Below are 72089 nucleotides of genomic sequence, written 5' to 3'. Positions count from 1 at the left end.
AACTGGCACTAAGCAAGGTTTATAGTTAGTCCAAATTCCTGCAGACAGGCGCACAGTCACCTTAGATGGTCTCTGTTTAGCTTCATTGCCACCACTTTGACATCTTGTGGTAACTGCCACCCTCTGCTGTTGGAGAATATCCTCCTTGGTCTCAACCCTCAATGTGACTAAGAACCCCTGAAAGGCCCCTAATATTTTTGCCTTCATCACCACTCCTGGCAAGGCATTCCTGGCACCCACAACTCTGGGTAGATACCCCTGATATCTCCCCTAAACCTTCCTCCCTTTGCTTTGGGCAGATGTCATCATATTTGCTACCCCCATTTGGATTTCAGGCAGACCAAAGGGCATCTTTCACCGAGTTTCTGGTCTTCCAGCAGCTCTGGATGCTCTGCTCAGGGAACCACCCCTATGTATCCCATCGAGTCCTAGAGTCTCTATGTCAGCAATTCTCTGCTGACCACTGCCTGATGGCCTTGTGGTCAAAATTGTTTGTCGATCGAATTGTTCCGAGGAAGGAGATGTGGCAAAGTCCTGCTGACTGGGACATTGTGTGGCACCAGGGCCAGACAAATCTTTCGCAACACCTGAGCCAGGTAGAACCTCAGCACATAGCAGCTTTTGGTGTCCTTGCTCTTTGGTTCCACACACAGCCACACACAATGATGGCCATGCTGGTTACACCCTTGCCCCCGTTGATTGATGCCGAACATCGTCCTTCTCCAGACTCTACCCATTTTGGACCCCCACATGAATAGGAAGACTGTTTTGGGAATTGCCAGGGTGAAGGTGTGGGGATGGGCCACACCTGCCCCACGTGCAGCAGTACCGAGAGTTCCCTGCACCTTGCAACTTGCACCTTGCACCTGGTTATCAGGTTTTCGCCGATTGATAGAGTTGGGCATCTCTGTGGTTCTCGTTGTCTCCTGGATCTGAGGGGTCTCTGTACTGCTCCTGGTCTCCTGAAGCTGGGGGTCTCCAAAGTGCTCACCATCTCCTTGAGTTGGTGCATTTTTCTCCACCAGCCCCACATGACAACCAAGACCCCTGGATGGAGGGCAGAGGCACAGAGAGATCAGAGAGAACACGGGTAGTTTCAACAGGTTGGGGTCAATCCAGGTGCCTGATAACGGGAGGAAACCAAGGGGAAGGAGGAAGCAGGTCATTCGATAGCAGGACATTGCGAGAGAGTGGATTCCTCGGACTCTTGAGAAGAGAAGGCGCTGGTTGATCCATCGGTTTAGGTGGGAAGGGTATAGACATGGCAGCTGACTGGAATTGTCAGCAGGGTACTGACACCTGGTGGACGAGGGGAAGGAGGGTGCAGTGGTGTTCCGACGAGAGAGTGCTGAGGGAGAGGCAACATTGGTGGAACCTCAAGACAAGGGTCCCCTGATTATTTGCAGGAATGGGATTTGTAAAGAGACTCATAGATATCCAGCACAGAGCATCTTTGTCCCCCTGCCATCAGGAAGGAGATGTTGAGGAATAAAAGCAGAGCAGCCAGGCAGGGAATAGCTTCTTCTCACAGGCCGTGAGATTGACAAGGCAACATGAGCTGGATGGGAGCAAAGAATGAAAAAAGGGAGAGGAATATGGACTGATTACAACAGCCCGGCCAGCAGGAGAGAGGGGCTGAAGGGCCTGTTTGTGTGTTGTCTATCTGGACCAGCCTTTTGTGTTCAAGCTTTAAAAAGCCAACACATTTTTTAATTTAATTACAATGGTACAGAATGAATCAAGAGACAAGACGTCTGTCCAGCAGCGAGTGTCGAAGGCACTTCCTGAAATGGAGGCTCTAGAACCACAGGGAGGTTCTGGCTGCAATGAGGCCCAGCTTCTTCTGCAAGGTGGAGAGGAGAAGCAGGGGAAATGCAGGGGAACAGGTGGTGAGGGAGGGGGTAGGGATGCCTTCCTCCGTTCACCTCCCATTTCCTCTACCCCGTAGCCCTCCTCATTCCCCTGCCTGTTCCCCTCCCCAACCCCTCAACACCTGGACTGGTCCCAGCTGCAGAAGCGTGGCAACGACCACACACTTGTAATAGGTTGTCGGGACGCCGGTAGCAGGTTCTCCACCTCCCCTGACTGAGACGTTGGTTGGAGTCTAGAAGTTCTTCCTCTTGCTGAGAGAGATTTCCACCCCTCAGAGAGTCTCAGACCTCAGCAGTGGGACCATGGCTTATATTACCCAAAAGTTGTTTACTCATAGCTTATCTCTTAGAATAACTGATTTAATTATCTTCAAGGACTCCTGACAGTCTGCGACCAACAAAAGGCAACTGCATCTCTGGGCCTCATGGTGGAATTCAGATCATGTCTTCTGATTCACATCTATACATTCTTGCATAAGCTGGTCGAAATCCTCCATTACAGTTCCATAGAATGAACTTGTGATGTGATTTATAACCACTCTCTAACCTTGTTATGTGAGTGAGTCCCACATTCTGAACTTGTTATATCAGTGAGATCAACACTGAAAATGTTATGAGAGTGAGTTCCACGGTATAATCTTGTTTTCTTAGTGAATCCCACATTGTTAACATTATGTTAGTGAGTCCCACAGTGTAAACTTGTTATGTGAGTTATTTTCGCAGTGTGACCTGGTGATGTGAGTGTGTCCCACAGTTTGACATTGTTGTGTCAGTGAGTTCAATATTGAAAATGTAATGTTAGTGAGTTCCAGAGTGTAACCTGGTTATAACACTAACCTTGCTATGTGAGTCAGTTTAAAGTGTTATATTGTTATGGAAGTGAATTCCTCAGTGTCGTCCTTGTTTAGTTAATGAGTCTCAGAGTGTAACATTGGGATGTGAGTGAGTTCGACAGTATGACCTTGTTATGTGCGAGATTCCCACAATGTAAACTTGTTATGTGAGTGAGTTCCACAGTATAAACTTGCTATGTAGTGAGTTCCACAGAAACTGTAGAAGAAAAACTAGTTGTGAATTCCTTCCTCACTGCTGCAGTGTGGAACTCTGGTCAATAGTTCCAGACTGTTAAGTTGAAGTGAATTAATACAACTCCCCTGGATCACGTGATCTCTATTGCCAAATCAGCTTCCTGTAGAGCTTTTCAAATCCAACTGCCTGAGTCACCTGACTCCAGGTGCTGCTTTCAGATAAAATCCTTGCTGACATCTGATAAATGATTGATGTATAAAGAATTATACTGAACCAATTTATTTCTTACATTGAGATCCTTATATGGATCTGCCCATATTAGCCAATCATATACAATATTCAGATCCATTTCCCACCTTTATCTTGACTCATGAACTCCTCATTTAAAAGTTCCTACTTGTAATAAACAGGACATCAGAGAAGTAAATTTTTTAACAATTCGTCTTTATAAGGAATTTCTATTTCAGTACAACATAGTTGGTCCAAACTTATCCTTCAAATATGCTCTTTGTTGGAAATAGAAAAAAAGATTGCTATGAGTTATAGATATTTATTTCTCAATTGCTCAAAGGACATTAATTGACCCCTTTCATAACAATCTTCCATGTTTATAATCTCCTTACGAAACCAACTATCCAGAAATTGATGATCCTTTGAAAAAGAAATGAGGATTTTGAATCAAAGCTATTCTGGGTGATGTACATCCACTTACACCAATTTCATCATTTATTTTATTCAATATATTAATCAAATGTTTCAACAATGGTGTATCTTTATCACCAACCATTAATTTCAATTCCCACTTTTATATAAATTCTTCTGCTTTTCACTCTCCTATTTTATTTGATTCTATTTTAACCCTTTCAAAAAAGAACCAAGAAATCTCATTTGAGCTGCTCGATACTAATTTTTTAAATGAGGAAGCTGTAATTCTGTCAATGTAGAATTTGCATTGAGAGAAACGCAGCGGTCTTTAGCGATCTTATTGAATTGGTTAAAATGGCATAACATGAGAGCAAATATTCCGGAGGAGTGTGGGCCACGTAACATGGGATTCACTCGGAAATGGGTTCACATAACATAAAAACATGATGCAGAAGAGGTTGTCTTGGTCTTCCGCATGATATAAATCACAAGATATAGGAGCAGAAGTAGGTCCATCGAGTCTATTCCACCATTCTTCCACTCAGCCCCACTGCCCAACTTTCTCCCCTTAACCCATAATTACTTGACTAATCAAATACCTGTCAATTTCTTCCTTAAATAAACCCAATGACCTCAGTTCCACAGATTCACGACCCACTGACAAAATTTGTTTTAAATCGACACCCTTTTATCCTGAAATTATGCTCTCTTCTTCTAGAATCCCCTACCATGGGAAACATCTTTGCCATATGTCCTCTGCTCAGGCCATCCAGCATTTGAAATGCCTCTGAGGTCCCCCTTATCCTTCTGTACTCCAACTAGTACAGTCAAAGAGTCAACAAATGTTCCTCATACACTAACCCTTTCATTCCTGATATCATTCCAGTAAATCATCTCTGAACCTTCCCCAACACCAGCACATCTTTTCTCAAATACGGCACCCAAAACTCTAAATCTGATTGAATGGAAAGGTAATTCTCCAACGACAAATAAACAACAATTAAATGATATTATGTCTGTTGAAATTTACAAAAAATTATTAAAGAGTCAAATAATAACTTTCAAAAGATGCCAGAGCCCATTTATGGACAATTATCATAACCTGAAGCTTGGTGCTGTGTTACGAGAACAGAGGATCCCCAAACCCAGCAGCAATAGATATTCACCAAGACAAATGGTTACTTAAACAAGAGTTGATTTTAATTATCTTTAAACATGAAAACAGAATTACACTTTAACTGATCACTATTTTACTACTTGAATTTACTTTATCTAACTTAGCCCCCTTCTAATTCTAAGTGCACGTGTGTGTAATATGTCTGTAAGTTCAGAAAAGTTATTAGGTTCACAGTTCAATCTCACTTCTCATTCCTCCAAGTTCACTGGTTGCAGGCCATTCTTATACTGTGTATAGAATTTAACATATATAAAGTTCACCAGGCTTTGGTGCTCTAAAGGTGAATGATTACCACTCGGAAGGTTCTTGTTGGTTTTCAGAGAGAGTTGTTCAGGGAAGCATTAGTGTTTTTTTTGACAACGTACCAGCATCTGAAGTCCGTTATCTCTTCAGAAAAGCTCTGATAGCTTAAGAATGGAGCAGAGCTGAGCCGGGACTTTTCAGGTATTTAAGGGAGTGTGTAGGCAGGGTTTGTTCTGGACCAACAATCTCACCAAATGACTCTGCTTGAAATCAAGATTCAAACCATTTTGAGGAATACAACAGGAATGGTTCAACAAGAACCTGGTGTTCCCTGATGAGTTTTCTTTCAATAGTGGAAATGATTTTTTTTTAAAAGCCCGTTAATTTTCCTGATACAGATCTTTGTGTTTAACTTTCAGGTTGCTATCTGTTGTTAACTTGGCGGCCTTTAATGGGGTGACTGGGTGGAATCTTTGCTTTAACCAAGCAGTTCTATGCAATTTTCCAGCTGTAGGATGAGGTGCAGTTCCTTGCAAGTTTAGCAAGTGGGATTATGATGTAAAACTGCAAGTCACAGCGCCATTTTTGTTTTTGAAAATGCAAATATGAAAATTTTAACTTTGGTCTCCTTGGTTTGCTTAAGTTTACAGAGGGGATGTTGGGTCAAGCTGAGAAGACAGTGTTGGATGATTTGGCGAATCTGCAGGGCAAAACAGAAAGTACAAAACAAGGGACTGAAAAAATAATGAAGCAGACTGAAGAGCTGTTGCAACCAAACCCAAGTAAAGAATTTAATTTTGTGCAGCGTACTTTAGAGACCAAACAATTTCGGCTTTTAGTGGTGACCTATTTAAATGAACAAAATCTTATTAGAATTGAAGTTTATGGAATGTTCAGAAGTTGCCACAAAAAGAAATGAGCATATAAATTAGATATTGTAATTAAGATAAATGAACAATACAATGAGCATGGTGTCACAGTATCTTCCTCACTCTACCATACATTACCGTTAAAATTTCTCCCCAATATGAACCGATGTTGTCAGAAATAAAACTTCTCACACATGAGTCTCTTTAAAACTGATGACACGACAAGCTTTATTTACAAGTCTGCAGAGTTGGACTCAACTGGTTTCTCACCAGTTAAGCCCCGATACATACAGTGCATTGATTTTTATACCTTTATTATTTGCCCTTCCCCTTCTTATTAATACTGTTTTAATTGGTTAGTATTACAAAAACATTCTAAGTATAACTGCATTATTAATTATCACGTTCGTTACGTACGCTGTGAACTCTACATTCACTGAATTCTGTTTCTCACACTTCTTATCAATCCTTTGTCTCCTGCATGTCTCTTACTATGACCATGAAAAGATAGGTTTAAAAAAACATATTCAGCAGCTCCTTCTGTCCTTGACTGCTAGTAAACTCTCTGTCCGTTCTGGCTTCCCAGTTTATGATTAATCATCACATTTTAACTTAAGTCTTTTTAACCTAAATTCTCTATATCACAATCCACCCCTTTCTCTCTTTAAAATGTGTTGAATATATGTATAGATATGAATGGGGATTCTAAGCTAGGGAAGAGAAATGTTTTATGATACATTAATCTCACGCTGAAATAAAAGTCTTACAGGGTCTCCCATCCCCCCTGGTTGCATAGCTTGTTCGACCATGGAAATCACCAGGCTGCGTAGACAGGGAATAATACAGGGCAAAATAAGTAGGAGGAATAAAATACCTCCGATGACCCACAAGAAGGTACGCCACCAGGTTCCTCCAAACCATTTGTCCATCCAATTAAATTGTGGGAAAGGATGCCAGGTTTGAACCGGTACATGGGACAATGTATGAATATTTTCAGCGATTTTACGAATGGCTTTTCCATTATCATCAATCTGTAAGCAGCAGTTAGTCAAATTAAGCTTGCCACATACACCTCCTTCCGTGGCTAGGAGATAGTCTAGGGCTAGACGGTTCTGATATATAGCAGAGCGCATTTGACCTTGCTGGGATGCAAGTAATTGCAGGGCTATAGCTGTTTGATTTGTAACAATTTCAAGCACTGCTTGTAAGCGAATTATGCGATTTAACATATATATAGGAGTACGTTAACCCCAAGATCCATCTTGAGCCCATGTAGCGGGACCATAATATTGAATTATGCGCTCTGGAGGCCAATCATCTCTCCATTCTCCCAAATGTACCGTGGTAGAGCGGGGTTCACGATGTAATGTATCAAAGACCTTCACGCCTAATTTATGACCGTGATCGTGGGGTAGAAGGAAAAATTCTGGGCGGATTATTCCTAGGAAACAAGTTCCACTCCACTGTGAGGGAAGACGAGTATAAGCTTTATTACCACATACCCAGAATAATCCATTTGGGGATACTCCATACCCCCTTTCCCAAACTCTTTTAAGAACAGGATTTGATTGGTATGGTCCTGTGATGGTGGAAGTGGTACAATTCCAAAACTGAATACTGCTATTAGACAGGGGTAGGCAATTAGTTTTAAAAACAGTGGATAAGAACCAAGTCTGAGGTTTAGGAAACCAAGTGAAAACACCAGGCGAAATGCGAATCCATACAGCCTTGCAGGGACTTTCTCCTACTGGGTATTTGCCGGCTCGTGAGAGACAATAAAAACCAGAGGGGACATTAGAGAGAGACCAGGTTTCTCTTGATCTCGTTCGGTTAGTTGTCCAAATGCGGGAAATCATGGTCAATGAATTGAGAGGTTCTCCCCACCAAGGCCATTGTTCTGACATCCGTGGACCCCCGCAGACCCAACAATTAGTTACATTAAAAGTTCCTGCAATTTTAGTTGCCAGATCTACAAAAAGGTTATCTCCCTCAATTACATTACCGAAACTTACATGGTTATTTGGATGGACTCGAACTAAGTCCGGCTGTCTTAAAGGGACAGGCAATTTTGAGTGTGGAGTGTAACTTCTCATTGGAACAGTACGTTGGTGTATGCAAAACCAGAGTCCATCAGGGCATGGTGGGCTTGAGTCACCTTTCCAACCGTTAAGAGGGAAAGGAGTGGTATTAGGAATCTGTATATAATGACCCATATTATTTCCTTCTTTTTCCACACAAGGGGTATATGGATGTTGGGTGGTATTTTCTGCCCAGCATTTCTCAGGAACTGAGGTATGGGAAATAAAATTACCCTCCTTTCTTCCCCAAATGTGGTCCTGAAACAGGACCACTGTGTCTCTGCATTTCTTACATTTCACACCTGATAAAGACATAGGCAAACTAAGAAAAATCAAAGAACATAACAATAACATTGTGAATTAAGTCTTTTTGCGAAATCGTAAGGTAAGAGGTTTTTCTCCAGGAATACAAGTCCAATCTGAGTTCGTATCAGGGTCTTGTGGCGCCTCTACAGGTCCCTTAAATCTGGATGCGTGTGTCCACCCCTTCTCTCTTGTTCGTGCTGCAGCTTCTGTAGTTAAGAGAACTTGGTATGGACCTTCCCACTGGGGCTGGAGTTTTTCAGTCTTCCAGGTCTTGATAAGAATCCAGTCTCCTGGTTCCACTTTGTGTAAAGAAAAGTCTAGAGGCGGTGTTTGTGCCAATAGTCCTCTCTTTCGTAAATCTGTAAGAGAGCGTGACAGTGCCTGTAAATAGTTCCTAACAAATATATCCCCTTCCCCCAAGGTGGGACACCCCTCAACTGTACTCCAGAAGGGAAGCCCAAACATCATTTCATAAGGGGACAGCCCTACATCTTTTCGTGGGGCAGTACGAATTCTCAATAAGGCTAGGGGCAGACACTTTATCCAAGGCATTTTAGTTTCCACCATTAACTTTGTCAATTGGATTTTTAGTGTTCCATTCATACGCTCGACCTTCCCTGAGCTTTGTGGATGCCAAGGGGTATGTAATTTCCAAGAGACCTGTAATGCATCACAAATCAATTGCTGGATTTTTGAAGAAAAATGTGGACCCCTGTCTGAGTCTATAGAATCCATTATACCATATCTGGGGATTATCTGCTCTAGGAGGAGGCGAGCTACTGTAGAGGCTGTAGTATTTATTGTTGGGAAGGCTTCTATCCATCGGGTAAAGTGATCTATTATCACCAACAGATATTTCCATCTTTGAACTTGAGGTAACTCTGTGAAGTCGATCTGGATACGTTGAAAAGGGCGTATGGCTAATGGTTGACCTCCCATGGTCCCTGTCCTCATCACCTTTTTATTAATTTTTGTGCATAGGTGACAGTTCTGCACCTCCTGTTGGGTCAAGGTGTAGATTCCCTTACACACATATTCTCGAAGCACTGTGTCACATAAGGCTTGGGTGCCCCAGTGGCTCTGATGATGCAGGTGTTTTAAAATATTGCGAGTTATTTCTTTATTTAGAACAATTCTTCCATCTGGTGTTTTCCATGTTCCATCAGGTAACTGGCTTGCGCCCAGCTGATCCATGTTCTTTTCTTCTTTAGCAGTGAAAATGGGAGCTGTCTTTATGCCTTGCCTTATTGGGATTAAAGTCAGCAAACGGACTTCTTGTTGCATGGCTGCTCTTTTGGCTTCTTCATCAGCCAGTCTGTTTCCAATTGCTGTCGGGTTATCTCCCCTTTGATGGCTTGGTATGTAGACCACTGCTATTTCTTGGGGTAATGTCAAGGCTTCTAAAGTCAGAGTAATCATCTGTTCGTGTGCCAATTCCTTTCCTCTTGATGTAATTAGACCACGCTCCTTCCAGATCTTACCAAAGGTATGCACTACCCCGTATGCGTATTTGGAATCAGTGTAAATCGTTCCAATTTTCTTTGCCAGTATTCTGAGGGCTCTCTGCAAGGCATATAGTTCACAGGACTGTGCTGACCAGCTTCCGGGTAGTCTCGTGGATTCTACTACTTTCCAAGTATTTCCTTCTATTATAGCATACCCACTTCTTCTCATTCCGTCAACACATCTGGCGGAGCCGTCAATGTAGAATTCATATCCTTCTCCCAGCGGAGTATCGCAAAGGTCTTCTCGGGTCTTGGTCTGAAGATCTGTCAACTCGACACAGTCATGCTCCACCTCTTTCTCTGTTTCACTACCGTATAAAAATTGAGCTGGGTTGCAGCTATTAATTTTTGCAAACTGTAAATCTTCTCCAACAATTAAAATGGTTTCATACTTTAATATGCGAGAATCAGTCAGCCATCGATGGGCAGTTTGTGTTAATAAAACACTCACAGAATGGGAGGTGTACACAGTCATCTTTCCTCCAAAAGTAGGTTTACGTGCTTCCTCTACCAACAGAGCAGCAGCCGCTACTCCCTGGATACACGTCGGCCATCCGCGAGACACTGGGTCCATCATTTTGGAAAGGAAAGCTACTGGGTGTCGCTGACCGCCTTTTTCCTGTGTTAAAACCCCCACTGCTGTTCCTTGGTTATGAGTGACAAATAGCTGGAAGGGCTGTTTTAAAGAGGGCAGAGTGAGTACCGGGGCTCGTGTCAGGCGATGCTTCAAGTCCTCAAACCATCCCTCCTCCTCCTGGGTCCATTTCAATGGATATTCATTTTCATTTGTCAGCTTTTCATACATAAACTTCACCAACGCTGAGTAGTCCTCTATCCATAACCTACAGTAACCTAAGAGTCCCAGGAATTGTCTTATTTCCTTCTTATTACGGGGTAACGGCATTCTAGTGATTCCCGCAATCCGTTCAGGGGTAATCCGTTTCTGTCCTTTACTTATCTGGTGTCCCAGATATACCACAGTTCTCTCAACGAACTGTAACTTGTTCCTGGACACCCGTAGACCCTTTTTCCCCAGATAATTCAAGAGTCTAATTGTATCTCCCCTCATTTCTTGTTCCTTGGGTCCTGATAATAGTAAATCGTCCACATACTGCATTAGTTGGGAATCATCAGATTGTGGATAGTCCGCCAGGATTTGTTCTAGCATTTGTCCAAACAGGTTCGGAGATTCAGTGAACCCTTGGGGCAATACAGTCCACCGAAACTGTCTCCGTCTACCTGTCCATGGATTTTCCCATTCAAACGCAAACATATCTCTACTTTCCTCTTCTAACGGACAAGTCCAGAAGGCATCCTTCAAGTCGATAACACTAAACCACTCATGGTCTGGGGGAATCCGACTCATAATAGTATAGGGATTAGGCACCACTGGGTGGCGGGTCTGAACAATAGCATTCAAACTTCTTAGATCCTGAACTAGGCGATAGGATCCATCTGACTTTTTCACTGGGAGTATAGGGGTGTTATAAGGTGACATGCATTCTTCTAATAGTCCGTCTCGTATTAGAGTCTCAATTACCGGCTGTAGCCCTTTTCTCCCTTCCAAAGAAATAGGATACTGACGTTTCCTTACCGGCTGATGACCTGGTATTAATGTGACATGTAAAGGTGGGATGTCCAGACCTCCTCGATTTCCCTCCTTATACCAGACTCTCTCGTCAATCTGCCGTTCATCCTCTTCCTTTAAAGCGCAGAGGTGGACTCGCACTTCTCCGTCCACAGGGAGAGCACCCAAACCTAGGAGAGCCTGTAAGTCCCTTCCTAGGAGGTTAAATCCAGCCGAAGGTAATAACAAGAGGTCTTGTACCCCTTCTCTTTCTTCCAGTTTCACTGTTACTTGGGGAATTATTGATACCATTCTGGGAGCTCCTTCTATCCCAGAAATTGTCAAATTACTTTTTATAGGCTCAGTTCCGATTGGCACAGTTATTACACTACTTCGTTCCGCTCCTGTGTCCACCATAAACACCACCTCTTCTCCCTTGGGACCAATTTTTAGTTTTACCAGGGGTTCCCTCTTATATTTGGTCCCTAACATTTGGAACCCCTGACACCCCTAATCTTCTTCCATAAGTTCGAGGGCACGCAATTCCCTCTTGTATCGGGGGCATTCCCTCTTAAAGTGTCCTTCCTCATTGCAGTAATAGCACTTAACGAACCTCCGGGGTCTTCCCTCTCTTGGATATTTTGGATTGTTTAGAGGAAGGTTTTGTTTTCTTTCCCCTCTGGATTCAGCATTCATCTGTCGGATAGTCTGTACCATAACCTTTGTCGCCTTCTTTTGATCTTCTTCTTCTCTCTGCACATATACTTTTTGTGCCTTTTTTAACAGTTCACTTAGGGGTTTTTCACTCCAGTCCTCCTCCTTTTCTAGTTTCTTTCTAATGTCTTGCCATGATTTGGAAACAAATTCAATTCGAATAAGCTGTTCACCCATTGGTGTACTAGGGTCCACACCAGCATACTGTTGGACATTCTTTCTCACCCTCTCCAAAAAATCAGTAGGGGACTCGTCTTTCCCCTGGTGGTTCCCAAATGCCTTGGTAAAATTGTGACCCTTTGGCACAGCCTCCCGTATCCCTTTAATTGTCCACTCTCTATATTGTCTCATACTTGCCAATCCCTCGGGTGTTCGTTTGTCCCACCTGGGTTCATTTAGGGGATATTTTTGTTCATGGGGTCTAGGGTCCCCAGGTTGTTCATATTCCCACATGAGGAGGGCAGCCCGTCGAATCATCTGCCTCTCCTGGGGTGAAAATAATGTTCCCATTATTGCCTGCATCTCTTCCCACGTATATGTGTTTGGTCCCAAGAATTGGTCAAGCTGTTCAGCCAGTCCTATAGGATCTTCCAATAACTTTTTCATTTCTTTCTTAAATCCCCGCACCTCTGTACTAGTTAGGGGAACATTCACATATCCCGTTCCCCCTCCCGGTCCTCCCATAGGAACTTCCCTCAGGGGATTTAGGCTTACTGAAAACTTTGATGGTCCTGGACCAGTCTGGGATCTTGTCCAGGGTCGGTTTACCGGTGGAAGTTTAGGGTCCGACTCCCTTAATTCATCCTTTTTATCCCGGCCCCCTTCGGGGCAATCAGATTCATCACCTTTCCCCTCCGGTAATAAGCTTTCCTCGGGCGCAGTAGGCACCGGGGGAATATAAGGAGGGGGAAGGTTGTCCAGAGGTTCCCATTTCTTTTCTCCTGCCACTCTCAATTTAAAACATTCTGTTAAGGATCCTGGCCAGGGAACCCAACAAAATGCATATGCTGACTCTTCTTGATTCACCTTTGGTCTCGAATTTACATATATGTTTAATGCTTGTCTAACCCAATCCTCATCAGATCCAAATTTCGGCCACCAGACCGAGGAACCTTTAATAGGTTGTTTTGACCAAAGGAGACAATATTGGACCATCTTTTTCTTGTTTTTGTCCCGATATCTTTTACTATCCCAATTTTCAAACATTCTCCCCAAAGGGCTGTCAAGGGGTACTCCCAGGAATTGTCCTGAATTTTCAGACGAGCCCTTAGATTTTGATCCTCCCATTTTCCCACCTAGATCTGTTTATTGTTGCTGAGGACCCTCTCGTTCTGGACCCTACTCCCTTCCTCTCAGACGCCTCGTCGGAGGTGCTGTCCCTCCTTCGGTTACCGCTGAGGTTTTCCTGGGGTTGACCCCTCTCTTCTCGGCACTTCGTCGGAGGTACTGTCCCTCCTTCGGTTACCGCCGAGGTTTCCCTGGGGTCTATCCTAGAGTCCCGCGACAGGGTCCTCACACAACGACAAAAGATCTATACTTAATCTATTCCGTTAGGTTTTTATCCAAACAGGTGTATCCCGTTACACCTGTTACCCAATCCCCACACCACAATCGTAAGTCGTCACTTACCGGTGTCTTCTCGGGGATTGAACCGTCACCCTTCTCCTCTCCGTCTTGTCGTGTCACCTTGTCCGGATACCACTCGCTCAAGCCGCCCGAAGCGACGAGCAAGGGACTAGGAGCCGCTGAACTCAGCGGGGTGCACCGCCTCCGATGTCCCTCTTCTCGCCTCCCCTCACGGCCGGAGTGTAGATCCCGGACGAGCCCCCATTTGTCAGAAATAAAACTTCTCACACATGAGTCTCTTTAAAACTGATGACACGACAAGCTTTATTTACAAGTCTGCAGAGTTGGACTCAACTGGTTTCTCACCAGTTAAGCCCCGATACATACAGTGCATTGATTTTTATACCTTTATTATTTGCCCTTCCCCTTCTTATTAATACTGTTTTAATTGGTTAGTATTACAAAAACATTCTAAGTATAACTGCATTATTAATTATCACGTTCGTTACGTACGCTGTGAACTCTACATTCACTGAATTCTGTTTCTCACACTTCTTATCAATCCTTTGTCTCCTGCATGTCTCTTACTATGACCATGAAAAGATAGGTTTAAAAAAACATATTCAGCAGCTCCTTCTGTCCTTGACTGCTAGTAAACTCTCTGTCCGTTCTGGCTTCCCTGTTTATGATTAATCATCACATTTTAACTTAAGTCTTTTTAACCTAAATTCTCTATATCACAGATGTCAAAGTATATACCAGAATTTATCATACCACACTGTTAAACCTTCTCCGCATTGTGAATCCGGTGTCACAGTATCTGCCTAAGTCCTCCGTACATCACCATTAAACCTCTCCCCAATGTGAACCTGGTGTCACTTTATCTGCCACAGTTTATTTTACATCACCATTAAACCTCCTTCTTACTGTGAACCCAGTGTCACAATATCTTCCTCAGTCATCAATACATCAGCATTAAACCTCTACCCACTGTGAATCTGGTGTCACTTTATCTGCCACAGTTTATTTTTTTAATCACCATTAAACCATATTCCCACAGTAAACCTGGTTTCACAGTGTCTGCCGCAGTTTATTGTATATCATTTTTAAACCATCTCATTACTGAAAATGCGGAGTAACAGTATCTGACTCAGTCTACCGTACATCAACGTTAAACCTTATACCCACTGTGCACCTGGTGTCACAGTATCTGACACAGTTTATAGTATATCACTGTTAAACCTTCTCACTACTGTAAACTCGGTGTCACTGTATCTGCCAAAGTCTACTGTACATGAACGTTAAATTTTCTCCCCACTGTGAACCTGGTGTCACAGTATCTGACACAGTTTATCGGACATTACTGTTCAACTTTCTCACTGCTGTGAACCCAGTGTCACAATAACTGTCTCAGTCTCCCGTACATCATCGATGAACCTTCTCCAACTGTGAACATGGTGTCACTGTATCTGCCTCAGTCTTCCGTACATGACCATTAAACTTTCTCCCAACTGTGAACCTGGTGTCACTGTATCTGCTTCAGTCCTACCATACGTCACTGTTAAACCTTCTATCTTCTGTACACCTGGTGTCACATTATCTACCTCAACATACCATACATCACCGTTAAACCTTCTCCCCACTGTACTCCTGGTGTCACATTATCTACCTCAACATACCATACATCACCGTTAAACCTTATTCCCATGTGAACCTGGTGTTACAGTATCTGACACATTTCATAGTATATGACTGTTAAACCTTCCCACGAATGTAAATCCTATTATAAAATAATGCTCCCCTTCTAAATCTCGCAGTATTCTAATCCCCACCTATTTAAAATATTCCAAAAAAAAGAGAAAAATCAATCCCCAAACGAGCTACTCAAAAGTAGTAGCTCCCTAAAAATCTGGGTGTGGTAAAGTCCACAAGTGGCAGGTGACTAAAGGACTCAGTGTCACCCACTCCCCCAGTCAGACTTTCACAAAGTATTGAAACAAAAACATTCAACCCAGTGATTCCAGTCCCAATGATTGTTCCGGATCTTCAATATCGAGAAGACTTTGCGTCAATTCAACTTTTTCATATTCTCTGCATATTTTCCAATCTTCCCATTTCCATTACCATTGACCCTTCTCTTCGGTGACATTGGTGACAATCGCCCATTTCCTTGTACATCTGGCAATGAATCAGCAAATAATAATGCATCATGGTCATTTTCAAAAAACTGAGATTGAAAATTCCCATAAAAAGCTTTCAATACTGCCGAGTAATGAAAAGCAAATTTATATCCCTTTCTCCACAATACTTTTTAAGCCGAATTAAATTCTCAGCATCTTCTGATAATTTCTTGACTCAGATCTGCATTAAAAAAAAACCCTATTATTTTGAACCATCGTTGGAGCCTGATTTTGCCGTGCTTTCTGCACCGCCAATCGGAATATCATCTTCCTGTCTTGATATTTAAAACAGCAAATAAAAACTGCTGGTGGTAATTGGCCTGGAAATGGTTTCTTCCTTAACACTCTATTTGCTAGATCTAATTCCAGTCCATCCGGAAAGAATTCCCAGCCCAACACTTCCGGGATCCATTTCTTAAAAAACTTCACCGGATCCGAACCTTCCATATCTTCCAGAAGACCAACTATCTTAACATTATTTATTCGACTTTGGTTTTCCAATGAGTCAAATTTCTTCAATAATTCCTTCTTCTGAATCCCCCAATCTACAAAAGGATCTTCCACTTTTTCCATTTTTTATCTATGACGCTCCACTTGACTCTTGCATTCAAGAAACCCTCCTCAATCTTTTTAAAATGATCTTGCACAGTATCCACTGATCGTGTCCATCTCGTAACATCACTCTTAACTGCATTAATATCTTCCAGAAGAGTTACTTCTTCACAAACAGAGTTCACTTTAGTTTTCATTTCCGAAAATCCTTGAGTCATCTGATGAGACATCTGCATTGACATATTTGACATATCGTCCATGAGCTGAGCAATCCCTTCCAGAATTGGAAACACAGAATCCAGTCCAGGATCGATCACCTCCCTTGAGGCCGACCTTCTTTTCCCTCAGTCCTGAGTTCTTCAAACTCTAATGAAGTTGCGCTTTCTTCTTCCTCCAAAGCAGTAGGTCCTCTTCCAGTGCGGCTGCAGGTCTGGACACCCAACGACAGTGTGCCAACCTCATCAGCTCACCGTCGCTTGGGCTCCCCCACAGCCCACACCTTCTCCAAAGGTCCGTGGACCCTTGACGCATTGCGCTTGCCCGGTAGGTCTACCCATACGCAGGTGCGTCATCCCCGGACCACCAGGCAATGCTGTGGGCTCGCGGGCCTGTCATGCGCCCGGGTTCACGAATACACGATTCGAAATTGGGCAAACTCAATGCTAAACTGGCGTAATACTTAGCTGGGCAGGAGTTCTCTGAGGCTTGGAGACTCCAGTCGACAATTCTGTTGCTTCAACTTGATAGGTAGGCCTCAATTCTTTAACACTTTTGTAAGGTAATTTCTTCTGTAACTGAGTTTTCGATTTTTTTCACATTTGCAGCCGTTTTGATAGTTCACTATTCCAACGTCTATGAACAGTATTTTAATCACTTTTACAACTTTAAAAATTGACCATTTTATAGTCTAACTGGGGAAGGTGGCTTTTTGTCACAGTAGCTGACACAGTTTGGAGTAAATCACTGTTAAAGCTTCACATTACTCTGAATGCTGTCTCACAGTTTCTGCCTCAGTCTACCGTTCATCAACGTTAAACCTTCTCCCCCTGTTAACTTGGTGTGAAAGTTACTTTTTTAAGTTTACCACACATCACCATTAAACCTTCTACCCACTGTAAACCTGGTGTCACAGTATCTGACATCACTGTTAAACCTTCTCACCACTGTGAAAACTTTCTCACAGTTTCTACCTCAGTTTAATGTACATCTACTTTAAACCTTCTCCACCTGTGAAGCTGGTGTTACAGTATCTGCCTCAGTTTCCCGTAGATTACCAGTAAATCTTCTCCCCATTGTGAGACCAGTTTTACTGTATCTGCCACAGTTTATCGTACATCACTATTATACCTTCTCATTACTGTGAAATCGGTGTTACAGTGTCTGCCAAAGTCTACCGTACATCACCAGTAAACCTTCTCCCCAATGTGAGCTTGGTGTTACTGTATCTACCACAATTTCTTGTAAATCACCGTTAAACATTCTCCCTTTTGTGAACCTGGTGTCACTATATTCGCCAAAGGTTATCGTACAGCTCTGTTAAACATATTCCCCACTATTAACCCGGTGTCACAGTAACTGCCTCAGTTACCCATACATCACCAATAAACCTTCTTCCCAGTCTGAGCCCAGTATCAACGTATCTACGTAGTCTCCCTTACATCACCATTAACCTCTTCCCCATTGTCAACCAGGTTTCACAGTATCTGCCACAGTTTATTGTAGATCATTTTTAAACCTTCTCACTACTGTAAACCCGGAGTCACCTTATTCTACTGTACATCTCTGTTAAACCTTCTCAGTACTGTAAACACGGTGTCACACTATCTACCAAAGTCTACGGTATATCACCGTTAAATATTCTCCCCATTGTGAACCTGGTGTCACAGAATCTGATACAGTTTATTGAACATTACTGTTAAACCCGCTGGATAAGTTCCAGATAGCAAAAGAGTAGTTCTCGCATCTGCAGGAACTGGGGATCATTCGACGCTCCGACAGTCCTTGGGCTTCACTGCTCCACCTGGTCACGAAAGCCTCCTGTAGCTGGCATCTCTGCAGAGATTATCGATGGCTTAATGACATGACAATACCTGACCGTTACCCCATCCCTCACATTCAGGACTTTACAGCCAATCTGCATGGCACGAGGGTATTCACCAAGGTCGACCTGGTGTGCGTGCATCATCAAATCCCATTGCACCCGAGGACATCCCCAAAATGACCATCATCACCCCCTTCGGCTTGTTCAAATTTCTACGTATGCCTTTTGGGCTCAAGAAAACCGCCCAGAGCTTCCAGCACCTCATGGATAAGGTGCACAGGGATTTTAATTTTGTGTTCATTTATCTGGATGACATTCTTGTCGCCAGCAGAGACTGGGCACAACACAAGTCTCACCTGCACACCCTCTTCTCCCGACTGCCCAAATTCGGCCTAATGATCAACCCAGCCAAATGCCAGTTTGGAAAAGAGTCCATGCAGTTCCCGGGCCATCACGACCGAAGGAGCTACACCAGCTGCTATGAAGGTCACTGTAATCAGAGAGTTTCCACGCCCAGACAACCTCAAGGAGCTACAAGAGTTTGCAGGTATGGTCAACTTCTATAACTGATTCATTCCAGCCGTTGCACACATCATGCAGCCACTCTTCGCCCTTATCGCGGCCAAGAACAAGATACGCCTGGACTCCAGAGGCGACGAAAGTTGCCCTCGTGAAGACTACCCTACTCGTCCCCCCACACACCGACCTTCCTATGTTGCTCTCCGTCGATGCCTCTGCCACCTCCGTTGGTGCCATCCTGCAGCAGCAGGTTAATGGACAGTGAAAACCACTGGAATTCTTTAGCCAACTTCATCGTCCGCCAGAACACGTATAGTGCTTTCAACCATGAGTTGCTGGGCATGTACCTTGCTGTGCCTCATTTGCACTATTTCTTGGAGAGGAGGCCTTTCACCATTTATACCTACCCCAAACCCCTCACTCAGGCTCTCGCTATGGCTAGAGATCCCTGGTCGGCCTGCCAACAGCGTCACCTGTCCTTTGTGTTGGAGTTCACCGTCAACATTTGGCACAAGGCGGGGAAAGACAATGTGGTCGCTGACACGCTGCCTGACTATGACCAGCTTGCCCCGGGTCAGAAGTCCGATGATGAGATGCAAGCCTTCAGGACGGCCATCACGGGCCAGCAGTTCCAGGTCCTCCCGATTCTTCTCGGTGATTATACCATCCTGTGCGATGTCTTCATGAGCACCCCATGACCAGTTGTTCCCCAGCAGTGGTGCAGGCATGTCTTCCACCATATCCACGACCTTTCCCACCGTTCCATCAGGTCCAAGGATCATATGGTGGCAGAATGCTTCATTTGGCACGGGCTTCGAAAGCAGATTGCAGACTGGGCCAGAACCTGCACCCATTGCCAGCTTTCCAAGGTACACAGGAACACCAGAGTGCCTGTGCAGGATTTTGAACACGTCCGAGAATGGTTCAGCCACATACATGTGGACATTGTCAGCCCTTTACCCGTTTCCCGAAGTAACCGTTAACTTTTCACGGTGGTAGACTGCACCACTCATTTGCCTGAGGTTATCCAGAAGCCTCCACAGACTCCTGCTCCCGAGCACTTTTGACCGGTTGTATTGCCTGGTTCGGCATGCTGACCCACCTCACCAGCAAACGTGGCACGCAGTTCACCTCTGCACTCTGGGCACAGCTCACCAACAGACTGGGACTGGTCGAACGATTGCATTGCCACCTGAATTCGGCACTTATGGCCCGCCTCACCGGCCCCAACTGGGTGGATGACCTGCCTTGGGCATCTACTTGACACCCAAAAAGGTCTGCAGGCGTTATCGGCTGAGCTGGTCTATGGTGCACCACTAGCCCTGCCTGGTGAGTTTATCAATGCACCTCACAACTTGCAACAGGCACCGCATGGTTTACTTACCATCTCCGGGCCCAGTTGGAGTCCTTCACACCCCCACCACCGCCCAGACATGGCACACGCGCCTCTTACCAGCCCAGTGAGCTGTATTCCTCAGAGTATGTTTTTATCAGATGAGACCCTTCACAGCACCCCTTCAAAGACTGTATGAAGGGCTGTACAGAGTCATCCAGCATTCAGGATCCACCTTCACACCAGACATTAATGTAAGAGGGAACTGTTTACTGTGGACAGATTAAAGCCAGCACACCTCAACCCCAATGAGCCAGTGGTCGCGGCTCAACCCAAGAAGCGAGGCTGCCCGACAAAAAAGGCCATTGGCACCAGTTCTGGGGGGGCTGTGTGGCGGCATGCCATTAGGCATGTGATCCAGCCCCTCATGTCATGCATGCGGTGGGGCAGCCGTCCAAAATGGCACCGTCGCGGGTTTCTCCCCTACCTCGGCACCAGGCTCAGAAGCCTGTGAACTGCGGCCCACGTGACCCCCCGGTACGCTTCTCAGCCAAGTCTGGGCTGGGAGCATAAGACCAGCCATGCAAACCTGAATAAAGGAATTTTTGCTCACTGAACTCAACCTGTCTGGTTGTAGCTGCCGCTACAGTAGTATCTTAGTTTCTTTTCCTTTCTTTTCTTTTTTATATATTATCAACATATATTTGTAAGCTCTGTAACATTGTGATTTGATTTTAATTGTTATAACTTTCATATATATGTTGATTTAAATAAAATATTCAATGAAAGAAAATTCTTCAAGAATTGTGCAGAAGAAAATTTGGATGGGATGAAACTATCCCAGAATCCATCGCACAAGATTGGAGAAATTGGATTGAGTGTCTTCAAATACTTGGATGTTTGAAGTCAACAGACTTTGGAGTGGCCACGTTTGCTGTTACACCATTTTGCTGATGTAGTGAAAGTGATTTTGATCCTGTCAGTTACTGAGTCCTGTGAAAACCAAGTGTGAGTACATGGTGGATTTGTAATGGGAAAAGCCAGAGTGGCTCCATTAAAGTCAGTCACCAGACCTTGAATGGAATTGACTGCTGCTACTACGGTGAGCAAAATGGACACTATGTTAAGCAGAGAATTACAGATGGAGTTAGCAGATTCTGAGTTTTGGCCTGATAGTACATCAGTGCTTAAATATATTAATAATGAAATCATGAGGTTTCATATCTTTGTGACTTACAGAGAGAATGAAAACCTGGACAACAACAAATGTCAGATTTACCACAGGCCAGAGTTTCACCTGATGAATTCCCTTTTACATACGTGGAAGTTGATTATTTTGGTCCTTTTATATCCCAAGATCTTCCCATGATCTTCCAGTTTAGAGTGTAGTGTTACCAATGAAATTGCTGGGTCTGTCAAACATATCAGGACATCATCTGCAAATAGATTAATCTCATCTTCTTCCTGGTTTATTTACCCACGATCCTTTAATGTCTGGATTTCAGTGAATATCTTCCACCAACGGTTCTCGAATCAAAATGAAGAGAGCTGGAGATAATGGGCATCCCTGCCCACTAGACCTGGTTAATGGGAATGCTGAGGACATTTGTCCATTAGGTACAACCCTAACTTTGGGCTTATAATATAATACCCTGATCTAATTTATAAAATTGGACTATTGTCTGATTATTTTAAACCCTTTTCTGTTTATTTAATGAATACATAAAAGCCCTTCAGGTCTGTAATATTTCAATATTATCTATCTATTATAAAAGCCCTCTCTGCTCAGCAAGTTTCTGCCATTAAATACTGGGCCAAAATAACAAATTAAATCTTGCTTTGGATCCTGTTTTTATTGGATCATTTGATCCAAGATAGACCTTTGCTCCAACTATGAACTTTACGGCCTGTGTGAAGAGGGGATAACAGAGCCAGTTCCTTGTTACTAGTTGTAATTCCCCAACTTCTGCTGGGAATGTAATAAATGGAAAGAGTATAGCATTTGGATCAGGCTTGCTTTAGATAATTTTGGAAAAATCAGTGAATCGCCCTTCATGGGCCATGACAGAATTACAGTTTTCCAAAAAAGTTCTACGATATTACCATTTTCCAAATTTGACACATAATCCATGATTGAAAAACTGATTGAGAATTTTGGCCAATTTAGGAACTGTTTTGGGCTAAATGGTTTTTCATTGGGCAACCCTATGATAGATAACCATCTTTTTCCACCATCCTTGTTGGATGTAGATTTCAAGGATGGTATAGAATAGGTATTCAAAGTTTCAATGACCCCTTTATTTCAGTTAATTTTGCCACGTTCTAACAATTATCAACTAAATTTTGAACTTAGTTATCACTCTTTTTTGACATTGAAAAATTAGACATTTTCTTCAATCTAAGATTTTGGATTTTCCGTGAATTTCTAAGACTAATATTCTTCATCTATTTTTTTAAATTTACGGCTTTATGTTCATGGTGGATTAATAGCATGTATTTATAATAATGTATTGGGTTTAAAATCCAAGATTAAGAGCAGTTGTGAATGAGATTTAAATATAAAATTTCCAGAAGTAGCTTGGTATTCTATTCTCAATTGTATTAATGACTCTTCACTTTATGCTAGGCATTGATTTTTACAATTTAAGGTGGTACAGGAATACATATGTCCAAACTGAAACTATCTCGCTTGTATGCAGATGTTGATTCACTATGTGAGAAATTTAAAATTTTCCAAGTCTCTTTAATTCCTCTGTTTTGGGAACGCCCAAACTTAGAGAAATTCAGGAAAGGCATTTTTCAAACTTTATCAATGGTTCTTAAGATCAATTTTGAACTTGTCCGTTAAATTGCTCTGTTTGGTTTTTCTCGTGATCCAGATAAACCATCGTCGGCAGCTCAGAAAAAATTTTGAGCTTTTGCTACGTTAATAGCCAGATGAGCAATGTTATTGAAATGGAAAGATGATTCTTCCCCGACTCATACACTGTGATTACATGATGTAATGTCCTTTTAAGTTTAGAGACAATCATATCTTATATTAAAGATAGAAAGTTCCAATCGATGAAATAATGGGGCACATTCCTAGAATTTTTCTACAATTGGAGGAACTAAATGTGTGGTTTGGCCATTCATCGCCTGTTCTCTGGGGGCTACCAGTGGTTCTACACTATTCTTCTTTTCTTCATTACATAAGATAACTTTGATTAGAGGGAGAGGTTGGATTAGACCTAATTTTTAGGTTTTTTTCGTTTTAGCAGTTAATTTTTTTTCTTTTTTCCTTCTATTTAATTTATTTCAGTTAATGGGTTTGACGGTGTTCTATAGATTATTTCTGATCAATTGTTTTTGAGGTTAATGAAACAGTTTGCCATTGTGTTCAAGATGGTTAAAGGAGAGAAAGAGTAAACACTCTTTATTCTGAATAAGATGGTATCTAAAGGATGACATGGTTGGTGTGGAAACACCAACACCTTTACAGCACCAATGGTTGGGACCGGACCTGGGTTCGGGTCCTGCACTGTCTATAAAGAGTTTGAAAGTCTTCCCTGTATCTGCGTGGGTTTTCCTCAGGGGCTCTGGTTTCCTCCATCCATTCAAAATGTGCAGGGGGTGTAGGTCAATGGGGTGTAAATTGGGCAGCATGGCTTCAGGGCATGAGATGTTCTGCTACCGTGCTGTATGTCTAAGTTAAAAATTAACCGAATATGCAATATAAACGTAACTCATTTTATGGCATCGCGCGCTCATGTGCCTTCTCATAACATTTACTGGGTGATCTCTAAAATTTCTTGATTGATCAAGAACAGTCTCTACTCCTTTCTGAAACCTCTCATGCCTGGGTTCATCCCGATATCCATGTGTGTGTCCTCTCACCAAATTGTTTAAGAATCAGTGACCATAACTAAATCTTTCAGGTTCACATCCTTCCTCCCAGTTTTGTAGTGGAGTCTAATTCTTTGAATGATATTGCCATTACATGTACAATATAGATGTTGTATTTAAAATATAAAACAATCCACATCAATCATCAAGCTGCCATTTACACCTACCTGAGGGATGTGAGAGGACATCAGTACCCAGAGGAAACCCATGGAGTCAAAATTGTAAGGTTTGGAGTAGAGTGGATGAAAAACCAGAAGGCAATTGATGTGTAATGTTGTCTTCTGTTCAATGGATGAGCCTGGCTCGACATTTATCTCGATGCAGTTTTTTTGGAAGTTTATTTAAGAATTTTACAGAACCAAGAAAAAATACAAAGTTTAATCTAAAACTACCCTCTACTACCTCCCTCCTCCCCCTTCTAATCTATCCCAGCCCCTATAACCCTCACCCCTACGAAGCTTATATTAAAAAACTCAATAGCATCGTCTCATAACAGACTGTTATGGTGTGACATCCATTTACATCTTGCAACACGTATAAGGCTTTTACTTAACATCTCAACCCATACATTCCAAATACCAACTTCACATCTTTATAAAAAAAGAATAATTATTTTGCAAATTATACGTTATTTTCTCTAAGTAAATACATGATTGAATTTCATTGTTCATCTATAAATTCTCAATTCGACATCATTTTTCCAAGTTGCAGCTATACATTTTCTAGCCACTGCTAATTCTAAACGAATATATGCAATTTGAGGTTTCTCCAAGCGTAAATTTGCCATAATTGTATTCATGTATCCCAGTAATCATACCCATGGATCCACATATAAATCTATTTGAAAAGAACTCGCAAAAATGTAATCACTTTTTACCAAAAGGGATTCAACTTTAAACATTCCCACGCTGAGTATAAAAAAAGTACCTGTCTGATCACCAAATCAAAAACACAAATCTGACCCACTAAATCCATATTTTGTCAGTTTTTCAGGAGTTCAATATAACTGATGCAGAAAGTTATAACTAACTAAACTATATCGTACATTAATTAATTTCATAACACTAACCAAACACATGTAAGACCACTCATCCACAGAAATAGGAACACATAAATCCTTCTCCCATTTATCCTTTATTTTAAATATATCTACCTTTTTCATCTTTTCTTGTAATAACACATCATTTCGGAAACAAATCCCTTTTTTCCCCTTATCAACAATTAATCTCTCAAATTTCATTTGACCAGGTTATACTAAAATTTCTACCAAAGCATTCTAATAATAAATCTTGTACTTGATAGTAAGCAAATAAAGTATTTTGTGATATTCCAAATTTCTCTCTGTCTATTAAACCAAAGAAGTGAATCTACTTCAAAACAGTCCTCCAATCATATCACTTCTTTTGATTCCCAATCTTTCAAATAAGAATTATTCATAGAAAATGAAATTGTCTGATTCTGATATAATGGTGTCTTAGCTGAAATCTTACCTTTCGATCCTATAAACTGATTCCATTTATACCATACTCCTATCAAATGTTTCAATACTGTCAGTTGATACTACTGCAAAAGCAGAGGATTCCATTTATATATAAAATAATGTATTGTTCTTTCTTGTATTTGATCCATCTCCACATTTACCCACATCGGAGGTTGGTCAATATCAAACAATCTATTCATAAACTTTAATTGTGCTACTTGATAATAATTTTGAAAATGTGGAATTGATGACCTCCCAAAACATACCTCCATGTCAACTTTTGCATAGAGACTCTAGACAACTTACCTTTCAATAGAAAGAAACAATCTGCTTTATTTAATTCCTGAAAGAACTTTCCCGGTATAACACTCAGAATAGATTGAAACAAATACTGAATGTGTGGATATATACTCATTTTAATACAATTTACCCGTGTTAACAGTGACTCCTTCCATCTATTTAAATCAAACTTAATCTTATTTAATAATGATACATAATTTAAGCTCTATAAATTTTGATACTCTTTATCCATTATTATGCCCAAATAATTTTATTTGACCATTTAAACTTCATAAGTTGTTTACAATCTGAATAATCTCCATCTGATATTAGTAATATCTCACTTTACTTTATAGCCTGACATTACCCCGTATCTTTTCAACAAATTTTCTAATGGTTCGAAAGAATTCTTAGGTTGAGACAAATATATCAACACATCATCTGCAAACAGATTAATTTTATACTCTTGCCCACCAATTGTAATTCCCTTAATATTCATTTCTTGCCTAATTGCTTGGTTCTATAACAAATACAAATAAGGCTAGTGACAGCGGACGACCCTGTCTAGTGGATCTAAACAAATTGAATGCCTGCAAAATCTGTCCATTTGTCACCACCCGAGCAGGAGTATTAGTATATAATGCCTTAACCCAACTGGTAAAGAGTGGTCCAAATTTATATTTTTCTAACACCTTAAATAAAAATTCCACTCCACACTGTGGAAAGCCGTTTCCACGTCTAGCGCTAATATCATTGTCTGGTTGAGTTGTCTTGAAGCATTAATTATTGTAATTAATTTAGTAATATTATCAGCTGAATACCTGTCCTTGATAAATCCTGCTTGATCCACATGTACTAATTGCGGTAAAAGGTTAGCCAATCTGTTTGCTAAAACCTTTGCTACAATTTTGTAATCTACATTCAATATTATTATTTATTAATATTAGTCTGTATGACACAACTTTTAATGGATCTCTGTCTTTCTTTAGGATGAGTGTTATTAATGCCCTTGAAAACGATTCTGGAAATAAACCTGTATCAGTGGCAAGCTTCAGTACATCAGAATATTCCGGAAATAACAAATCATAAAAATTTTTCTAAAATTCCAATGTAAATCCATCTTCTCCAGGGGATTTTCCACTTGTCATAGATTGTAACGCCTCCTTAAGTTCCAAATCAGTAAATGAACCATCCAAAGTCTTAATATCCTCTTCCTCTAATAAAGGTAAATTTAAATTCGACAAAAAACAATCAATCTGCTCCATATCCGAATTCCCTTCAGATAAAGTCCCGATAAAATGTACAAAATTCATCATTAATATCCTGTGGTTTATGTTATCTCTGAATTTCTCCTAACTGCATTCTAGGCACTTGTTCAGTTTCCAATTGCTAAGTTAAAACCGTATGTGCTCTCTCCCTCAACTCATAGTAGAGCTGTTTCCATCATTGAATTATTTTTTCACAATTGTATTATAACAAAGCTTCAATTTGGACAACTGTATTTTATTATCCTCAGTTGAATTTTTCTGAAATGTCTTCTCTAATGTTGCAATTTCTTTCTCTAAGTCCTGAATTTCTGCTATATATTGTTTCTTCACTTTTGCTGTGTAAGTAATAGTTTGACCTCGTAAATATCTTTTTTAAAGTATCCCATAACATAAACTTACTTTGAACTGATCCCTCATTCGTTTCTAAAAAAACCTAATCTGATCTCTTACAAGCGTAATAATTTCAGGTTTTTTTTAACAACATTTCATTAAATCACCAACAATAACAAGTTTCCACCATCTCAGCGATACTACGTGAAATTAACAATAATGAGTGATCTGATAGAATCCTACTCTTATACTCAGCCTGTCTGATTCGACCCTGCAAATGGGCTGATACCAAAAAAAAACTATTCTTGAAACCGAATCATGACGTGCAGAATAAAAAAGGAAAAATCCTTTTCGGTCGGATTCCTCTGTTCCCATATTTCCACTAAATTTAAATCCCCCATCAACTCAGTTATTCTTTTCGCCATTTTGGTTTTTTTTTTCACAATTTTTCGAGATTTAATCAACAACGGATCCAAACAACAATTAAAATCTCCTCCAACCATAATATTCTCATTGATTGATTCAAATATAAAAATGCATCAGGAACAAAGTGAACATCATCTTCATTCAGTCCGTAAGAATTCATCCATGTCCAAGCCTCTGAAAATAGTTTCCAATTAACCTTCAAAACCCTCTCTACATGAGCAGAAAAAGATTCTAAAAAGGCACCTTTTTATGTATCTCCCGATAGTTTTTACCTGGCCCACCAGGAGTCACTGTTTTCACTTTTGTACATGGTTTTTCATTGTTTGAGAAGATTTTATAATTTGCAATGTTTTCCTGGGAATTTTAACAGCTCTTGGCTAATATTGTGAACTCCGAGTTGCGCACATATTGAAATATGAAAATAAAGTATCTATTTTGAGGAACAGAAGGAAAGGACACTGCTGGTGACACATCTCAAAGAGCAAAGGTGCAGGAAGGGGGAACATTGCAGAGTGCGTCGAAAGAACCAAACACTTGTTGATCCAAACCAAGACTTTTATTAACTAAAAGACTGGAGCATATCATAAGTGGGTCGACCAGTCCAGAATGACCTGGTCTGGCTAGGAGAAATCCTTTAAGACCTGCCAGTAGGTGTGGCTACACTCTCAGCCAATCACAGTCATCCTACACTACACTCTGGACAGATAAACATTGGTGTTAGAATCTGTACTATCAGGGGGAACGACCAGAAGGCAATTGCTGTGTTATGTGGCTTTCTGCAGGTGTGTAGAAATGCTGGGAAACAATTCTGGGGGCCATCTCCTTTTCTTCACCCGTTACAGAGCAGCAGGTAGCTGGGAGAAAACAGCAAGGCTGCAGAGAGACAGATAGATTAGGAGAATGGAAAAAGAAGAGGCCAGTGAATTCCAAAGTAGGAAAATGTTTGGTCATGAACTTTGGGAGAAGGAATAAAAGGGCAGATTATTATTGGATAGGGTGAACATTCAAAATTCTGGGGGAGATGGACCTTGGCATCGCCGTGCAGGATGCCCCATAGGTTAACTTCCATGTTGGTGGTCAATCAGCTGATTGGAATGCTGGTATTCATATCGCAAATAATAGGATATAAGAGCAGGGATGTGATGTTGAGGCTTAAGAAGGCACTGGCGAGGCTGCACCTGCAGTAGCGGAGAGAATTTTTGGCTCCTTATTGAAGAAAGAATGTGCTGGCATTGCAGAAGATTCACAAGAATGATTCCTGGAATGAAGGGATTAATATATGAGGAAGGTTTGATGGATCTTGGACTATACTCCTTGGTGTTCAGAAGAATGATGAGTGGTAGGGGTCCTCAGAAGCACTTCGAATGTTGAGAAGCCTGGATACAGTAGATGTGGTAAAATTATCTCCCATGTTAGAGGAGTCAAGGACGAGAGAGCACAACTTCAGGGTTGAAGGATTCCCACTAAAAACAGAGGTGCAGAGGGATTTCTTGACACACAGACTGCAGAACCTCTTGAATTTTTTAACTGGTGGCTGCAGTGACCAAATCATTGGGTGCATTTAATGCACTTCAACTCTGTCTGCTGCAACAGGGTGGATCTCCCAGTGGCCACCCATTTCAATGCTTACATGGCTGACCGTGGACTCAAGCACATTTAGATTCTGATGAAAACAATTCATTAAATCAGTAAAAGTTCAACCACAGCAACTGCTGGAATATAAGTTATACAAAACTGCTGGAAAAAGCAGGTCAGGAAGCAGAGAAACCAAGAACTGGAGAAGTAAGAAAACAAGTGTATTTGAATTGACAGGCTGGAGAAAACACAGAATAGGTGTTGGGAAATTTGCAAAGAAAGTCCTGGCCAAATAATGTAAGAAGCAGCCAAGTGGAACCACAAGATGCCCCTGTTATGCAATTTTCCCAGGTGGCACATTTTTGTGGCCTTGTCTTGAGATGTGCATCTATATGTGGTGCTTAAAAACCCACCGTTAAGCTGGAGGAGCTCAGCCCGGATTTTCAGTGTCCATAGGAGATCAAGATATATTCCCAACATTTCAGTCCTGAGCCCTTCTTCAAGGAATGAGCCAGATACAGGAACTCTTAGAAAAGGCACTTTCAGGTGGCCAAATGCCCCACTTGTAAAGCCGCATATAATGGCAATATGGGCTGCCGGAAGGCCACCTGAATGCGCAGGATGCGCCTGCCAAATGAACTTGGTAACCCTCCTCCGAGAGGTATAATCGGCACAACACAGAAATGCTGTGGTGCCGGGTGGAGGTGTTTGTTGTGTTTACCATTTTTGTTTTTGTTCTGCGGTGTTCAAGTGTGGAGGGTATTTGCAATGTGATTTGTCCGTTCCATGGTTTACATCTAGTTTAAACATAATGTGAAATGTTTACATTGCTATATCGAACTCAGATATTTATGAAGCAATAAGATTTCTCAAAAAATGTTTTTTATTACATTTTTGACAAGCACACAAGTCTCATTTATATGCAACCATTACTTCACGAGAACACATAACATGCCAGGCAGTAGGCTCATGTTGTCGCATTGGGTGGGGAGGGTGGAGGGGGGAACAAGTTGTGGAAATTAGGAGCTAGGTGGCAGGGTCATACCCTTACAGGATGGACAAAATGGCAGAATGGATGGCCTGGTGCCCATGGGCCTGCTGATTGTGACAATCTGTGCTAATGGGTGCAGGACCATCTGCTTCAACCAACGTCCACTCTGACAGAAAGTCTTCCTTGTTAATCTCACATATATTGTGCAGGACACAGCGAGCAAACACAACACCTGGGACTAAGGTGGTAGAGATATCCAGATGGTTGGACAGGCACCACCGGCAGCCATTTAGACGGCAATATGCATGTTCCACCACTATCCTTGCAGAATTAAGGGCCTTGTTAAATCTTTGCTGATCCAGATCCAGTCCTTGGTGCTGTGTGAATCCCTTCATCAGCCAATTTCGTAGTGGATATGCCAGATCACCCACAAGATGCGCTGGAACCTCCACTCCATTAACATCCTTGGACACCTGCAGGCACAACAATGGAGAATGTTGTTAATTCATACACATGACCGTTGACACAATAAGCATACATAAGATTGACACATGGAGCTTTGTAGGGTGAACACTCACGTCAGGTGGGAAGTGGTATCCGCCCTGGTCCTCTTCCTTTCTATACAGAGGAGAGTTGGTAAGCACTCGGGCATCATGGGTACTGCCCGGCCAACAAACACATCTGAGAAGCTGTAACGTGAATGGAAAGCACAGTGAAGTGATAGACATTGAGATGTGATGTGATAAAGACCAATAAAGGCTTAGCTCACCAGAATCTGTGGTCGACCACCGCTTGCAGAACCATTGAATGCCAGCCTTTGCGATTGTAGTAGGCTGCAGCATGCAAGCTGGGGGCAATAATGGGAATATGTGATCCATCAATGGCACCGGCACACATTGGGTATCCCCTTTGCACCAAGCTGTCATTGGTCTCCTGGAGACGTGTTCCAATGGGCAGGGACATGAGACGTTTACCGAGGAACTTCGTCAAGGCGGCCGTCACCACCTGCACCACCATGCACACGGTGCTGATGCCTATTCCAAAGATGGGACTGATGGATCGATACTCACAAGGGGTGGCATACCAGCGCAGAGCCACAGCTAATCGAAATCCCGACTCCATGGTTGCTGCGCCTGGTCTATGCGGCTTCAGGTGAGGTTCTTAGAGTTCCAGCACGAAGTGAAAGGTGCCATGCGACATACGAAAGTGTTTCCTCCATTCAGCAACATCAAATTTGGTGTGGTCATTTCTCCAGAACTCAGTGCCCTGGGATCAGTTCAACCTCCAGAGAGACCCATGTGTCACTGACAAGCATCATTCACCTTCGTCTGTGAACAATGGTGGGCGAAACCTCTGAGCAGAAACAATTTCAAGCTGGCACTGGAAGGTGTTGTTAAGGTTACTGAACGCTTACTGTAGCTTTTGACAATTCACATCTGATAGGTAATAGACTCAATCAGCTGTGTTTGGGCGGGAAACCAATATATGAATGGGCTGCGTTTTGGAGGTTGGGACCCTGTTGGGAAGAATTGATCATTGAACCCTGTCTGGAAGATTTGCTGGCCTAAAGACTTGTATTTTCTCACCCACTCTGGAAGCCTGTGAGTGAGTAAAACCTATACTGGTTGTATTTTCATCGGAATTTATAGCTATCCTATAAATACAAACTTCTCCATGTCCGCCACAAGAGTGGGGATCTCCCAGTGGCCACCTGCTTCAATTCCCCATCCCATTCTCTTGCTGACAGCCTGTTCATGGTCTTGTCGTGACTGCAAAAGGTGGTGCTACTGAAATGAAGCACCTCCACACAGCATGAAGTGAACCAGTAACTGCCTTTATATGAACCTCTCGTGCTGCTTTTAGGGGACGACCTCATTCCTCTCTGGGGTGCGCTGGTCTAGGGGAGTGATGTCAGTGCGTTGCGGAGTTGCTGCAACCAGGATGTGGCGACATCTCCCAGGCAACATGTGTCACCAAATGCATGCTTCTCATGAGAAGGGAAGGGGGGCCTATGCCATCTTGTACCAACTGACTGGGACAGCGATTCGGCCCGCCTGACCACATGGTCGCTCGGCCTGCTATGAAAAACCTCATCCCTATCACATCCAATTAACACCTTTTGTTGGGCTGGATTTGTCCCCTAACCAGAATTCTGAGCCTTTCTGAGATTTCCTGCTTCTGGGTTATTCTGTTTATTCCTTGAAGAAGGGCTCAGGCCTGAATGCTGGAAAGAATAGCTGAGTTCCTTCAGCATGTCAGTGTGTTTGTAATTATAATCACAGCGTCTGCAGACTTCTGTGTTTCACTCATCTTTATTTGTAATACAAAGAACTGATGTTGGCAGTGGTGGTGGGGAGAGAGTGGGGGGTGGGGAACCATCTGATGGCATCCTCATTAGTACCTGGACCTACCACTTTGTGTCAGCCTATCCCAACAACTGGGAGCTACAACCCTGCGACAGTTCCCATAGAATTAGAGGACTAACAGTAGATCTGTGTGGAAAGAACAACCTTAGCTGCTTCTTGCCCTTTCGTGTAAGACTTTATTCGTAATAAATGATCGACCACAAAAAACCCTGTTCCAAGTCTCTTTCAGCCCTTAGTATCATGTCCATACATTCCCATCATTGAACATTTTACATGCGCTCTCTGTTTGCACTCGGATGGTGAGTGGGAGCAGTTCCTTTGGTGCTTCAACCTTCTCCCGACCCCTGCACAGAAGCTGTTCTTCATCCTGCTGATGCTGGTTCTGATCCTCCTTTCTCTTCCTTGATGGGAGCAGCTGAGAGATGCTGTGGGCAGGGTCAAAGGGCTTCTCCAGGATTTGGCATGGCCTCTTCAGACAAGGATCCTGCTAGATCACACTGATGGGGAAGAGGGAGACTCCAGTGATCCTCTCTGTTGCTCTGAGGGTCCTGTGGATTGACTCCAATCCATTTCTCTGCAAGGACCCTCTCATCCAGTTTAGTTTGTACTTGTGTGGTGTTTCAAGGTCCCTCGGCCTGACGGAGATTGCCGATTCTATCGCATCTGCTGATTCCAAACGACCTTAGTTCCTCCGTCCTGTCGGGTCGGTCCGATTTAATGTTTCTCATCTTTTGTTTGATTTTTTAAGATTGTGTAGTGGATGTGTGTGGGGTATAAGTGCATGGGTGCTTGTGGGTGGGTATATGTGTGAGCATGTGGCGTGTGTAAGAAGGGGTGTGAGGGACAGTGTGTGTGTGTGTGTGTGTGTGTGTGTGTGTGTGTGTGTGTGTGTGTGAGGGAGTGGGAGTGTCTGTTGGCATTTGGGTGAGTGTGGTAGTGTGTGTGTGCGTGCATGTATGTGGGGGTTTTATTTACAGTGAAAAAGTATATACAGAATATTTACAATATATACAGAATATATACAGAAGAGTGAACAAATATATACAAATATATCAACGATCAAATATATACAGAACATATGTACAAAGCACAACATCGACGTCAAATGAAAAGAACTCGACAAAATTATCTCACTTATCGAACACGTCCCTGATATAAAAGCACATCTACCAATTTGCCCCGAAAGAGTTGGGGTTGTGTGTGGGATTTGGGATGTGTGTGTGGAGTTGTGTGGAATTGTGTGTGTGTTTGTGGACTGCATGTTCGGGTATTGGGGTGTTGGATGGAACGTGTGAGTGGATGTGTGTGGTGTGTGTGGGTGAGATTGTGCGGTGGATGTGTGTGGGTTATATGTGCATGGTTGCTTGTGGGTGGGAATGTGTGTGGGCGTGTGTAAGAAGGGGTGTGGGGGAGGGTGTGTGTGTGAGGGTGTGTGTGCAGATATGTGGGGCTTTTGTTTACAGTGAAAAAGTATATACAGAATATATACAATATATACAGAATATATACAGAACAGTGAACAAATATATCAACGATCAAATATATACAGAACATTTGCACAAAGCACAACATCGACGTCAAATGGAAGGAACTCGACAAAATTAACTCACTTATGGAACACGTCCCTGATAGAAAAGCACATCTTCCAATTTGCCCCAAAATCATTGGGATGTGTGTCTGGAGTTTTGTGGGATTGGGGTGTGTGTTTGGGGTCTGCATGTGGGGTTATGGAGGGAATGGGTGAGGGGTTATGTGTGGGGTGTGTGGGTAGGATTGTGTGGTGGATATGTGTGGAGTGTATGTGCTTGGGTCCTTTTGGGTAGGTATGTGTGTGGGCGTGTGTAAGAAGGGGTGTGAGGGAGGTTGTGTGTATGTATGTGTGCGTGTGGGAGGGTGTGGGAGTGGGTATGTGTGCGTGTGTGCATTTCCTTCTTTCCATTTTCCATAAGTGAACAAATATATGCAGACATTTGTACAAAGCACAACATCGACGTCAAATGGAAGGAACTCGACAAAATTATCTCACTGATAGAACATGTCGCTGATATAAAAGAACATCTTCCAATTTGCCCCGAAATAATTGGGGGGACCTATCCTGAACGATTTTCAGAACCTTTCATTCTAAATCCCTACTTCCAGACCCATATTATATTCGTCTAGGAACAAAGTCTACTTTAAATACAAGAATCTGGTTCGGAGACGGGATTAAGGGGAGAGGGAGAAAAGAGATCTATTGGAGTGTGGATGTGTGTGTGTGTGTGGGGTCACTGTGGGAGTTGTCTGAGTGTGTGGATTGAGTGTGTGGGAAGTGGATGTGAGAGGTTTGTGTGGGGTGAGTGTTTGGTAAGTGTGGGGATGTGGGGTGTGTGTGTAAGTGGGAGTGTGTGTGGGAAGTGTGTGTAAGTATGTGGGTGTGTGGGGTGTGTGTGGGAATTGTGTGTGGTCTGTGTGTTGTGTGGAGTCAGTGTGGAAGGTGTCTGAGTGTGTGGGAAGTGTGTTTGTGGGTGTGTGTGAGAGGTGTGTGTGGGGTGTGTGTAAGTGGGAGTGTGTGGGTTGTATGTGAGGATTAGTGTAGGGGGCTGTGTGGGGGTGTCTGAGTGTGTGGATGGGGGGTGAGAGTGTGTGGGATGGGTGGATGGGGGTGTGGAGGGGAGTGTGTTGTGGGGTATGTGTGTGGGAGTGTGTATGAGGGGTATGTGTGTGTGGGTTATGTGTGGTGTGTGTTTGTGAGGGATGTGTGTTTGTGGGGGGTGGATGTGTAGGGAGTGCGGTGTGTGGGGGTGGGTGTGTGTAAGGTGTGTTAATGTGGTGTGTGTGTGTGAGGGATGGGTGTGTGTGGGAAGTGTGTGTACATGTGTGTTTGTGAGAATATGTGTAGGGGGCAGTGTGGGGGTGTCTGAGTGTGTGGATGTGTGGGTGGGGGGTGAGAGTGTGTGGGATGGGTGGAGAGATGGTGTGGAGGGGTGTGTGTTGTGGGGCATGTGTGAGGGTGTGTGTATGAGGGGTGTGGGTGTGGGTTATGTGTGGTGTGTGTTTGTGAGGGATGTGTGTTTGTGGAGGGTGGATGTGTAGGGAGTGGGGTATGTGGGGGGTGGGTGTGTGTATAGTGTGTTAGTGTGGGGTGTGTGTGTGTGAGTGATGGGTGCGAGAGGGGTGTGTGTGGGAAATGTGTGTAGATGAGTGTTTGTGAAGATAAGTGTAGGGGCTGTGTGGGGGTGTCTGAGTGTGTGGGTGGGGGGTGAGAGTGTGTGTGAGATGGGTGGGTGGGTGTTGTGGAGGGGTGTGTGTTGTGGGGTATGTGTGTGGCAGTGTGTGTGGGTTATGTGTGGTGTGTGTTTGTGAGGGATGTGTGTTTGTGGGGAGTGGGTGTGTGGGGAGTGGGGTGTGTGGGGGTGGGTGTGTGTATGGTGTGTTAATGTGGTGTGTGTGTGAGGGATGGGTGTGTGTGGGAAGTGTGTGTAGATGTGTGTTTGTGAGAATATGTGTAGGGGGCAGTGTGGGGGTGTCTGAGTGTGTGGATGTGTGGGTGGGGGGTGAGAGCGTGTGGGATGGGTGGAGAGATGGTGTGGAGGGGTGTGTGTTGTGGGGCATGTGTGAGGGTGTGTGTATGAGGGGTGTGGGTGTGGGTTATGTGTGGTGTGTGTGAGGGGTGTGTGTGTGGTTGTGAGGGGTGTGAGTTTGTGGGGGATGGGTGTATGGGGAGTGTGTGAGGGGTGTGGGTTTGGGGTGTGTGTGGGGGTGTGTATGTGTGAGTGGGTGTGTGTGGCAGGGTGAGTGTGTGTGTCAGTGTCTGTGTGGGGCACCAACGTATATAGGACATGGCAAGCATTGCATGCGCCCCCACCCCGCTTGTCAGCGCTACTTCCATCCCCATACTTGTCAATGATGACGTCATCTTGCACCCCTTGACACATCAGCGATGGCACCAACCTCCCTCCCTCCATCAGCGATGGTACCGACCTCCCTCCCTCCATCAGCGATGGCACCACCCCCCTCCTTCCATCAGCGATGGCACCAACCTCCCTCTCTCCATCAGCGATGGCACCAACCTCCCTCCCTCCATCAGCGATGGCACCACCCCCCCTCCTTCCATCAGCGATGGCACCACCCCCCTCCCTCCATCAGCGATGGCACCAACCTCCCTCCCTCCATCAGCGATGGCACCAACCCCCCTCCCTCCATCAGCGATGGCACCAATCCACCTCCCTCCATCAGCGACAGCACCAACCCCCCTCCCTCCATCAGCGAAGGCACCAGCCCCCTCCCTCCATCAGCGACAGCACCAACCCCCCTCCCTCCATCAGCGAAGGCACCACACCCCCTCCCTCCATCAGCGACGGCACCAACCCCCCTCCCTCCATCAGCGACGGCACCATCCCCACCCTCCATCAGCGATGGCACCAATGCCCTCACCCACACCTCCCCATGGGTCAGCGACTGCACCAATGCCCTCACTTCCACCATGGGCGCTATTTTGGGGTTTGTGTGTGTGGGGAATTTGGGTAAGTCTCTGATGTTTGGGGATGTGAGTATGGTGTGTATGTGTGGTGGGTTAGTGTGTGTGGTGGGTTAGTGTGTGGGGTGGATTTGAGTGTGGGGGTTGTTTGTGTTTGTGTGGTGTTTTTGTGTGTGAGTTTGTGTGTGTTAGGGGTTTTGTGCTTGTGTGGTGTTTATGAGTGGGGTTTGTGTGTGTGTGGGATTTGAATATAGAGAGTGTGTGTGTGGGTATGGGATGTGTGGCTTGTGTGGGGTTTGCATATGGAGGGTTGGTGTGTGTGTGTGTGTGTGTGTGTGTGTGTGATATACGTGGAGGGAATGTGTGTGTGTCTGTGTGTGAGCGCATGAGTGTGGGGGAAATATGTGTGGGGTGGTGTGGGTGGGTCGATTTGCGGGTTTGTGTGTGAGGGGGTTGTATGAGGGAGTGTGTGTGTGGGCGTATTTATGGCTTGTGTGTGTGTGTAGGGGTATGTGGTTCGGGATGTGTGTGTAGGGCCATGTGAGTGGGAGTGCATGTGTGAGGGACTTGTGTGGGAAGGTGTTTGTGCAGGGTCGCATTAGTGCGTGTGCATGGTGGGATTTGTCTGGCAATGTTTGTGTCAAGGGTGTGAAGGGTGTGTGTGCGGAGAAATAAGTGTGGCAGTGCATGCGAGGGAGAGAGTGTGTAGGGGGCATGATTGGGAATGGGTTTGTGCGTGGGTTGTGTGTGCAGGGGTGTGAATGCGGTGGTGAATATGGAGGGGCATCCATGTGCTGGGTGTGTATGTGGGGTATGTGTTTGGGGGATGGGTGGAGGTCTATGAATGGGTGTGTGTGTGGTTTGTGTTGGGTGTGTGTGGGATGGGTATGTTATTGTTTTTGTGGGGAAGTCTGTAGGATTATGATTGTGTGGGGTGTGTATGTGGGGAGTGAGTGGGGGATATCCATTGGGGCCATGTTTTTTGGGGCAGATGTGTAGGGTTGTATTGTGTGAGTGTGCGTGTATGTGTGTGTGTAGGTGGGTGTTGATTTTGTTTTGGTTGTGTGTGGGAGGTGGTCAAGTGTGAAGGTGTGTGTGTTTGGGTGTGTGTGTGAGAGGTATATGGGGTGTGGGTGGGTGTGTGTGGGGGGGACTGTGTGTGTGAAAGGATGTGTGTACGGGTATGTGTGTGGGAGGTTTATCTGTGTAGGGGTTGTATTGTGTGAGTGTGCGTGTATGTGTGTGTGTAGCTGGGTGTTGATTTTGTGTTGGTTGTGTGTGGGAGGTGGTCAAGTGTGAAGGTGTGTGTGTGTTTGGGGGTGTGTGTGAGAGGTATATGGGGTGTGGGTGGGTGTGTGTGGGGGGGACTGAGTGTGAGAGGATGTGTGTACGGGTATGTGTGTGGGAGGTTTATCTGTCCAGGGGTTGTATCGGGTGAGTGTGAGTGTGCGTTTACGTGTGGGATGTGTGGCTGGGAGTTGATTTTGTGAGTTGTGTGTGGGAGGTGGTCATGTGTAAAAGTGTGTGTGAGGGGTGTATGTGGGCGGTGTTTCTGGGTTGTGCGTCGGGGTATATGTGTAGGTGTGGTGTGTGGGAAGGGGACTGTGGGTGCATTGGGTGTTTGTGGAGTGAGGGTGTGGAAGGTGTGTATGAGTGTCGAATGGTGTTTGTGTATATCTGTCAGAGGTTGTGTGTGGGGGGGAGTATGTGTATGGGGGATATGTGTGTGTGTGCGCAGAGTGTATGTGTGGGAGTTTGTGAGCGTGAGGGTGTGTTCCTGGGATGTGTATGTGTGTGTGGGGTGTGCATGTGGGAGGTGTGTGATTGTGGGGGGTGTGAGTCGGGGCTTGTATGTGTGGAATGTGTGTCTGGGGATGTGTGTTGGGGGTTGTGTGTAGGGTGTGTGTGTGGGAGGTGTGTGATTGTTGGGGTATGTGTCTGGGGTATGTGTTTCGAGTGTGTTGCAGTTTTTTCAGGGGGGGGTCTAGTGTTTTTTATTGTTGGTTGAGGGTTTTTGTTTAAGTTAATTGTGAAAGATTGGGTGCCATTGTGTAAGTTGTAATAAGTAATTTAAGTTTTACAATTGTTAATGTTAAGGGTTTAAATCACCCAATAAAAAGGCAATGTGTGATAGATTATATTAAGAAGCTAAAAGTAGGGATCGTGGCAAGATAGCGTAGAGTCTAGACATGTAATCTCGACCTCTCTGGCCAGATTTTTAAATACCTGTTTTTTAACCCTTTGTTTTCAAGTTTAAACTTTTTAAATTTTAGTTTAAAGTATCAAGCAATTATTATGGCCACTAATGGTAAAAAGATTAAACCTCAAGTTCATAAGAATATACATTTTCGAAGTGCTGAGGATCTGGGGACTAGACGACCTGAAACAGCCCCTGGCTCAATTTCTTCATTGCCTAGACCCCAAAGATTTCCTGTGCGGGCTGAAAAAAAATCTATTGCTACCAAATGAAGGATGGCGCTGGAATTACCCATTCCCCGGAAGAAGGTGAGTGTTCCCAAGAAGTAGAAAGCCTTTTGATTTCAATGGAGGGAGCACACAGGAAAATGTCTCCATTGTTGGAAATGCATCAGGTCGACGTCGATTCAATCCAGTTAAAGAAGTTTTGTGACATAAAGGTTATAAGTCTACTTTTCGTTACCCTGCAGTGTTGAAGGTGTTTTACGGAGTCTATCAATTTTGGTTTTTTGAAACTGATTGTGAAGCAATGATTTTTGATGACTCATGGCCAGATATAAGAGGACAAAGACATAGTCCAGCATTATCTCCTAAAGAAAACTTTGGTAGCTCTGGAAAAGGAAGAAATGGCAAAAATGGGAAAAAAACAGGAATGGAAAGAGTCCAACTTCTGAAATGGGATTTTCAAGATTGGAGTCTTTTGGGTTAAAAGAATTTTCTTATTCTATTTTTTCTTTTGTTCTTATAATATTTTGATGTTACTGACTGTTTGGCTGGGCAAGGAGAGATTTGGACTTTCTTTACTAGTCATCAGCCACTGGTGGGTGACCCACACCCAATTTTTGTTTAGGGGATTACTACTTTTTGGTAGTTTTTTTTGGGGGTGGTGGGTTTTCTTTTTTTTTCCTTTTTCTTTATTTTTAAATTTTTTTTATTTTTAATTTTTTTTTAGTTTTTAATTTGTAATTTTTTTATTGGAGGGCCTATATACATTAATTTGAGTTTTTATATAAAGATATTATTGGTACTTAGTAATAATAGTAGATATGTCAAAGTTGAGGTTTGCTACTTTTAATGTTCGAGGATTAAATAGTTAGGTTAAACGTAAGCGGGTCTTGGCATATATTAAGAAAATGAAAATTGATATTGCTTTTTTACAAGAAACACATTTGAATGTGAAGGAAAGCGTGAAATTAAAAAGGAACTGGGTTGGGCATGTATATTCTTCATTTAATTCTAAGGCTAAAGATGTAGCTATTTTGATACGTAAAAATGTATCTTTTGAATTACAATCAAAGGAGAAAAAGGCAGAAAAAATAAAAATTTAAAGAAGCTAAAAGTAGATATTGTATTTTTGCAAAGGACTCATTTGACAGAAAAAGAACATTTGAAGTTGAAGAGAGATTGGTCAGGATATGTAATTTTTTCTTCATTAAACTCTAAAACTAGAGGCGTGGTGATATTAGTTAATAAAAATAAACTTTTTGCTGTGGATTTTTTTTTGATAATGTTGGAAGAGTACTGATTGTTAATTGGAAGATTTTTTTTCTGAAAGTTGGACTTTAATGAATGTTTATGCACCAAATGAAGATGATCAGACATTTTTTTCAGGGACATTTTTAAATTCGAATCAGGCATATGGGAATGTGTTAGTCGGAGTAGATTTTAACTGTTGTTTGGATCCCTTGTTGGACAAATCTCCAAAAATTGTTGAAAGAACTAAAATGGCAAAAAGACTGTTTAAGATGATGGAGGATTTAAATTTAGTGGAAATTTGGAGGAAATTAAATCCAACTGAGAAAGATTATTCACTTTATTCAGCTCGGCATAATTCTTTCTCTAGAATAAATGTATTTTTGATTTCTGTGCATTTACAAGTAGATTTAATTTTGCAGAATATAAAAGTAGGTTATTCTCATATCCTTCATTAAATGTTTAGGGACTGAATTAACTGAGACAGCTTATCGATGGAGGTTTAATGAAAAGTTATTGAAGAGACCAGATTTCATTTAGTAGATGAGAGATCAAATTATTTTTTATTTACAAATGAAAGAAAATTCAGTTCAAAGTAAATTTATTTTGTGGGATGCTTTAAAAGCATATTTGAGGGGACAAATTATTAGCGATACAACTAAGAGAGAAAAAAACTATTTATTCGTAAGTTTAAATTTGGAAAAGGAAATCGAAGGCTTGGAGAAAAAAATTTAAAAAAATTATACAGAGGATGAAAGGATAAATTTATCTAAAGTGAAATTACGTTATAATTTACAAACGTATAAATATGAGAAAATGATGTTGGAGTCTAAACAATGTTATTATCAATTGGGAGAAAGAGTGCATATGGTTTGGCATGGCAACATAAAACTGAGCAAGTATCAAGGACAATTAATGCTATTAGGAAGAATGGAGAAATTACATAAATGAATACTGATGAATTTTTAAAATTTAATGAAAATTTATATATGTCAGAGGGTTATCAAAAAATGGATCAAATTGATTTATTTTTATCTAGTTTAAATTTGCCAGTGTTGAATGAATTTGAGGTAAAGAATTTAGATATTTTATTTACTGAATTAGAATTGAGAGAAGCTTTGCAATCGATGCCTGATGGGAAATCTCCTGGAGAGGATGGATTTAAGGTGGTGTTTTATAAAAAAATTAATGATTTATTATTTCCATTATATAAAGATGTTTTGAAACAAGCAACTAAAATGGATGTATTTCCAGAATCTTTCTCAAAAGCATTGATTACAGTTATACCTAAAAAAAGAAAGGAACTCTTTAAAAGTGTCACCTTACAGACCGATATCATTATTAAATGTTGATTATAGATTGGTGTCAAAAGTTTCAGATAATAGGTTAGTGAATTATTTGCCAAATTTTTTTACGTAACAATCAGGTAGGGTTTGTCAAAGACAATGTAGTTAAATTGTCATCAGATAATATAGTTAAATTGATTTCATTAATTAATGCTAAAAACAACAAGATAATCAACCAACGGATATATCTTTGGATGCTGAGAAGGCATTTGATCGAGTTGAGTGGAAGTTTTTGTTTAAAGTATTGGAAAAAATTAATTTTGTTCCATTTTTTAGGGGTTGTGTTTGGGCTTTATATGCAGAACTTACGACAAGGGTAATAACGAATGGTGAGATTTCAAAATCTTTTAATTTATCTTGTTCTACAAGACAGGGTTTTCCTCTTTCACCTGCTTTACTTGCTTTGGTGACAGAACCTTTACCTCAGGCTGTTTGACATGATTTTGGTGTTAGAGGACTTAAAGTGAGAGAAAATGAAAATAAAATTAGCTTATTTACACATGATGTTTTTGTATATTTAACTAATCCAAAAACTTCACTAAAATTATCACAGGACTTGTTGAATAAGTATGGTAAATTATCGGGATATGAGATTAATTGGGAAAAGAGTGAGGTTTTACCAATAGCAGAAGAAGATTTTATGGATTGTAGACAAATTACTAAATTTAGATGGTCAAATAAAATTAAATATTTAGGAATAGTTGTAAATAAAAATGATCATGAATTATTTATTTTGCATTATGTACCTTTATTAAATAAGGTTAAAATTGATTTAGATAAGTGGAAAGATTTACCACTGACCTTAATAGGAAGAGTGAATTGCATAAAGATGAACATTTATGCTCGAGCACAATACTTTTTTCAATCTATTCCTTGCATAGTTGGGTTATTCTTATGGAAAGGTAAATTATCGAGGGTTTCTTTCCAAAAATGGACTTGGCATTATAAATTGGGTGGTTTGCAATTACATTGTTTTTATAATTATTATGAGGTGGCACCGATGAAGTTTATTAATTGGTTATTTGATAATCAACAATCTCCTAGGTGGGCAAAGATAAAGATGGCTCAGATTTTGGAAAATAATATTAATCATTTCATTTATAAATGGAATCCTTTATTGTTACAAGAATTTAAATTATCCGTTTTTCGACATATAATGAATATTTGGTAAAATCGCAATTTAATTCTTGATTCTATCGGAATAGTTTCGATAAGATCACCATTATATCAGAATAAATTAATTCCCTTTTCATGATAGAATCCTTACTTAAAAGATTGGGAAATTAAAGGATTAGTGAATGTAATAGATTGTTTTGAAGCAGGGAGGTTTTGTTCATTTAAAAGGTTGCAGGAAAGATATGGTATTGCATCAAATTCTTTGTTTATTACCAACTTTGAGATTATTTAAAGAAGAATTATGGGAAGGAAATAAATTTACCAGGTCAAAAGAAATTTGAATTATTAATTGCAGATAAAGGTGAAAAATGCTTTATTTCTGATATGTATAGGTTGTTGCAGGAGAAAATGGAAAAAGACAAATGGGAAAGAATTAAATATTATTTTGACATGGGAGGAATGGTCAAAACTGTGTGTTGACGGTGTTACCAAGTTAATTAATGTGAGGTATACTATGGTCAATTAGAATTTTTTGCATCAATTATATTCAACCCCTGAGAAATTGAAGAGATATGGATTCAGTTTAACAGATTTCTGTTTTAGATGTAGAGAGCAGAAAGTTACTTTTGTACATTCAGTTTGGTCGTGAAAGAAAATTAAGCATTTTTGGGAGGAAATTATAAAATTTTTGAGGGATTTGTTTCAAAGGGATATTTAATGGATCCAAAAATATGTTTGTTGGGTTATGTTAATGTTCCATTTGTTGATTCAAAATGCCTAAACCATATTTGGCTTTGTTAAGATTTGGGTTAGCAGTAGCGAGAAAATATATAGCTGTCACATGGAAGAATATAAACTTGCAAAGATGGCATAACGGATTGCACTCTTGTCTATATTTAGAAAAATTAACATATAATGTAAGTAATTACTCTTTTTTATTTATATGTGGTGTTTATATTTGAAACACATGGCTATAGAAATTAAATCAATGTTGTAATGTTGGCAGACCAATCAGGGAATATTTGATACATTTCTCTAAGGTTTTGGGGGAGGAGAGGTTGTTTTTTTTTTCTTTATTTTGGTTATTTTTTTCTTTTTTTGGTTTTTATTGTATTAGTAAGGGGGAGGGGATGTAGTTTACAGTTATTTTATGTGTATTTGATTTTCTTTATGTAATTTGAGAATATTAAATAAAATCTTTCAAAGAATCGAGTGTGTATGTGTGTGTGTGTGGGGCGTGTGCGTCAGGGTTTGTGTGTGTGGGGATGTGGTAGGAACTGCCGCTGATCCCCGAGTCCTCCCCACTGCCGCCGCTGATCCCCGACCCCTCCCCACTGCTGCCTGACACATCGATTCCTCCAGACGCTCGAGATTCCAGCCGGCTTCTCTGAGCAGGGTGTCACGGTTGATGTAGTGGTTAGGGCAATGCCTTTACATGGCCAGTGGTCAGGACTGGACCTCAGTTTGAATTCTGCGCTGTCTGTCAGAAAGTTCTCCTCCTCGTTGCTATCAAGTGGCTTCTGTGTTCAATCTTGCCTTTGAAAGTTCTTCTGCATTCAGGACAGGTTGTTCCAGATGGCAGATCAGGCTTGGGTTGGTACGGCCTCTCCTCTCATCTTCTTCTATTTCTGCACATCTGCTGGCTTCAAAGGTTGCTGTTCCCTCTCAGATGATGGTTTGCCAGACCTTTCTGTCCATGGTTCATCCACCCTTTGACAGGTCTTGTTTTTCATCCTGCAGGGTGTCTAGCCACCCTCCTCACCAGGCAAGCCTGATGGGGGAGCCGGTTTAGTCGCCGACCACTCGACCATGCGACAGGTAGTACTGGGTTACATGGTACCAGTAGCACTCAGGCGAGTGACCTGACACAGATCCTTGTTTACTCTTCACTTCATGCAAAAAGGCTCCCAAGTACTCATGTTGACCATGACTGTGGCCAATATGCCTTTGTTGAAGAGCCTCAGGATCCGTACTTCCATTTCAGTTCATCTAATACTAGAAGGGGTGTCCTATAGTTGTTTCCTTGATGCAGAGTTAAAGGCTTTGGTGTGGGTGATGAATGATGTGTACAAAGGTTGGATCTGTTCACTACATTTTTTTGGAGTTGTCGAATTTTTAGGTGTTGGCAGAAATCTCCTTGAACTTTGTTGAGATCCTCCAGGACTGGATGTAGAAATACCTGAACATGTTGATTGTGGCTGCCTTATTGACAGTTGGTCCTGCTACCAGCTCGACTTCCAGCACAAGTTGTTGTCCTCCCTTCTGCGCTTCACGAATCTACAAGCAATGGAAACAAAAGTCATTCAAGGGAAGAGATGAACAGAGCTGAGGAAGATCACGCGAAGACGACCAATGGTCTTCAGCTCAAAATCATCTTCACTTTTTCGTAAAGATTCAGAGACAATAGAAACCCATTAATCCCCTATCCCTCTATCCCTCCCCCTTCGTCGACAACTCTTCCTCCCTCTCCCTCCCTCTCCTTCCCCTCTAACTCTCACTCTCTACGAATATCCCTCCCCATCCTCAAAAACTCTCCTTTCCTCTCCCTCTCCTTTTCCCCTCACCTTCTCCCTCTATCACTCCCCTTTCCTCAACAACTCTCCCTCCCTCTACTTTCCTCTCCCTCTCCCCCTCACCCTCTCCCAAAATCCCTCCCCTCAAAAAATTTCCCTCCCTTTCCTCCTCTTTCCCCTCTCCCTCTCCTTCCCCTCTCCCTCTCCTCCTGCCCTCACTCTCTCCCTATATCCCTCCCATTCCTCAAAAACTCTCCTCTCCTTTCCTCTCCCTCTCCTCCTCTTCCCCTCACCCTCTCCCAAAATCCCTATCCCTTCCTCAACAACTCTCCCTCCCTCTCCCTTTCCCCCTCCTTCCCCTCCCTCTCCTTCCCCTCCTCACCCTCACCCCATTACTCCCCCTTCCTCGAAAACTCTCCCTCACTCTCCTTTCCTCTCCCTCTCCTTTTCCTCTCCTCCTCTTCCCCTCACCCTCAGCCTATATCGCTCCCCCTTCCTCACCAACTCTCCCTCTCTCCTTTCCTCTCCCTCTCCATCTCTTATCGCTCTCCTTCTCCTCTTACCCTCACACTCTTCCCTATATCCTTCCCCATTCCTCGACAACTCTCCCTCCCTCTCCCATTCCTTCCACTTTCCATCTTCTTCTCCTCCCCCACTCTCTCCCTATATCCCTCCCCCTTCCTCGATAACTCTCCCTCCCTCCCTCTCCTTCCCTTCCCCTCACAATCTCCCTATAACCCTCTGCCTTCCTTGACAACTATCCCTCATCCTCTTTCCCTTCTCCTTCTCCTTCCCCTCACCCTCTCCCTATATTCCTTACCCTTCCTCGACAACTCTCCCTCCCTCTTCTTTCCTCTTCCTCTCTTTCCCCTATCCATCGACTTCTCCTCTTCCACTTCCCCTATCCCTTCCCTTCTTTGACAACTCTCCCTGCCTCTCCCTCTCCTCTTCCCCTCTAACCCACCCCCTTCTTCGACAAGTCTACCTCCCACTCCATTCTTCTCTCTCTCCTTCCCCTCTCTTATGCCCCTCACCCTCTCCCTATATTCCTCCCCCTTCCTTTACAACTCTTCCTCCCTATCCTTTTCTCTCCCTCTCCTTCTCCACTTCCTCTCCTTCTCCTCAAACTCTCCCTGTATCCTTCCCCCCTTCCTCGACATTTCTTCCTCTCTCCTTCCCCTTTCCCTCTCCTCCTCTTCCACTCACCCTCTCTCCCTCTATCCCACCGCCTTCCTTGACAACTCTCCCTCCCTCTCCTTCCCCACTCTCTCTCTTTTTCCTCTTCCCTTCACCCTCTCACTATATCCCTCCCCCTTCCTCGACAACACTCCCTCCCTCTCTTTTCCTCTCCCTCTCCTTCCCCTCTCCCTCCTCTTCCCCTCTCCCTCCCCTGAGTGAGGTGCTGGATTTGGGAGGGGGGGAGGTCAAATGCAAGGGAAAGTCTACAATATATCCTTTCTAGCATTGATGGAGAGAAGGATTTTGAGCTGAACGCTCTCTGCACCCTGAAAGAGACAACATGGTGGAGAGGATTGTAAAAAAACATCCAGCCTGCTGGACTTCATGATTTGGGGAACTGAGTGTAAAAGTTGGTGAGTCAAGTTACAGCTGTATAAAATTTTGGTTCGCCGCATTTGGAATATTACGTAGTGTTCTGGTCCCTGAATTCACGGGAGGATGTCGAAGATCTTGTAGACCTCTATCACGTCTCCTCTAATCCTTCTACACTCCAGCTCTGCGAACCTTGCCTCATGAGAATTGTTTCCCAATCCAGGCAGCATCCTGGTAAATCTCCTCTGTCCCCTCTCCTTCCTATAATGAGGTGACCAGAACTGAACATAATATTCTAAGTGAGTCATACCAAAGATTTATAGATTTGCAACATGACAACTCTACTCCTGAATTCAAACCACCTATGAAGGAATCTCAGCACACCATAATCCTTCTTCACTCTTCTATCAAACTGTGCGGCAACCTTGAGAAATGTGTAGATTTGCAACCCAAGGTTCCTCTGTTCATCCACACTCTTAAGTAACTGACCATTAACTCTGGACTCAGCCTTCTGGTTTGTCCTTCCAAAATGCATCAACTCTTAGTTATCTGGATTGAAATCCATCCACCACTTTTCTGCCTAACTCTGCATCCCACCTTCATCATTTTGTAACCTTTAACAGCCTTCATCTCCATCCACAACTCCTCCAAACCAACCTCCGTGACATCCGCAAACTTACTGACCTATCCATCCGCCTCTTCATCCAGGTGACATGAAAATCACAAAGAGCAGGGGTCGCAGAACAGATCCCTGCGGCACCAACCTCCAGGCAGAATACTTTCATTCCACTACGACACTCTGCTTTCTTCCGACATGACAGCTTTTATTTCATGCAGGTAATTTTTCGCTCATCCCATGACTCAGGACTTTCCGAAGGAGTCTCCTGTGACCGACCTTCTCAGACGCCTTGCTAAAATCCTCGTAGACCTCATCTATCACCGTACCCTCATTAATTTCTTTTGTAACCTCCTCCAAAGACTGAGTTAGATTTGTGAGGCCCAAGCTTGCCTTCACAAAGACATGCTGACTATCCTTGAGTAGAGTGTATTTCTCCAGATCTTCATAGATCCCATCCTTAAGAATCCCTTACATTAGTTTACTCACCAATAATGTAAGACTAACCCTAATTCCCATGATTCTCCCTATTACCTTTTTTAAACAAGGGGACTCTATTTACCATTCTCCAATCCACCCGAGTCGCGCTGCCGTCTATCTCCCTCCTTGCCCACATGAGTGGTGCTGCTGTCTCACCCCCCCCCCCACTCATCTGGGTCACGCTGCTGCCTCTCCAACCCACCCCCCCACCCCTTCACCAAGGGTCGATATCGACCACTTTGGAGACCCCTAATATGTTATTTAAAGTAACTTAATGTCACTTTATTCGATTCAGCAAAGAGTGGGGCAGGGAGGCAAGGTTAGGGGGGCTTTACTAAAGCTCAGCCTGGAGTGGTAGTTAATCCGCCACAGTTGACATGGCGTTGCAGTCGTGCTCCAATCTTCAAATATGCCTGGATGCAGCAGGCATGGATAATTGCCGATGATTTGCCACAACCCATTTTTTATACACTTGTGGATGCATGAAACTATGCACCAGCTTTGATCTTTTTCAAACTTCGAACATGCGAGGCAGAAGCTTTAATAGTAAGAACCCATTTACTTGTTTCAGATGGTGAAGAGAAGCAACATCCACGTCATTCTGTGCATTTCTAAATGGCACATTGGGGAAGTAGTGAAATCAAATTGCATGAGTGGATGCAATTGCTTTGGATGAGACCTTAAACCACATCCTATATGGTTTTTAAAGAACATACAAGATTCTATCGTACAATAAATTCTGTTCTTTACCCGGCCTCGGGCCTAGTCGGTTCGAGCAGTGAGTCGGAGGAGGCGGAGACCAGAGTTTGGGCAGTGTTCGGAGGTGGAGCGAGTTGAGAGTGACAGGTTTAATTGGTCAAGGCCGATAAAAGGAGGGAAACGCAAAGGAGAGGCCAGCGAGGAGTGGCCCAGTGAGTAGTGGCCTGGTGAAAGAGTGGGGTTTCGAGGCTTTGGCTCGAGAGGGTTCAGCGAGTAGAGGCTGAGGTCGAGTGTATCTAGATTAAGGTAAGACTATATTTTTTTTGTTATTTTCTCTTTCTAAGGTGAGGGGGAAGAGAGAAGGGTTGAGTGTGAGAGCAGTTTGCTCTTTTCAGTGTCAGATGTGAAAGGTCCTGGAGTCTTCGACCTCCTGGACATCCACGATTGCACTAGGTGTACTGAGCTGCAGCATCTCAGGGACCGTGTTAGGGAATTGGAGCTGCAGCTCAATGACCTCGACCTGGTCAGTGAGAGTGAGGCCATCATAGATAGGAGCTATAGCCAGGTGGTCTCAACAGGGCCACAGGAGGAGGATCAGTGGGTTCCAGTTAGGAGAGGGGAAAGGGAAGAGACAGATACAGGAGGGGGCACCTGTGACTGAAGCACTCAACAAATGGTACACCTCCTTGAGGAGCATTCAGGCTGGGGAAGGAATCAGTGGCTGTATCTCTGGCACAAGGTCAACCTCTGTTGCCCAAAAGGGTAGGGAAAGGAAGAGGAGGGTAATAGTTATAGGGGATTCGATGGTCAGGATGACAAATTGTGGATTCTGTGGATACGATTAAGGAAACAGATTGGTGCCAGGGTCTGGGATGTAACTTCCTGTGTCATTTCAGAACAAGTTGGATAGCTGCCTGGATGTGAGGGGATTGGTGGTTTATGGACAGGGAGTGGGTAAGTGGGGCTAGAGGAGCCCACTTAAATCGGTGTGGTCTCGAGGGGCCGAGATGTCCTGTATCTGGACTGTAATTGTCTCAGCCAAGATTTATCTTGCAATCAACATCATCTGGTCATTCCTGCATTGCTATTAGGGACCAGTTATGTGTGCAAAATAGCAATGTTTCTCAACTAGGTCAACGACCCTGCTTCATCAATCCAGAAATAAAACATTTCCAAAATCGCAGTGGTGAGAAGTGCCAGGTAAAAGTAAACCTTCAAGATCTTCCACTTGGACATTTGTCCGTTCCAACGTCCTCTTCTGCTCTGATGTTTCCTGACGCAAACGCTGGAATCTCTGTTCGATGGTAGCTAAAATGAACACAAGGTTCTGTTACACATACATTTAAAAATGTCTTCAAAGATTTACCATGTTTCCGGTGTTTTCTTCCCAACAAACACATTTTTTTGGTTTGGAGAGAGAACTGTGGGTTTAGTAATATTTAAAGCAATGCAGAACAGAAGATGACGAGAGAAAAGGTGAGCAAGGAATGAAAAAAGTTTGGAGGGAATCAGCGTGAAATAGCAGACAAGTGAAATGAAGAACAGTGAAAAGGAATGGACATTTGCAAAAGAAAATGGAGAGAGAAAGAGAGGGACAGTTGTGCAACTCTGTTGAAAACATGTTGACTTCAAGGCCTTTTACTCATCGAGAGGAGCAGGTGAAGTGGGGGGGAGCTGGGGCCGGGGAGGAGCAGGAACAACAAAGAATACCCTGCTGAATAGAGAAGACTCTGAGAGCAGCTGCAACCGTTCTCACCAGAACTCTATCCCGCCCTTCAGGTGCTCAGATGCATGGATCTTCAGTGCCCTCCCAGCACAGCATGAGAAATCCCCTCTCATTGGGGGGGTCTTTGAGACATCACAGCCCTAAACACTTCCTTGGCTGCATGTTTGCCAGATGTTCACACTTGGTAAATGGCCGCTGCTTAACCTTCTACCATTTCTACATACCCTCTATTTCTATTAATAACTGATCAACAAGACAAACAGAAAATATAGAATTTCTGAGGTTTAGGAAAGGAAACAAAAATGTATAAAAATAAATGAGCTGATAGAGCATCTGGAAAAAAGAAAAGCAACATTAACATTTCGATGGAGCTCGTGACTTCTCCGCCTTGCTGGCATATTTTAACATATGTTTCCTATTTCCAGTCTTGTTTCTATGATTGGAAGTTGTCTGGTTTCCAATCATTCAATCTTCTCTTTAATTGATGAGCCACGGACAAGTATGCATGACTGGAGCCTGGCTGCTTTATTAAATAATCGCAGAGCATCACTTTCAACGAATTCACTGCAAGAATTCCCATTTGCCGCCATTTTCATTTCCAACGCTCCAAATATGGTTCTCAATTCAGTACCTTTAATGCAACAATTTTATAAGACCCAACACTTCTAAGATGCACCACTCGAGCAGAAATTTCATTCAATAAACACACATTTTGCAATACTATTGCGATTCTGGCCTACGAGTCTGAATCACTGACCACAATTCAGTGGAGAAAGTTCGATTGAACTTTCTTAAATACTGCATTTTATTCAAACATTGAAGTGTGCACAGTTCTTTAGTAAATGGTCATTTTCAGAGCTGTTTATGAAATGATAGCCTATTTATGACGTGCTAGGTAAAGATGATTCAACATTTGAAATCCAATCAATTGCAAGAAATATTTTAGAATGGTTCAAAGAGGTTGGTGGGTCCCCACTGGTAATTTGCACAATTTGAAAATGTCTAATTTACCAGCTGGAAGCATCACTTGTATTTGTTGGAATTAGAGAACCACCTTTTGATCTAAACATCAAATGTTGAAATGGTACCTGTGGTCTTTCGAAGCTGGACTATATTTGGAACAACGTCATTGCTCAAATTCAGCAGGCACTTTGCTGCCTCCTGTAACTTTTCGACACCATCTTCATGTTCAGAAATTTCTCCCTGAAGAACCTGTGATTTCAAAATGACACAATGACTCATTCACAATAAAATTAATATTTATTTCTGTATATCTTAGATTTGCCGATGCCTTGGTTAATTTCGATATTGTCTTTGGGTCAAGGAGATAAACAGCCTGTGAAGGCGATTCTATAAATTATCATAAATACCAACAACTCTCTGGCCTGCTTTGGGGTGAGGAGGCGAACATTTTCAAGGACCCAATAACCACAGGATATTGGAATTTTCTCAAACAACCAGATCAAACTTTCTATTGATCATTACTCATTACTCATTAATGCTTCGAGGTATTTAATACGCCTGATGTTTGAGCATTTTCTGATGCTGTTGAGCTCATCATCTTTATCTTGTCTACATCTCTTGACCGGCCCTGAAGTCCCCTTGCAAACCATCAAGGTCACAAGAAAATATTTAAAAATGTTCTGATGCTTAGATTTACATCAGCATTGATAAAATAATGCTGAAGAACTCATTTGGCTTTTCACCACTAATGGACATAGATTTGGCTGCAGAGGGTTATTCTGCATTATCGTTTTTCTGCCTGTCTACTTTTACTCCAGATGACCCCTCTCCCCAATCCATCATCCTTCAAAGGTAAATATGTGTTCTCCCTCAGCAATCCGACCCGTTTGCAACTCCTATTCTCTCGAGCACTTAATGGCCCACAGCTTTTCTCCATGACCATCAATCCCAGGCCATTATTGCAATAAATGGTCCGATTTTTCTCTGACTGCAAGACCAGAAATGCCCTCCACCTCAATAAAGCAAAACTTTCTGATTTGTCTTTCTGATGCAAATTCCAATTCCTCAAACATCAACTCCAGTCAACATGATGCCATTAGTTTCGTTAATGATAGAAAAGGATAGGTCTGGGACTCGGGTTGAGATTTTAAATTGGAGAAAGGCCAATTTGAGGAAATTAGAAAGGAATGAGAAGGTGTTGACCTGGAAAAGTATGTGCGGGGTGAGTGGAAGACCTACAAAGGTGAAATTTGGAGAGTACAGACTTTGCATGTTCCTGTCAAGATTAGCAGGCTTAGGAATCTGGTTTGGAAGAAGAGAGGTGTGCAGCAGGTATAGACATCACAGAGCAAATGAGGTGCTTGAAGAGTATAGAAAATGCAAGAAAAAACCTCAAGAAAGAAACCAGGAAGGCTATGTGGATGATAATGGGGTAAATTGGATGAGTAAGCTTGCAGGTGTTGTGGACACTAAAGAAGGTTTTCAAAGCTTGAAGAGGGATCAGGACCAGCTGGAAACATGGGCTGACAAATGGAATTTAATGCAGATGAGTGTGAGGTGTTGCATTTTGGAAGGACAAGCCAAGAAAGGACATACATGGTAACCAGTCGGGCAGTGAGGAGTATGATAGAACAGACGGATCTGGGAATACAGACACCTCATTCTCTGAAAATGGTGTCACATGTGGATAGGGTTGCAAAGAGAACTTTTGGCACATTGACCTTGATCAATCAAAGGATAAAGTATAATTTTCATTGGTGAGACCCAATTTGGATTATTGTGTGCAGTTTGGATCACCTAACTGCAGGAAGGATGGCAATTGTGCAGAGATTGACTTGGATGTGGCCTGGACGTCAGGAGCAGAGTTGTAGGAAAAGGTTAAACAGGTTATGATTTTATTCCCTGGAGTGTAGAATGAGGGAAGAATTGAGAGAGAGATTTAAAATGATGTGGAGGACAGAGTAAATATAGGTAGGCTTGTTCCACTGAGAGCAAGTGAAATACAAACCAGAGGACATGGGATAAGGGTGAAGGGGATAAATTTAGGGGGAACATGAGGGAGAACGTCTTCACACAGAGTGAAGAGGTGGGAGAGTGGAACAAGCTGTCCGTTGAAGTGGTGACTGTGGGCTCAATTTTTAATTTGAAAAGAATTTGGACTGGTACATGGATGGGAGAGGTATGGAGGGCTATGGACTAGGTGCGTCAGAGGGCCTCGGCAGAAAAAGGGTTCGGAACAGACAAGAAGGGCCAAAGGGGCCTGTTTCTGTTCTGTAATATTGTAAGGTTCTATGGTTCGAATACTTCTTTGGAATAAATCAATCTCTGCCACTTTGCAAACAAATCTTACCTCCAAATGTGCTCCAAATCACCACTTTCCTCCCACCCCCCTTCACCTGTTCCTGAAACCCCCATCTATGGAGTTATCGTCTCTGCACCTGATGATCCCATTAATGATTTGCTGAGATTTTTTGCTCTGCTGTTATAATCTTGGAGGTCGTCCAAAATTCTGCCACCATTTTCTTAGGCCCCCATTAAACATGGATAAGGTCTGAGGAAACCCATACTGAAAATAGACACACAATGAGAGCAGAACTGTTTGGCTTCTTTGTTACAGTTTCCAATCTCGCCCCCACCATCTGGAAGCAAATTGGCTGTTGGATCTTCATCAGGCTCCCATTAAAACCTGATCAAGTTGGAATGAATGGAGCTCAACTTCCTATTTCAGGTGCCAAACTTACAACCTCCCATGTGGCCTTAACCACTGTTATTGGATGTGCACATTATCATTATTTCAAAGCATTCATCATTCTACTCGTAAATTAGAATAAGCAACATTACACAGTCATTTATGAAATAACAACTTTAATTTACCATGATATTTTCAAGTTCTTGCTGCAAGATTTCTGGATTAGGGATGGCCTCCAGCTGAACCATTCGTCTTTCTCTTTCTACTCTCTCTAGCCACAAACGCAGCTCATCTGCCTTCTCTTGCCATTGTTCAAATACCTTGGTGCTAAGACGGATTCCAAGTCCAATGCACTATAGAGTGAAAGAAATGAATGAGTATGTGGATTTTTAAAATGTACGATTTTGTGATGCGATCAAATATCGAGTGTCCAATCGATCCAAAATGGGTCAAGCGATACATTACTGGTCCATTACTTATGCCAACTATCATTTTTTTGTTCCCTGCATCAAGTTTTTTGAGGGTCACAGACAAAAAGGCAATGTTCACTCCTCACCAAAGGTGAAATGCCTGTTACCCTGCCGTACTGTTCCATTTTCTTGTTATGTCAATAAATCTTTTAATTAATATTTTGAGTTTGCTTTCAAAATAAACTGATGGTCAGGAATATATCAGAAGCAATGAAAACCTTCACAAATTTAGTGTGTCAGTGAAGATTAGACAGAAATTCTTTTGGGGCTGGGCTTGTTCCAGCCGAACACTCTGCATTTCTGTTATGCCATTCAAGCCTAACCCTTGGGTTTAGGACATACTGAGCCAGCGAGGTGACCTTTGTGGATTGGACACATTACACCGTGTTCAGTGACAAATGCACGTGGGAGGCCAGTCTGGAAAATCTTCACCAATTATGATCTGTTCGACATTTGATTTTATTAAAAGGAAATGAGTTCATGACTTATTTTCTGCAGTGGTCTCTGTCCAACTCGAGTGAGTTTGGCCACCAAGAGAGCTCCACAATACTGGAAAGATTTGATCATTGTTCCTGTTCTTCATGGGTATTAAAAATCACAGCCGCAAACCTTTTCCAGAGCCACTCTTAATAGACTAAAACTTACACAAGTTGCTCAGTCTATCAAAATGCTCTCATGTTACTGATCTAAAGTAAAATTGGAGTTTAAATGCTATTAGTCAAAAAAAAGGAGATATGTCATACTTCTGATCGAAGTGCGTTGAAGCGAGCATCGGCGCTTTCAACCGTCTCCTCCACACGTTGGCTTATGGCATCAGGATCAATTGGGATCTTGTAGCTTTCAATTGCATTCCTGATTTCAAAGAGAAAGGCAGCATCGAAGAGACTTTTCCAAGATCGTCTGAGGTATCTTAGATCCCCTTTGAGAAACTGAAGATCATTGAAGAGGAATTTCTGCTTCTTAAGTTTGAATGTCAATGACGTGGAGTCAAATTCCTCAGCTTTTATTTTTCGTAGTTCCTTTTCTGAATGAATCATTAATGTTTCAAATTCATCATGATCTGTTTAAAGGAATATAATGGTGAAATAATCAAAATGATCAAATAATACCAGATTATATAGACTTTGACACATTGACAGGATCCTGTAATAATTACAAGTTGGGGTTATTCCAAACCACATGTAGCTTTCAGTTGTCTTACTTAGAATTCTTTTTAACTCTCAGTAAATAGTATTTTATAGTAATCTGGAAAATAAATGAATACTTTCCCTCACCTTTTCGGAACTTCTGCAGTTCTAGATGCAGATCCTCAATCACGTTTAATTGAGAATCTGCACTTGATAAAGCGGATTCGTACTCCTCCATCAAGACATTCAAGTTCTCCTGCAGTGCAACTTCCTCGTCTCGCAAAGGGTCCTGGACATTTTGTTCCAGGAAAGTCTGAGCTGCCTCTATGGCCAAAACCAACTCTTGCTCTTTCTGGGACAACTTTTGGCGATGTTCCTAGGAAAGAAACAATCCTAGGTTCATTTTTATTGCTCCAAGTTGTCTTGGGGGAGGTAAGGTTTCTATTTATTGCATTTGCAATTGAAATAAAATATTCAGGTTTCCCAATTTATTAAAAATCAGGGTACCAAAACACCCTTAAATACACACAGGAAACGTACTTCAAGTCCAGAAATCTAAATGGTTTTATGCTTTCGGAGGTTTAATCAACCACCTTGATCTACAATTCTTTGCTTGTGTCAAAGGATGAATCCTGCTGAGATGGAGTAGAATATATTCCATATTTAATTTGACTGACAAGAAAATAAATCCTCTCCTTCAGTATTTGTACACAGTCCCTTCCCTGTCAAACAGACTTACTTTTATTTAAACTTAAGCACATTAAACTTTTGTCATTTGAATGATCTCATCCTTAACTTTCAATTCAGGGATTTAATATTCTTTCATGATGTGTAAAAGAGAACACGTGAAATCTAACGAGGTGACTGTGATCTAGTCAGGAGAATGTGAACTAGTTTGTAACTGTGTAAGAATGCACCCTTCTCACTGAAGTAACTGTGGGGTGGATGTCTATGTATATGAGTGTGTCAACATTTTTAAGAGATGGTGGATCTTCTTGTCTTTTTTCTTCACTGGTATCACTGTTTCCTTCACGCCAGACTTGCACATCTTCGCCCAGTGGTTTGCTATGCCGTAGGCTCCACATTCAGAACCGTATGCGGGGCAATCATTTTGGTCACGGAGGGGTGTTGTCCGCTGCCCTTCCTACAGGTCCTGGGGGTGGCACTTTTCTGATTGTACTTTTTATAGCATCAACCCTTCCTTCTCTTTGCTGTGGGTGGGTCTGCATTGATAGGGATTTCATTTGCGTCCTCGTGGCTTTGAAGACTCTGGCTGTGTCAGAGTCTTTGGCCAATTTCAAGCTATCCTTCCCTAGAAGAGACTTTTGCACTTCAGGATGGGCATATTAGTGGATCAGCTAATCTTTCCTCTATATCCTTCCATCTGCATTTTGCAGCATTAATTTTTGGTGTAGTAAGGAAGTTAGTAACAGTCTCATCAGTCTCTTACACAAAACCTTGAAATTCATTGCATTCAAGTCTAGGATTAGAGCTGAGTTCAAGGTGAGAAACAACCTTTGCAAATATCTGCTCTGGATCATTTTTCTCCACCCCGTAAGCTCTCAGCTATTAAATAAGTCACGGCCTGGCTCCCCTGTCCAGACATGTATAGAAGTAACCTTGTCCTCGCTGTTGCATTTTTAAAATAGCTTTTCACTGCTAAATTGTACATCTGCTGAAACGTTTTAAACGATTCAACCATGTCTTCAGCCTCCCGTCCATCACTGGGTGAACTGCTATTGCACCAGCCATTCATTTCCAGGTGTACTTTTTCTCTTCTTCCCCTTCAGATTTCAGTCACTTCCAATCAATTTTATAGTTTTATTCTTGTTCTCTTAGACCGACCACTGCCAACATGTTCTGTCTCCGTGTTACCTGGGAGGATTCTTAAATAACTTAAAGATGCAAGATTCAAATAACAGAAGGGAGTTTACTTACTGATGCCTTCCACCATCTCAGGAAACTGTTCACACTCATACTCATGTATAGGTGCCCCCCAGTAGTGCACGACGGTTACCACAGTGAGAAGGGTGTATTCCTAGGAAGTTACAAAAGAGTTCACATGATCCTGACGAGATAACACACCCGTCTCACTGTCGTAAATGTCGTGCACCAATGTGGGGTGCATGTCTATGTGAGTATGAACATTTCCTGGCATGGTGGAAGGCATCAATAAGTAAAATCTCTTCTGCTATTTGAATCTTGCATCTCTAAGAAGATGCAAGATTCAAATAGCAGAAGAGATTTTACTTCTGCTATTTAAAAAGCCTCCCACACAGAGACATAACGGTGACTTTATTGTATTTATCTTTACCATTTGGTTCAACATCCTTTGGACTTGACAAGACTTTATTCAAGTCGCCTTATTCCAAAACAAACCAGGCTGTCAAGCACACACAGGGCAATAATTTGCATACATGTTAAGCAATGCTTTACGAAAAGAAGATAACATCAATTGGTAAATGTTTAAAGATCTTTGCTCTTTTTTAACGATGAAAATCTGACTTGAGCACTGCATATTAAGGAATGACAAACGTGAAAATCTATCCCCATTTGAGTGAAAACATTCTGGGTAATTATCATTTTCACATTAGTGCTTCAAGATGCAGGTGTCCCTGCCAGGGCCCAAACTGAACGAACGGCAATATCTTTCCCAGTTAGAAGGGAGAGGAGTGTGGAGGGGAATCAGCAGGTAGTAATGTTCCTACGGACCTAATGCACGTCCCTCTCCATGTCAGAAGGCTCCTCTTTGGACATATTCTTGGAGTCGAGTAGATGTCGTTCACTCCGTTGATAGAATACAGGACTACCTCAGTGGAGAGAATGAATGGAGGGCTAATCAAGCCAACTGCTTTGCTCTGCTGTTGAGGTCCTTGGGCCCTTTGGGAATTGTGCTCATCCAGTCAAGTGCGGAGCAAAGGTTCGCCACCTACTGCTTGACAGGTAGCCTCTGATCTGTTTTAGTCATCACAGTACTCAAAGTGGCTGGTCCATGTTAGGACCACAGTGAGAAGGAGACCTGGAGTCATGTGACAAAACCCAATTGAAGTACCATTATGCAGGTTATTGGTGAACAATGCCACTTTATGTCACAGTGTGTGCGACACACTTTCCATCGGGCAGCTGATTAAATAAAGTATGGCTTTGTCCTGCTTTTGGTAGATGGACCAGATACCTGAAGAATTTGCCACTTTGTCAGAAGGATGTCAGTGGATCAACTGTGACAAGAGGTGCAAAAAAATCTAGACTGAACTTCTCCAGTACTTCGAATGTGATGGAGTCTGGTCCTATTTGTCTGCTGCACTTGGTGTTCCTAAGTAAATCAAATAGGGTGAAAGTGATTTCTGTGATGGTGTCGGAAGAACCTGATGGAACATGCTAGAAAGTGTCTTAACCCCAACATTGTTATTCAGAAGCTGAGGCCTACCACCACTGAGAATGAGGAGACCCTTGGTCCCTCTTTTCCTGTTTACTGTTCATGACCCAGCCGGAAGGACGACAGAGCTCAAATTTCATCAGCGGTTAATTCTGTCTTTGGAATGTTATTTTTTTTTCTGCATTGCCTGCCCACTGTCCAGTGTTGTGAGATTATCAGTCTGGCACCTCATGTGCATCTGCATTCCCTATTAAACCATGGTGATGACTTGTCTTGGTTGTAATGGGAGAACTAACGATGGTAAGTAACACTTTCCTGCTGCAAATGTTAAAGGCCCATCGTACCTTTTGGCCACTGTGATTCCAGCTGTCAATTTATTCTGAATCTATCCCATTTAGCACAATGGTGCTACCACACATCAGAATTGAGGGAGCCCCTGGAGAAACATGGGATGAATCTTTCTGCTCCTGCTGTCACCAACAGTTGCCTCAACAACAGGAAAATTGTGGTAGTGAGGGGGTGTAGCCTTACTCACTCTCTTTTCCAAACCAATCCCTAGATCTGCACAAGGATCTGGCCTGGTTGAGTGGACGAACAGTGACGTTGCTACGCCAGAATTCATTCCGGTGGTGTATGCTTCCTCAACCCTTTTTGGTTGTGAATAGCTTGCATGGCCCATTCAATGGGTTATAAAGAGTTAATCACATGAGTGGGTGCTGGAGTTATCAAAATAGGGGAGGAGGTTCTTCCCTTTACAACATCAAGATCCACATTATCTGAGAATACAGCATTACTGAGGTGAAGAGTTTTTGTTAAGAAGCTGCCATGGTGAGATTGTTAGTGAAGGGCCTCTGTGACCATCGTCAATCACTGCCCCTTCACTAGTGAGTTAATCATATTCCCGTCATCTCTCATCACTTGCGTGACTGGGCCAGAGCAAAGAACAGAAAGTAGGACTGAGTTAGAAAAAGGATCTGCTAGATCTTTGAATAGGATTGGGAGAAGATCGTCAAAATTCAATTCAACATTATTTAGAAATTGTGTTAGTCATTATTTAAGTGAAATTTATTTAGTCGCCTTTCATCAAATCTGTACTGATCAGAGGTTCTGATGAAAAGTCCAATCCAAAATATTTTTACAATTGTTCGAATATACACTTATCCAAAACACCTGGAAGTGTTCATACCTTCAGGCCTTGCTGGTGGTCATTCAGTCTTTCGCCCATCTCAGCAAATGACCCCATCGCATCGTCCTCTTCCTCCATCTGGAAACCATCACCTAATGCGTAGAATTCGTCTTCGGTGATATGAACTCCATAGTGACCCTCGACTGCCAACCATTTCAGAAGATCACCTACTGTCTTCTTATGTTTTTGTAGGTGACCTTCTGTTGTTTCCTACAAATTGCAAAATCCTGTTAGTTTGAAGACGTGTTGTACTTTCCTGGCAGCAATTCCATATTCCCTCATCTATTTGCAAACCCTTGGGATTGAGGAGGATGTGAAACCACTTGAGTGGAAGATGCCTGTTTATAAACAGGGGCCATTCCACACCATTTCATCGGAATATGCACATGGGCAACACGTGGTCTTGCCCAGTCTTGGATCAATACGAAAAGGATGGAAAATACTAAAGACCAGCCTCCTATACACACACACGGGCATCGACGGAATTCCGCTTCATCATTTCCCTGCTCATGTCTCCCTAACACTGCCTTCATTTCTCGGGTCCCTTCGCCTAATCCCTCCCCTTTCATTTCAAAGGCCTTCTCTGCGTCTAAAGCAACTGCTACTGTTGGCGCTTTACTCCCTTCTACTGCATGAATTAAGTTAATAAATTTACAAATATTGTCTGTTGTGCGTCTTTTTTTAATAAATCCAGTTTGGTCTAGATTTACCATTTTAGGTACATAATCTGCTAATCTGTTTGCTAATAGTTTAGCTATTATCTTATAATCTGTGTTAAGTAATGATATTGGTCTATATGATGCTGGTGCGAGCGGATCTTTCCCTTGCTTTGGTATTACTGTAATTATTGCTGTTTTACATGAATCTGGTAAGCTTTGTGTTTTGTCAATCTGGTTGATTACTTCCAGGAGGGGAGGAATTAATAAATCTTTAAATGTTTTATAGAATTCTATTGGGAATTCATCCTCTCCTGGTGTTTTATTATTTGGTAGTTTTTTTTTTATTATCTATTGTATTTCTACTATTTCAAATGGTTCTGTTAATTTAATTTATTCCTCTATTTGTGATTTTGTTAGTTCAATTTTAGTTAAAAATTCATCTATTTTGCCTTCTTTCCCTTCGTTTTTAGTTTGGTATAATTGTTCATAGAATTCTCTAAAGTTTTCATTGATCTCCGTTGGATTATATGTGATTTGTTTGTCTTTTTTCCTTGATGCCAATACCATTTTCTTAGCTTGTTCTGTCTTAAGCTGCTATGCTAGAATTTTGTGCGTTTTTTCCCTTAGTTCATAATATTTCTGTTTTGTCTTCATTATGTTCTTCTCCACCTTATATGTTTGTAGTGTTTCATATTTTATTTTTTGATCTGCCAATTCTCTTCTTTTAGTTGTATCTTCCTTCATTGCTAATTCTTTTTCTATATTTACTATTTCCCTTTCCAACTGCTCTGTTTCCTGATTATAGTCCTTCTTCATCTTGGTTACATAACTTATTATTTGCCCTCTAATGAACGCTTTCATTGCATCCCATAGTATAAACTTATCTTTCACTGATTCCGTATTTATTTCAAAGTACATTTTAATTTGTCTTTCAATGAATTCTCTAAAATCCTGCCTTTTAAGTAGCATGGAGTTTAATTTCCATCTATACATTCTTGGAGGGATGTCCTCTAACTCTGTTGTCAATATCAAGGGTGAATGGTCCGATAATATTCTAGCTTTATATTCTGTTTTTCTTACTCTATCTTGCTTACGAGCTGATAACAGAAATAGGTCTATTCTTGAGTATGTTTTATGTCTACCCGAATAATATGAATATTCCTTTTCCTTTGGGTGTTGTTTCCTCCATATATCCAAAAGTTGCATTTCTTGCATCGATTTAATTATAAATTTGGTTACTTTGTTCTTTCTGTTAATTTTTTTCCCAGTTTTATCCATATTTGAATCCAAATTAAGGTTGAAATCCCCTCCTATTAATATGTTCCCTTGCGTATCTGCTATCTTCAAAAAAATATCTTGCATAAACTTTTGATCTTCTTCGTTAGGTGAATATACATTGAGTAGATACCAAAACTCCAAATATATCTGACATTTTATCATTACATATCTCCCTGCTGGATCTATTATTTCCTCTTCTATTTTAATTGGTACATTTTTACTGATTAATATAGCTACTCCTCTTGCTTTTGAATTATACGACGCTGCTGTTACATGTCCTACCCAATCTCTCTTTAATTTCTTGTGCTCCAATTCAGTTAAATGTGTTTCTTGCACAAATGTTATATCAATTTTTTCTTTTTTCAGTAAATTTAGCAGTTTCTTCCTTTTGATTTGGTTATGTATTCCGTTAATATTTAAAGTCATATAGTTCAATGTAGCCATTTCAAACTTTGTTTATCTTCCCTTTCCGTTTCTCCATCATCACCTTTCCTTCTTATCCATTTCTGTTTTCTTGTTTTGAACACTTTATAAGACAACATTTCTAAAACATCAAACATTTTCCTTATTCTCCTATTTAAAACTTCTTTAACCCCATTCTCCCCTCCCCCTCCTGAGTTGCCCTTTATCTCATGTTGGGCAAACACATCTCCCCTCTCCATTTGGATTTGCGAATTCACTCGCAAATGTCAACTGATTTTGCAGTGACCGTAACTCATCCCCACCCAGCCCCCCCCGGAAAAGATTTCAATTTTCATATGTAACAAAGGTCACTCTTTTAATTCCCTCCTTATTCCCTCTATTCCCTTTCATTCCCTTATTAATTCTTATCTATACTCTATATATTTTCCTCTAAATACGTATACATTCATGTATACACACACATACATACACATCTACATATATATATATATATATTTTTATATATATAATATATACATACATATACCCATATACACACATACATATAGTTCGTGGTCATTTTTACTCTCATTACATGTCTTCATCTCTCTGCTTGTTTTGTAGTTGTTCTGCAAATTTTCGTGCTTCCTCTGGATCCGAGAATAGTCTGTTTTGTTGCCCTGGAATAACTATTTTAAGTACCGCTGGGTAATTTAACATAAATTTATATCCTTTTTTCCATAAGATCGTTTTTGCTGTATTGAACTCCTTCCTCTTCTTCAGGAGATCAAAACTTATGTCTGGATAGAAAAAAAAATTTTGACCTTTGTATTCCAGTGGCTTTTTGTCTTCTCTTATTTTCTTCATTGCTTTCTCCAATATATTTTCTCTTGTTGTATATCTTAAAACTTTTACTAAAATGGATCTTGGTTTTTGCTGCGGTTGTGGTTTCGGGGCTAATGTTCTATGTGCCCTCTCTATTTCCATTTCTTCCTGTAATTCTGGTCTTCCTAGGACCCTGGGGATCCAATCTTTTATAAATTCTCTCATATTCTTGCCTTCTTCATCTTCCTTAAGGCCCACAATCTTTATATTATTTCTTCTAATGTAGTTTTCCATTATATCTGTCTTCTGAGCTTACAGCTCATGTGCCTCTTTAACTTTTTTATTAGATTCTTCTAATTTCTCTTTTGTCCTCTACTTCCATTTCTACGATTATTTCTCGTTCTTCCACATTCTCCACTCTTTTTCCTATCTCTGATATGACCATTTCTATTTTATTCATTTTTTCTTCTGCATTCTTAATTCTTCTTTTTATCTCATTAAATTCTTGTAATTGCCATTCTTTCACTGATTCCATATATTCTTTGAAAAAAGATACATCCATTGTCTTGCCTTTCTCTTCTTCTTCCACTTCTTTCTGTTCTTCTTCTTCTTCTTCCTCTGGATTGACTATCTGTTGTTTCCTTCTTTTCTTTTTACCTTCTTCTTTCTTGTTGTCGTTATTGTCTCTGTTCTGCACCAGCTGCTGTGCTGCAGGTGTCTCTCTCAGCTGTGGAGATCGACTCCGCAGCTGTTTCCCCCTCCCGTCAGTGTGTTTTTTTTCTTGCGCGGTTGCGCACTTTTACTCGGCTCTGTGAGCCATTTTTGTAGTCCCGAGCCCGGGACTTCCACTGACCTGAGGGAGCGGGCTTCTCTCTCCGCGGCGGGCCTCCTCGGACAGGTAAGGCCTTCACCTTCTTCTTCCGACGTTCTTTCTTCTTCTCTTCTTCCCGTTGTTTTCGACTTTTCTCTCTTCGCTGCCATTTTCTTCTCACCTTTATTTTTACTTTGTTTTAAATTTTAATCTTGTACCTTTGTGTTTTGTGCGTTTTTTTTTAACTTTTCCGGAGAGGGCTGGAATTCCCTGACCGGCCACTACTCCATCATGTGACTCCCCCAACTGGATCATCTTCAGCTGTCATCATTTTCTTAGTCACAGACCTAGTTACCGCACATGCAGGATATATCTCACCATCCTCTCTAACCACATCCTTACTAGGCCAATTTGTCAATCTTAAAACTGACCCAACTTTATTCCCCAGCAAAAACGAGACACCTTGCATGGGTAACTCCTACTACAACAGTTCCTTTGACTAATTCTGAATTTAGCACAACCTTGTGAAGCAATATTGACCCTACCTCATCTCCAACACCTTTAATCAAAGTTGTCTCCTCTGTGTCTGTCCTTTGATCCACAGTTAAAACGGTTTCTAACAACAATGACTGAGCAGCCTCAGTATCTCTAAGAATGTTAACTGGAACCTGTGGTTCTCCCTCCTTTATTGAGACAAAGCCCTCTGACACAAAAGGCTTGAAAACATCCATGACCTACTGATCAGGTTATGCACCTCTGCTCTCCTTAAATTCCACTGTTTCTGTATACATGGTTCTGGTTAAACCTGTTTTTACCTTTTCTGTTTCAAGACTAGACAGTCACACGACCAGCTTTCTTACACAAATGGCATATAAATACAGAAGTTCTGTCCTTTCCTACCTTTCCTTCATCTTTTTACTGAACATTTTCTCCAGACTTTATTTCAGCCCTACTATCCTGCTCCATCCTAACCTTATGAACAGGTTTATTAATCTGGTCCACATGAGCTCTCTGAAAATGCCTATTATTCTGGAATGTCCTTTTGTGAGTCTTCCTCAACAAATTTTCCTTCACATGTAATATTTCACTATTATAATCCTCTACGTTTGTACTTTTCTCATCCAATGTTTAACTTCAACAATTTTCAATGCCTCAGAAATAGCCATCAGTTCCTATTTTCTCACCTTCTGCAGTTCTGCAGGTGATGGTTGTAACAAAAATGTATCAACATCCATTGCTGCAGTTTTTCCAGACACAAGCTTTCTGTTAGCTTGTAAAAATAGCCTGCAAAAACATCCCAATCAACTAATAAATCATGAAACTGCAATGTTCAAATCCTAAAGGATGAGCCCCCATAAAATGTTACGGAGTCCAGATGACCCCAAAAACCAGTAGCAATAGATATGCACGACAACACAGGGTTATTTAAACAAAAGTAGTTTAGAATTTTATTTGAACATGAAAACAGAATTGAACTTTAACTTATTACTTAACCTACCTAACCCACTTAATCCGCCCTCAAATACTAAGTGCAGGTGAGTGTAATGTGTATTGAAGATTAGAAAAGTTCTTTGGATCACAGTCCAATCTCACTGGTTGCAGGCAATTCTTGCAACAGTGCTCATACATTAGCATTAACAAAGTTCACCAAGCTTTGGTGTTTAACAGACAAATGGTTACCACTCAGAAGGGCTCTTGCTGGTTTTCAGAGAGAGAGATTCCATTTCCAGAGCATCTGCAACTGATTTCTTCTTAATTAGTCTTTCTGACAGAACTTGCCCCCTTCAGGGTTCTCCGGATGATCCTTTTTCTTTCAGGCCATCTTTCAGACCACCAGTCTTCTCCTTTGACCAGGCAGCCTTCCAAAGTTTGGCAGCTTGTCCCTCTGGAACAGATTTCTCTGACTCCTTCTCTCTCACTCCCTCCCTCTCTGAGAGCAAAGCTGTTCTAACTCTGCCTGCTAACGCCACATGCTCTCCTAGGCAAGCTGTATGTGGATACTTTGTTGCTCCTTTGCAAAAAGCAGGATGCAATAATCCTGCTAAAATTCTGGCTTTTCAAATGTGTGTGTGTGGAAGCTGCTCGAGTAATTCATTCCAAGCTACCTCTAAAACTCTTGTCACACTGCACATTCAGAGATCTGAGAAGAACCCTTGGCCGAGCCAACTTTGCTTGAAAGTAAACAACAATCACTAGCGATCTGTGGTCGTCTCAGCCTTCCTTAAGATAGGTTGCAGACACCACCTTATCAATTAGTGCATTGGATCAGGTAGTGCCGGAAATACACAGAGAAGCCGCTGTGTGGAGATTTCACAGAAATACAGTTTAGAAGCAGGAAAGGATCAGATGTTATTGAACAACAATGAAAGGAACTATTAGCATGTGGTCTACAAAGTAACCTTCTTTTTGTATACTTTATTTAAAATCAAATTCAAAATCCACAATAAAATACATCATATTAACATACAAAAATTTCCCCCATATATACCCCCCTCCCACCCCCTCTCTTAGCTCCCTCCCATCCTCTACAACCTCAAACTAAAGAAACAAACCATCATAGTCGGGTTTGATGTCACCAATCAACCATGACATATTTAGACCCATACATTTCACAGAGGGACCCGCACATTAACAAAAATGGTAGACGGATGGCGTAAATTGTAAGTTATCTTTTCCAATGGAATACATGATTGCAATTCCATGTCCCATCTCTGAATACTTAATTCAATTTCATCTTTCCAGGTTATAGCTTTACATTTTCTCGCTACTGCCTATTCCAACTGAATAAATGCAATTTGAAATGTACCCAATTTCATTTCCAAACTCCATTTTACTTCATATGTCCCAATAAAAATTCCATAATTCCATTCAGAAAGGGTTTCACCTGATCACCTAACCATACTGAATGTAAAAAAGACCCTATCTATTCCCCACATTGAAAACACATATCCAAAGAGATAAATCTATACCTCTTCAACTTCTCAGGTGTTAAGTAAAGTTGATGAATAAAATTATAATGAACGAATCTTTATCTTACGTTTACTGGCTTAGTCACACTGTCCTCACATAATGTCATCCAATCATCCTGAGAAATTAAAACCGACAGATCCTTCTTCCTTTTACTTCTCACTTTATAAATATCCGACTTAGGCATCTTATTTTGTAATAAAGCATACATTTGTGTAATCAATCCCCTTTCCCCTCCTTCAATAATTGAACATTCAAATCTCTTCCTTCGAGGTAATCTCAAACTGTGTCCAAAATTATCTAGTAACAAAGTTGGTAACTAAGCATGGACCTGATCCATATTTTTCATTCCATCATTGATATGAAACAAAATTTCCAGCTTCATAACAATCTTCGGCCAAGATAATACCTTTCTTTTCCCAAATATTCAGGAATACGTGATTTATTTTTATACAAAGCTTATTTTAATACAAAGGGTTTTAGCCGAAATTTTGCCCTCAGCACCAATAGCAACGTTGGTCCGATACCATATTTCCATGAAATGTTTTAACACCGGTAAAGGATAATTTTGGAAAAGTTGAGCATTCCATTTATAAATAAACTGTATCATTCTTTGTTCATGAAGCTGAGCCATTTGGATTTTAGCCCAACGTAAAGATTGTTGTGATCCAACCATTCTATTAATAAACTTGAATTGTGCCGCTTCATAATAATCCTGAAAATGTGGTAATTATAAAACTCCAAGTCAATTTTTGTATAGATACTCTTGCCAATTTACCTTTTCATAATAAAGATCTTCCCAGCACATGGAAATCCTTAAAACCTTTTAGGAATCCCACATGTAATTGATTGACAAAAATACTGAATACGGGGGAAAACATTCATTTTAAAACACTGTCGTGATGGACACAACCAAGAAAGACTCAGCCACCACATTGAAAGCCATTAATGACGTTTTTATTCAAATTCAGCCCGCGCCCGCTTAAGGGCAGCCTAAGCTCAGTCACCTCGTGCATTGTGATATCAGAATCGCTGCCCCAGGCGTGCGCTGGGCAGGTGACTTGAGGCAGGGAGAAAACCTTGACAGCGCCATCTTCCCATGGCTGCTCCGCCATGTGGCGTTATACACCATGGGAGACTGCGCCGCCACATCGCCCTATTAAAGTTATCAGTAAATCTTTCCACCTATTTAAATCTAATTTAATTTTATGCTATAATAGTCTATAATTCAACTCATATAAATGATTATAATTATCATCTACATTTATCCCAAAATACTTAATTTTATCCAACCGCTTAAATGTAACAATATCTGCAGTTTGCAAAATCCATTCTTGTCAAAGGCATCATTTCACTCTTATCCCAATTAACCTTATATCCTGATAATGCACCACACTGTTCCAACCTTGCATGTAACCTTCCTAACGACTGCGTAGGATTTGTTAAATATATCAAAGCATCATCGGCAAATAAATTCATTTTATACTCTTCCTCATTCGCCTTAATATCTTTAATATCACTATCTTGTCTAATCATTCGCGCTAACGGTTCAATAACCAAAGCAAATAAAGCCGGTGACAAAGGACACCCTGTCAAGTTGATCTAGATAATATAAAGGAAGAAGATACTTGTCCATTTGTCACCACTCTAGCCAATGGATTTTTATATAAGGCCTTCACCCAACCAATAAAGAGTGGCCCAAATTTAAATTTTTCCAATACCTTAAACAAAAATCCCCATTTTACTCTGTCTGCAAGGTAACCTTGATTAGAGAGAGGCATTAGATTAGATGTATTTTTTAGATTTAATTTTTCGAGTTGTTTTCTTTTTCTTTTTATTCTTTTGTTTTGTACAATTTATTTCAATAAATGGGTTCACCATATAGATTATTTCTTATTACATTACAACTCCGATTATCTGAAAGGGCTGTGACCAACCGGCTGCTGCCGAGAGGCCGCTCTCCTGGACGACGGCAGGACAAGGGATTCTTCCAACCACTTGCTGGGAGTGAGTGGTGTGCAGTTTGATGGGAGAGTTGGAGAGAAAAGTCAATAGGGGAAGGTAAAGAAGGAATAGAAAAAGAGAGGGGAGGGAGTTACCTGAAACGAGAACAATCGATGTTCTAATTTCACGTGCAATAATTTTTTTTTCAACCTGAGAGGTTAGTTTGTCTCTGAAAAATATTTCAGATAAATGCAGATTCCTGATTTGTTTTGGATATCTTCATTTATTTGAATTTTTGTAAACTTTTGGATAAATGAGGATTTCAGCGAATCTGATTTTGGATGATTGGAGTTGGAGTGTAATTGTTTTGGAGGTTAACAAGTCATCCTGAATGTAGTTTCATTAACTTTGTTTTCTTCGCGTGTCCTTACTCGTAATGGAATGAATTGTCACGTGGTTTTCAGATTTCTGTATGTATGCTTATATGTTAAACTCAATAAAAACATTTTACCAAGAACAAGCATGTGGTCTTGCAGGTAAAAGTCACAGTTAAAACTTAATGACTATTTTCAAATCCACTGCAAAGCATTATCTTCATCATGTGAACCATGGCAGTGAACAGAACAAAAGTATCTGGAAAAAGCAAGGCAAAACACCTTTCAGGATTGGCCCAATGAACATTGGTTCAAGGGTTGCTGAAGGCATTGCAACTGAACACATGGCACAGGGTCAATCCCCAGAGACATTCAGATTTTACACCTATACACTCAAGGCTGAGGTTTCTGACTTGAATTTGATGAAAGGCAAACCACAGATTCTTGGTGCATCTTTACGAAGAACACTCTTGTTTTGATTTCAGCCAGAAAACCAGGACTCCAGTCTTTCATCAGTCTTTCTTCCAGGGCAGAAACCAAAGGAAAGGGCACATTCTTCTGGGGGTCCTTGGTTAATATTTACTCTTAAATCACCATGGCAGAAACACAGAACATAGAACACTGCAGCATAGTACAGGCCCTTCAGCCCTTGATGTTGTGCCAACCCATATATTCCTTCCTAAAAAAAGCACTAAACTCTCCCTACTCCAAAACAATAAAGAGAATTTAATTCCTGCCTTTGACAGCCAATTATTCCCAGAAGAAATATTAAAAATAATTATACTTCAAATGTAACAACAGAAAATGTTGGAAATAGTCAGCAGGTTGGTCACCTCCTGACTTGCTGGGAGTTTCCAGCCTTTTCTGTTCTTATTGAAATATCCAGTAATTCCAGTTTTATCATTTACACTTTAAACCTTGGGGATCCTTTGTGCTGTGAAAGGAAAGAGAATGTTTTTCATTTTAATTTACAAAAATAAGACTATCTGGACCCATTTATTAAGTAGGAATGTATAAATTCCAAGTAGGATTCACTTGTTGATGACCTTGTTTAAGTTTCAGAATAAATGAAGCACCCAATCTGTAGATGCTTTGGAAAAAGATAAGACAAAGCGTAACTGATTTACCAACACTGAATTGGAGATAATTAGCTGCGAAACACCAAGCTCTCCTTATAGGATGAGTGTCTGATGTTTACGTGAGTAATGAACCTTGTGCACACAGTACAACTTATGTTCATTTCGACATTGCCTCATAGAAGGTTTCACACGTGACCGAGAGTACCTGCTGCGTGTTTTCTTCCCTGCGGTCGACATTGAAGTCTGACGATTCCTCCGCAGCAACTCGGGAATGAAACCACCTGCCTCTGATCTTCTTGCAGCAGTTGCACGTCATTCTTTTCCGAGGAGTGAGGGATCTCCTACTCTGCTCCTCTTCCCCAGCCACTCGTGCCACTCGTAGACAGCACAAGGCATTGCCCATTCTCCTGCAAGTCACACGCGAGGTGTTTCCAGTGACGTGTGATGTAGTAATTCAAATACGTCACCACCGTGAGCCTCACTTGGCCAAAAAGCCCTGGTATTCGGCAAAGACTGTGCCACGCGCTCGCACCACGTTCAACCCTCACAATGGACACGACTGCAGTCTCAGCAACTGGGTTTGCTGGCTGTGTGATGTCATCAATGGGTTTATTGTTACACAATAATACAGAAAGACAAGTGAAACCATGGCAATCTCCCAATATTTACTCTCTCGCTATGATGTCACAATGAGACCCCAACCCCCCCACATTCTCGGAATGAATGTACTCAAGGGGCAGTTTATATTTGAGGGTCTCCCGCCAACCATTGTTGTCGGGGCAGCCAGGTGGACTCCTCTTGTCATTGCCCCTCCCTCCCAGGTAGTCTGCACCCACCTGGATCGGGTGCCAGGGGGCTATAAGGAGATCGGGGAAGTGATTGATACCCTCCTCTATGAGGGGGTGTGATAAGACAGCCCAATCTGGCCTGTCTGTAAGAAAAATGACACGTGGTGAATGTTTTCGCAAATTG

General features: G+C 41.9%; 2 protein-coding genes across 4 annotated transcripts; both read right to left on the bottom strand.

Annotated features, from left to right (window-relative positions):
* Positions 1–30303: 30303 nt before the first annotated feature.
* On the bottom strand, positions 30304–36742 carry LOC138750551 (uncharacterized). 2 transcript variants are annotated; one of them, XM_069912649.1, is made up of 2 exons: positions 31008–36742; positions 30304–30902 (listed from the first exon to the last, which is right to left on the bottom strand). In XM_069912649.1, exons 1-2 carry the CDS (start codon positions 31353–31355, stop codon positions 30486–30488), a joined length of 765 nt encoding a protein of 254 aa, XP_069768750.1. In that variant the 5' UTR covers positions 31356–36742; the 3' UTR covers positions 30304–30485. Both variants share the same exon structure in this region; 1 of them encodes a protein (XP_069768750.1).
* A 7922-nt stretch (positions 36743–44664) lies between these two features.
* Positions 44665–71681, bottom strand: LOC138750566 (microtubule-actin cross-linking factor 1-like). Of its 2 annotated transcripts, XM_069912672.1 has the most exons (8): positions 71323–71681; positions 60779–60988; positions 56364–56592; positions 55833–56149; positions 54805–54972; positions 52056–52179; positions 50454–50549; positions 44665–45659 (listed from the first exon to the last, which is right to left on the bottom strand). In XM_069912672.1, exons 1-8 carry the CDS (start codon positions 71518–71520, stop codon positions 45652–45654), a joined length of 1350 nt encoding a protein of 449 aa, XP_069768773.1. In that variant the 5' UTR covers positions 71521–71681; the 3' UTR covers positions 44665–45651. The 2 variants fall into 2 exon arrangements, with proteins under 2 accessions (XP_069768773.1, XP_069768774.1); XM_069912673.1 differs by lacking the exon at positions 50454–50549.
* Between the last annotated feature and the right edge of the window lie 408 nt (positions 71682–72089).

This window comes from Narcine bancroftii, unplaced genomic scaffold (assembly GCF_036971445.1).
Source record: "Narcine bancroftii isolate sNarBan1 unplaced genomic scaffold, sNarBan1.hap1 Scaffold_166, whole genome shotgun sequence".
NCBI lineage: Eukaryota > Metazoa > Chordata > Chondrichthyes > Torpediniformes > Narcinidae > Narcine > Narcine bancroftii.
The sequence above is the reverse complement of the archived record's forward strand: the minus strand, read 5'-3'. Positions and strand labels throughout refer to the sequence as shown.

Coding starts and splice junctions, on each gene's coding strand:
- LOC138750566 (XM_069912672.1), bottom strand. CDS start 71,520: ATGGGCAATGCCTTGTGCTGTCTACGAGTGGCACGAGTGGCTGGGGAA. Junction 60,989..71,322: donor GGGAAGAAAACACGCAGCAG/GTACTCTCGGTC, acceptor TGCAATTTGTAG/GAAACAACAGAAGGTCACCT. Junction 50,550..52,055: donor CCAGCTTCGAAAGACCACAG/GTACCATTTCAA, acceptor TGTTCATTTTAG/CTACCATCGAACAGAGATTC.
- LOC138750551 (XM_069912649.1), bottom strand. CDS start 31,355: ATGACAGCTTGGTGCAAAGGGGATACCCAATGTGTGCCGGTGCCATTG. Junction 30,903..31,007: donor GATACCACTTCCCACCTGAC/GTGAGTGTTCAC, acceptor TTGTGCCTGCAG/GTGTCCAAGGATGTTAATGG.